The 72,089-nt window shown below is 41.7% G+C and overlaps 2 protein-coding genes across 3 annotated transcripts in view; both read right to left on the bottom strand.

The window, feature by feature from the left end:
• Window positions 1–19,010: 19,010 nt before the first annotated feature.
• Window positions 19,011–45,638, bottom strand: mtnr1aa (melatonin receptor 1A a). Its single transcript, XM_029498751.1, has 2 exons — window positions 45,257–45,638; window positions 19,011–20,560 (listed from the first exon to the last, which is right to left on the bottom strand). The coding sequence occupies exons 1-2, from the start codon at window positions 45,438–45,440 to the stop codon at window positions 19,692–19,694; spliced, it is 1,053 nt and encodes a 350-aa protein (XP_029354611.1). The 5' UTR covers window positions 45,441–45,638; the 3' UTR covers window positions 19,011–19,691.
• Window positions 45,639–54,066: 8,428 nt separating this feature from the next.
• fat1a (FAT atypical cadherin 1a) overlaps window positions 54,067–72,089 on the bottom strand; it is a 68,555-nt gene continuing 50,532 nt past the window's right edge. Inside the window, exons 14-29 of one of the 2 annotated variants that reach the window (XM_029506201.1) lie at window positions 68,667–69,053; window positions 67,998–68,212; window positions 66,841–66,978; window positions 66,501–66,644; window positions 64,994–65,191; window positions 63,716–64,315; window positions 62,853–63,075; window positions 62,622–62,753; window positions 62,377–62,534; window positions 61,137–61,605; window positions 60,411–60,564; window positions 59,945–60,055; window positions 59,169–59,812; window positions 58,098–58,235; window positions 56,247–56,282; window positions 54,067–55,284 (exon numbers count right to left, since the gene is read on the bottom strand). In XM_029506201.1, coding sequence (XP_029362061.1) covers window positions 54,608–55,284; window positions 56,247–56,282; window positions 58,098–58,235; window positions 59,169–59,812; window positions 59,945–60,055; window positions 60,411–60,564; window positions 61,137–61,605; window positions 62,377–62,534; window positions 62,622–62,753; window positions 62,853–63,075; window positions 63,716–64,315; window positions 64,994–65,191; window positions 66,501–66,644; window positions 66,841–66,978; window positions 67,998–68,212; window positions 68,667–69,053 — 4,424 coding nt within the window. In that variant the 3' untranslated portion in view covers window positions 54,067–54,607. The remainder of the gene's footprint in view (window positions 55,285–56,246; window positions 56,283–58,097; window positions 58,236–59,168; window positions 59,813–59,944; window positions 60,056–60,410; window positions 60,565–61,136; window positions 61,606–62,376; window positions 62,535–62,621; window positions 62,754–62,852; window positions 63,076–63,715; window positions 64,316–64,993; window positions 65,192–66,500; window positions 66,645–66,840; window positions 66,979–67,997; window positions 68,213–68,666; window positions 69,054–72,089) is intronic. The other variant, XM_029506285.1, reaches the window with a different exon arrangement.

Below are 72,089 nucleotides of genomic sequence, written 5' to 3' on the forward strand. Positions count from 1 at the left end.
ACAGCATTTCTGTTTGTGTTGTAGTGTTTAAATCCCACACTCCATCTTGTATTGGTGATATCTTTCACTGTACATTTTTCCTCTGCAGTTTTTTTTACACCACTGTGCCATTTCAGTGGGATGTCGGACACATTTATTAATTAGCTCCGCCTGTGGCTAAATGATGACCTTCAATATCATGTTTGTTTGCTTTGTGTCTCACACCATCACATTCAAATGGTAAAGGACTACTTCAGCCCTCTAACTCTTCAGCGAAAGTGTACTTGTCCTCTTGACAGCAACACTAATTTACTGCCATTATATACAAAAGACACTACAGCCACTTCCATTAAATCAGATTAGTCAATGTTACTAAATCAAGAGTCCATCTGCATATTATTCCTGCAAAAGTACCATCATGTAGATACTATCGAGTACGACCTTCTCTCCATTATTTGGCACAGAGTCACTAAAAAGTAATAGATCCTCCAAAAATTTAACATGTTCCAGGTCAAAAGATCAATCCCAAATGACTAAAAGGAATAATTTGGTCTCAAAAAAAGTGACAGAAAAGAGCAGACATGCAGAAATGTGTATTACACTGCCCTTTGGAGCATCCCCGCTCACAGTGGGGTATTCCAGGCTGGTATCATGGTAGATGGAGCCACCTGCATAAAAGGGAGGGGTTGCTCTCTTCCAAGTAAAACAAGACATATGTCCTGTACAACACAGTTCATTAACCCCATATGTTACCATCAGTTCGACACACTGCAAATCAGCAGTGTCCAGCCCGGCAGAAGAGCAAAGTCATGTCATTGCCAAACCAAGAAAATGGCCAACTATGACTGTTTTTATGTTGATAAACTAAAGGTCAAACACCAAGTGATGTTACAGATGAAATTTGAGATCAGATTCAGTTCAACTGTTGAGAAATTTTTCTGACAAACTTTTCTCTTGTGGGCTGTTGTAACGAGAGATCGATATTTTTGAAAATGAATGGCTCCGATCCATAAACGTAGTTCCATAGGTGGCCAAATAGCAGCGACACAGTGTACATAGGTGTTACAGCGGCCAGCTGTCAGTGTGGATTATTATCTTCCTGTGACAGTAGAATTGATTGATATACAGAAAACATCCCATTTCTTGTCTTAAATGAGGTTACAAACCAAACTGTGCATAATTTATCATGAAATGGGGCCTTTATTTTCACTGTAGTCATACTAGTTTACCATAACCCATAATTTGTAAGATGGTTGGTGCATAAATCATAATAACCGTAAAGACTCACTTAATCCCCAATTTTAACACCTCCACACTAATTCTTCTTTAAAATGGTGGTTGGAGGTGACTCCCGCTTGGAGGTGAAGATAAAGAAAATCTGTCACAAAGCTGTTGTGCTGTGTCAGTAATATGAGGTCTGTTAGATTTGTTTTCAAGGTTTAGCTGCATCTGACGCTCTGCTTGTTGAATGTGCCCTCTGGTTTGTGGATTTGGATTAACGCACTAGTTATTATTTCCAGATTTGGAGATCCACCGTGTGAAGGAAGTTGAGATTGTAGGTCTACTGGTCACTTCGGCCCCCTGAAGCAACAGCTCATGTCCATCTGAAGGACAAGCTGTGAAGACAGATAGAATCAAGCTGCCCTGGTCTCCGGTGACTGTTGTCATAACAACTGAGGTTGTGAAGACATCACGGATGGAGCCCCAGGTCACATCCCAGCACTGATTCCAGCAGTATTTTCCATACAGCCGACCTTTAAGTGTCACTGCAGCTGTGGCGCTCAGCTTTTTAACACACTGACACACATTCCTGATGAAATAAAGTAAACTTTGTAAACATACACATTTCAATGTCCATCATAGAGACAGAATGTTTCACCATATTATTTCCATTAGGATCAAACGGTCAGTTAATAGAATAACCATTAGAGAGCGGAGTTGCTGATAAAATATAAAGAGAAAATAACAGAGAATAATTTTCTTCTCAAGCGTGACAGATGTGTGGGAATTTGAGCAGCAGATATACTGTAGCAGCACCAATGTGCTGTTCGAGTAATTCGAATTACTGTTGTCGCAAAACAAAGTAGCAAATCATATTCAGTCAAGTTAAGACAAGGTAACTTTGGATTTGGCAGTCACATGGGGGGATTCTACCCCCCCGAGAAATGTTTGTGTATGTAAGTGTGTGCAGCGTGACAGTCTGGCATTAGTCCAATGCTCTTACTTGTTTTTTGATTGCTCTTTTGAACAGATGTGCTGCAATTTATCTTCACCTGCCACCAATTCATTAATTGTCCTGAAATTGATTTGTGTGCCATAAGGACTCCAGGATGATCAGCTGAAGGTTACACACACACAGGAGAAATTATTTTTTAGGTACTTCACCTTTTTTGTGTTGACTCATTAAATAAAACTATAAAATTATATAAAACTAAATAAAATTATAGCCAGGAATGAAGAAAATTAGTAGCTTTTTCTAAGAACTAAGGTTTTGTTTTTTTTTTTACTTCTTCTCCTTTTTTAAATAACTGATAAATGTCGGTCTGGAGTGTTCAAATGACTAGCAGCTTGAGAAAATTTCAGATTTTTTATTTTCACACATGCTCCCATAAGAAGTCGTGAACTTTATACACATCACAGCCAAAATATGAATTATTTAATTTTTGAAATGTCCTATTGCAACCTCCTCCTGTGTTGGATGTTTTTAATCAGCTGCAGTCTCAAGTCAAGTTGACCTTTATATAGTACTATAAGGCTAATGACTGAGTTTAGTTTCATATTTATATACTTTAACTATTTGCGTTCACTTAGTATTAGGATATTATATCAGTCTAAATCAGATTTTCTCCCGGTTCCCCTGAAATGAACCAGGATTTTATTATTCCTGTGGATGATAAAATGACAGACATAAATAACTTAATATCATCACTGATGCATGAATTAGATGCAGTAATTTAACAGCCATACACCAGCTTCTGTTTAGTTATCATTTAAGTTTTTGAAGGCTTTCTTTTGAAATGAGAAGTGAAAACTCTCTTTCTTAAAGCATGTACAGTAAGAATGTGTGTGTGCACGAGGCTTTCACAAAGACAAAGGGGCATGCTATGCCATGGAGCATTCATTCACCGCCACCTAGCCCAGTCCACACAATTAATGGCTTCGCAGCATGTCCAAAAGCTGTCTCTATCCCTCATTAGGAGTAAGTGTTGCTTCCTGGACCTTTGCTAAAAGGGAACCCTGCTGTGAAGTGAAACAGAGAGCAGACCAATATTTCCTGCAGGGGCCGCCCCTGAGCATCTCTCACCACTGCCTTTTCTGTTCTTTGTCTCCAGACCCATCCATCACTGCTTTTCCTGTTTTATCCAAGACCCAAAGAGGACTTCTTAATTAGAGCAGTCATGAAAGGCAAGAAGTCTCCCAATAACGCTGTGGAGGCAAGCGTTAATTCCACATTCCGACACCATCATCCCTCCATTGAATGGATAGATTGGATGGTCTGAATATGCCACTATATAATGAAAAGGGCTAAAAATGACTGTTCACTCATTTTTTAATAGAGCGATTTATCCATTTGAAAAATCATCAATGCCTCCTTAATTCTCTTTGAGTTGTCAGTGCACTTGCACAGTATCTGTCTGTTTAATGTGACGTCTGCAGACACGTTGAGAGTGGCGAGCCGGCAATGAAACGTTGCTGTCAGTCATTCTGATGTGACTGCACATACACTGCTTTTAGACTTCATGATCTGACTTTGCTTTGCTTTTTATAACTCAAGTTATTTTGTCTCTTTCCACGTGTTAACCCACACACTAAAAAGTGTTCGGCCACTATAGGGTTAACTCCCCACATATTGTTTGTTTTGAACCTGTCGGCACCTGTACTGACATCAGGGCCGATCTCATTGGAGAGAAGCACGGGAGAGAGGCATGAGGAGCGGGAGCCTCGCGCATGTGTTTGGCAAGACCTAGAGCTCAGACAAAACTGAAAAAAGAGAGGGCAAGTGTGTGAAAGGAGGAGCAGCGTCGTCGAGAGTGCTCGCTCACATAGACAGAGCAGGATAACTGTTAAGTTAACTTTGGAACTCTGGTGAGTGAAGGTATTGTTTATGTTAATAAAACGGAAAGGTGAAATCCTGCAATCTGATCGGTTGTTAACTGTGATATAATCAGGGTATACCACCGCTACTATTCTAAACCCTTGTCACAGCATGTCATTCTACGTCAGGGAAACAACAACGTATCAGTGATAACAACCACTACAGCAGGTAGCAAAAAGTAGCTGGTTTTTACGTTTAATTTTTGAAGGCGTTAACAATTAACAATTGAGCATGTTCATGATTAACTTTGATCTCCGGGGAGGGCTAGCAATGGATGAATGGATTGAGGAGCACCTGTCTCCAAAAAATAAAAGCCGAGCAAAAAACGACACGCGGAGCTGCGGCAGTTTTGACGAAATAAACAAATAGACTAAATTAGTTGATTTCACATGTTTAAGTTTAACTTCCACCTCCAGGGAGGGTTGACAACGGTAGAGTGGATTGAACAGTGACTTTCTCCTGCTGCTCCAACTCTGTACTTCACACAGGAATGGTTCACTCAATCTTTAGAATACACAATAGTCTAAATGACCCATGACTTACAGTGTTCATGAAGGTCACAAGCGTAGCTAACGCAGCCTGCAAGGACTCTAAACTGATAAAGACTGCAGCACCGCCGTCTTTGTAGAAGCCCACAAAACAGACTGTTAGTAGTCTAAGGTCCCTGATGGTTGGTTACATGGAGCCAAATGGAAAGACTTCCTCGAAAGTCTGAAGTATGGAAAAGGGCAGGAGCCTTTAAAAAAAAAAAAAAATCACAGCAAGATGTTTTCCTTGCTTTTATGGGTTCTGAGGGTTGTGATATTGAAAATAATGTAATGGGTTTTGGTTTACAGAGTAAAAATGTTTTGTTCATATTGTGGCGGACACCAGGGGGTATGCCCCTCACCCAGCAAGGCTGTGAGCCAGGAGCATGGTTTATGTTCCTGTTTCAGTTGGTTTTTGGTGGAGGATTAAAAAAGTTAAAACTCGCCTTCGTATCCTGGTTTTTCCTCATCCTCCCACATTGGTGACCCTGACGTGAATATGTTTGGAGCAGATGAAGAGCATGACTCCACTTTGGCCACGCCGCCCCATCTCTCCGCGGCTGTGAAGCTCCCAGAGTTCTGGCAGAGTGACCCGGCTTTGTGGTTCCAGCATGTTGAGGCACTGTTCCACCTGTGTGGAATCACCACGGACGACTCCAAATACTTTTTGGTCGTCCCTGTGCTGGACCAGCAGTCCACACGCCGGGTCATGCAGCTGTTGCGCGCCCCTCCGCAACACGGTAGATATGTTGCCCTCAAACAGCTTCTGCTCCGGAGGTACAGCCTTTCTTAGGTCACCGCATTTCGCCACAGGGCACGGTCCCATTGCCTTCTAAAGTGCAGGCGGTGGCAGAATTTCACCTGCCCAGTCTCTGTCAAGGCGTTGCAGAAGTACTTGAGCATGTTGAATTTCTATAACCGTTTCCTCCCTCATGCTGCCCACCTCCTTCAGCCACTGTATGGAGCCCTGCGACTTAAGAAGGCAAACGACCCCATCGACTTGACTCCTGGCCTTTGAAGGAGCTAAGTGCGCCCTTGCTAATGCTGCCCTCCTCGCCCATTCCAAGCTGTGGGGGCGGTCGTTGAGCAGAGCGTTGCAGATGCGTGGCAGCCACTTGCATTTTCAGCCGAAAACTGCGAGATAGCGGGATCAAGTACAGTGTTTTTGATCAGGAGCTGTTGGCACTGCACCTTGCAACCCGTCATTTCCGCTTCTTGCTGGAAAGTCATTCCTTCACAGCTTATGTAATTTATCATAAACCGCTGACTTTCTCTATGTCCAAGGTGACTGAGCCGTAGTCCGCTCGTCAGCAGCGCCACCTTGCCGCTGTATGTGTGGCATGCCAGTGTGCTAAGGTCCACCAGTACACTAAGTCGCCCATCGAACCGTTTCTGATCCCGGTTAGATGCTTTGACCACGTGCATGTGGACCTAGTGGGCCCTCTTTCTCCTTCGCTACCACCCAACCACTGGCTGTGCAGGTGCACCGCACTACCATGTACCACCCTCAGGCTAATGTTTTGTGTGAGCGACTTCACCAGTCGCTTAAGGCAGCGCTGCATGCTGCGCTCTCAGATGGTAACTGGGTGGAACATTCTAGAGAACATCATAAAACTATCATTCATTCATTCTTTCATCTTCTTGGAGCCAGTCCCAGCTCACATTGGGCAAGGGCAGGGTGCACCCTGGACGAGTCGCTAGTCCATCACAGGGCATCATAAAACTAGGACCAAGGATTTATTTTCTGGACAGAAACATGAGCCCTATTTTTCACGCTTTCATATGCAAAACAATTGACTGAGACTAAAACAAGGACATCAATATACATGCTGAGAAAAATTTATTTTATCCCATGCAGCTGCACCTGGACTGTAATTACAGATGTTTGAACCAAGAAAAAATGTCCGCTTTAATGATCACTTTGAGTGTGGACCGGGCAGAAATTGAAACTCTCCTCATTAATTCATCTGCACTATTGTGTTGACAAACCATCAGCCTGATGCCTAAGGACAGCTGGCTACCTAGAATTTGCTGCCCGGCGGGGACAGACTCAATAAAACCGAATCCACACATTTTTCGCACACTGTTCAGTCAACTTACAACTCTGATTTTCATCAAACACAAGCTGAGAGCTCAAATAAGATCTGTCATAGATACAAACTACCGGGTTCAGGCAGGACTAAACAGAGCAGACTCAGCACAAGGGGAAAAGTTCAGGTCGGCAGATGATAAAGCAATCAGACAAGGCAGAGGTATCCAGAACACTGGGCAAAAACTCAGGGGGCAAAAAAACCCTCAAAAACAGGCGGTCAAACCCAAACAGCTGCACAAGGAAGGACGCAGGGACCGTTGTACAGTATCTGACTTTTTTATGTGGCGTCTGCAGACACACTGAGAGTGGCGAGCCGGCAATTACAACAGGAGAAGGGAAAATAAACAGGTGGGGCAAAAACCACACAGGTGCAACACAACAGGGCAGGCTGGGGTATCTGCCAATATCACTGAGGGACTGTCAAAATGAAGCAGGAACCAGAAAACAACTTAAAGAGCCGTGACAGGATCTCTGCACTGGCAAAAAGATAAGTAATAGCATGCAAGTTTGTCCAGCTTTGCCCATATACATTGAATGTATATGTATATGTATATTGAATGTGTTTTATTACACTACGTATGAAAAGTAATGATATTGACTCATGAATTTCCTGGTCATTGGAGAAAATGCATTTTTGTTAATTGTGAACTTATTTTTTATTTGCATAGCAGAAATGATGTGAGGGCCATTTTCAAACAGAGCATCTCTTTACAATAGCTAATATTCATGTGTTTGGTTATGGCTGAAGAAAATAAAACAAATGTCTTGCGAGTGTTGGCACACAACAGTTCAGAAGTTTCATGGTCCTCATTTGAGTCGGTGAGCTACTGTGCTGATGATCACTGACCTGTTTAATCAGAGAAACTGTATGTCATTCATTGACTTGCACTGTGGTAATACAGTGTCAGCTCCAACCAACCATCACATGAACACACTCCTGGGTGCACCCAACCAACAAAACCTATCCAGGCAGCAAGGCCTGCTGCCTGCACTCAGTTGAACTTACATTCAATACAACAGTCCAACACAGGAACACAGTTATTGAAATCAATAATGCCTGCATTTAGCGTCATTCTTTAGTTTTGTTCTCTGTATCTTAACACTTCATGGACAACTGGCCCACATTTGTGACAGTGACTAATGATAAACGTGTCTGGTTTCCATTATTTACTGATGCATTCATCAAGTCTCCACCATTCACTTTGATTAAATGATACTTTCTGACATGATCATAACCTTGATGGTCCATTTCCAGTCAAATACAGTGAACCCGTGAGCAATCAACCATGGGACACTGGTGACTGGAAAAGATACGCAGGAATCCTTTCACCATTTCACCATGAAACTTTGAAATGGAAAACTCCTTGTCAACCTGTAATGTACAAACGGCGTAGAATCGGGCCACAGTTAAAGTACAGAGAGAAGGGAAAGAGAAACTTCTCAATTTGCATTTTCAATGGAGCCTGCCGGGCCTGAAATCATTTAGAGTGTCATCCATGTGACTGTCAGGGCTTTAACTATTATGTCATCTTGGCATTTTCACTTGGTGCCGACAGAGGCATGAGGACTTCAGTGATTAAAAGTATGGCCTGTCATGAATTCCAAGCATTTCTTACTCAACACATGGCCACAGCTCAGCACACAGTAAGCTCTTTGTTCTACCTGCATATGCTTTCAGCTGTCCTCTATCAACATCTGGAGATGTACGCAGCTAAAACTGAGTCTCTTAACTCTTCCTAGACTAACAAACACACTAACTTGTCACTACATGTAACCCAGATAGCCTTTCGTGCTAACACTGCTCTCCAGCTTCTAAAAATAACCACCAACATTAAATGAAATATGAGTGCATTTCAATGTAAATAATGCAATGAGTGGTTAAAGACATAGACTTGTAGACTGCCAAGCTGCACGTACATTCACAGCTGCAGGCGATTATTTACTCCCATCTGGTGTTGGTGTGGTGTCAAATGTATAAATATAAACCTAACCATGGTGCGGATGTTTTGCATTCAGACTGTTTTACAGAAACTTTGACAAACTCTTAGACTGATTCAGGTAAGAAATACATAAAGGCCAATAAATCAATATCCTGGTCGCGTACAGGTATCATGGGAATTATTAATTGGAAAAAAAATAAAATATTCATGAACCCCATGAATTTGCTGTGAACTTATGAGCTTATGTGTTGTGAATATCCACCGGATTCCTACCACAGTCTGCTGTTGCTGGTTGTTCGGGTCGATTGGTGCTGAAAATGGTCCGGTCCAGCAGTGAAGTACACCGCCTCCAGAGTCGCATAGCATCATGGGACTGAATCTCAGCAGAGTTAAGAGGAATCTGAAACACACACAGAGGCAGTTTTTTTTTTCTTTTTCATTTCTCTGATTATGCTGTATTATATTTGTAAATCATCCCCCATCCATGAATCATATGTATAATGATAGTGATGATGGCCCATTAACTGGATGCAAGATTAATTTGATCACAGGACTCATTATGAGATTAGAGCGATCTGAGCACTGACAGTGAATGGAGTTGATGTAAAGGCTGGAACCTGCCTGTCCAGGCTGCGCAGGCTTTGCTCCGCTCCTGCAAGACTCACATGTTGCACTATGAGACTGTTTTGGGTTTGTTTGTTTTTTTGTTTTTATCTAAACCTGTGTGAAATTTCTTATGTCCAACTTTTTTTGACTCGGTCTTGTGACAAATCATAACAATTCCATATAAAAAGATATTTTTTGGTAAGCCACCCACTCTCCGTAGCACTCAGGAAATACAGAGAAATCAGTTAAGACACAGATTCTTTTTTTTTTTTTATCTCCACACTGGTGACTTGTTTTGGTCCAGAAGCACTTGGCATGTTAATAACGTTTTATCACCTGAGGGGTGAGGTTAAGAGGTTAAGACTGCACATGCTAAGCAAATTAAACATTATTAAGTTTAGTTTACAAAACCAACAAACCACAGATGAGCCTTAAATATGCGCAGTGAGAACAAAACCACTGTTAACATAATTCGTAAAAGGTCTGTCTTTGTGTGTCAAGGTGAAAACATTGACACACAGAGTTAGTCTTTGTGGGCAAGAGAGTTTGAACTGCACACCTCAGTGTTACATCGTAGATGATGAGATCAGCTGCAAAGTGATTCTTAAATAAACTCTAATTATCTCACAAAGTAAAAGTAGTATCACACTAATTAGGACACAGCCACCTCACCTCTTTCTATCTATCTATTAAAAACACCTGAAAGCCAGTTCCTCAAATATGAGTAATGGTTGTGTCTTCTTGGTAAAGTCCTCTGATGGAATAATTGTTGTACACAATCTTCAGAATAAGAACAATGTTGTGTCTTTAATGTTGGCTACTCCCTATGCTAATATAGCCATAATTTGAAGTCATTTTTCCTACCTAATCTCCTTATCCATGTCTGCACTTACACGCCCTTCTTTCTCTTTTCTGAAGCCTTAAATGCCGCTGTAGCTTTTACTGTCTGCTGATGCATGGGCGTGTATGTGGGATGGGCTCTGCGAGAAAACTATATGGGGAGGGGGGGTTGCTACACTGACGTCACAGTTTTCAAGATAAGGACGTAATACTGTTTGAGATAACAAGAACAATGATCTGTCATGTGATCCGCCCCCACTGACTGCGAGGCCCGATAAGAGAATGACAGCAAAATGTCTCTGCATGAAACCAGCCAGAGCATGTGAGCGCTCTTTCAGGGTATATGCACTGTGTATTTTAAAAAATCTGACTTTGCTTCAGGGTCTGTCATGGTGCGCTGTAATGTCCATGTTATCTCAATAATATCCGGGGCTGATTAATTCAATTCCAGATTCCAAGAGTACATTGCATCCACGGGGGAGAAAAAGACACTGAGAAAACTTTTCGGAATAAAGCAAGGAAAAGTTGAATTGAAGTTGATGTTTAAGATATGAAAGGCCTCCACGTTTTAAATTGACCACTTCATTTAGAGATCCAGATTAGGAAGAAAGCCGTCAAATGTAAATCTTACATAGTTTTTAAGAAGTCCATCTCAGCCTTTGACCTGATTAGAGCATAGATCCGTTTTCTTTGCTCTTTGCTTTGATTCTAAATATCTTTACCCCAAAGTTGGTGCATTCCTTTTTGAGCTTTTGGCTGTTTTGTCTCAGATTTGAGAATAAAACTGGGATCGCTTCAGTTCATCTGTATCTCATTAAAACCGCATGATGCAACTTGAATGTTGAGGTTTGCAAAATCAATTGACAGAAACCTGCGTCACTCAGGCTACACTAAACAAGCAAGGCGAATTGTTCTCATAGACAGGCTGGACAATAACTGCAGAGTGAAGAAGATGCAATCTACAGCACACATAAAACCACAGCGCCTTGAAGGCAAACTTGATTCATCTGTGCTGCATTTGCTGAAGTGCTTGAGATCTAAAATTAATATCCTTGTTTATTTTCAAAGCTTTTAAATAAAGGCCTGTTTTGGTATTTCCTCTGCTGAGATATACAGTAAATCACACTGTCCTGAAAAAGGAAAGCATTGTCAGTTTCTGTCAAACAGACACACAAAGGCTGCTGTGTCCTCTCTGGTGCCTTATACTGCCTACTTCTCTTCTGTTTTTTTTTTTTGCCATCTTATGGTGGTGTGTTTCTGCTAGCATTCCATCATAAGATCACAATGTAAAACATTTTGTAAACTATCTGTCATGGCCAGGAATACCGGAAAGAACCCAAGTGCGAGGCAGCAGGCAGATGCAGTAAACAATCTTTATTGGACACTCAGCAACTGAAGGAACAACCGGGGCTTGGACCCACGTATCCTGTGGGAGTCCAAGACTTCACCACCAGAGTGGTGAGGTGGTGATGTTTTCAGCTCAGCAGAAGCAGATTCCTTAGTGTGCTCAATGTTCCAGACCAACACGAGCAAGGGGGCAGGCAGTTGGATGGTCAGGGACGGGCGAGGGGTCAGGTGGCCAATACAGCAGAGACTTCTTGTCAGGAACTGAAGGCGAGGTCGGTTTCCGGGGATCAGACAAGCAGGCAGGGTCAGAACAGAAACATGTTGTGATCTGGTAATCAGTCAGAGGGCTAGGCAAGCAGGCAGGAACGGGAACGAAACAGGTCAGCAACAGGCGATCAGTCCAAGGTAAATTGCTGGAAAGACTTGCATGGGAGCGAAGACTGGCAAGTGGTGAGTGTGGAGCTGGGGCTTAAGAAGAGTATTGGATGAGGGCATGGATGATCAATTGAGGCAAAGCAGGTTAGATGATTGTGAAAGGGATGCAGGTGTGACTGGAGCTGGGGGTGTGAACTGATGAAACAGGTAACAGGGTGGGTGGGTGGGTTCAATATTCTTCCCAGATTCCAGGGGGTGGTGGAATCGGTGGATCCTCCTCCTCAACTGCAGAGTCCTCGTCGAAGACATGGCAATGGAGGGGTCAGAGACCATATCCACAGGGAGACCATGCAGGCAGAAGACATGTTTCAGGACCAACTGGACCATCTCCTTGGTAGAAGGCAGCTTGCTCAGGGGCACGAAGTGGGCCATCTTGGAGAATCATTCGGCCACCGTGAGGATAACAGAGTGCCCATCCAATGGGGGAAGAATGGTAACAAAGTCCAAGGATACATGGGACCAAGGTCGGTGCGGGATGGGAAGTGGCTGTAGGAGTCCTGCTGGGGCGTGGTGTGAGGGTTTGTGTTGATTGCAAACCGGGCAGGCTTTAATAAAGTCTCTGGTGTCCTCCTCCAGCGTGGGCCACCAGAATGTTGGAGTACATCTGTACATTGTTGTTGCTGTACATTGATATTCTTGAGTACATCTGGAGCCAGGATGGCATGTGAGATTGGAGGCATGGGCCCACAGCAGGATGTTAGATCTTAAAGCCTCTGGGATGAAGAGGCAGTGGGGAGGACAGGCGCTTGGACATGGCTACTCCAGAGTAGCTGCCCTTACTCGCTCTTCAATGTCCCAGGTAAGGGTGGCGATGGCATAGGGAGACAGAAAGATGGGAGCTGGATCCTCTGTGGAGTCGTCGTCGCGCAGGAATTGGCAGGACAGGGCATCAGGCTTGGTGTTGCGGTAACCAGAGCAATAGGACAGGGTGAAGTTGAACCTTGTGAAAAACAGTGACCCATGGGCTTGGCAGGAGTTGAGTCTTTTGGCAGTCTTAATGTACTCCAGGTTCTTGAGGTCGGTCCAGACCAGAAAGGGATCTTTGGTATCCTCAAGCCAGTGGCGCCATTCCTCCAAAGCCAGCTTGACCGCTAGAAGTTCTTTGTTGCCAATATAATTTCTTTCGGCTGGGGAGGGACCGCGAGAGAAAAAGGCGCAGGGGTGGAGCTTCTGATCCGTAGTGGACCTCTGAGAGAGAACTCCTCCCACTCCCAAATCCGACGCATCCACTTCCACCACAGACTGGAGGTTGGGGTCTGGCATCTGGATGATTGGAGCTGATGTGAACCTCTTCTTAAGGCTGGTGAAAACGTCCTCAGCAGCTGGCGACCAGAGGAAAGGGTTCTTGGGTATGGTGAGGGCAGTGAGCAGAGTTGCAGCAGAACTGTAGCTCCTTATAAACTGCCTATAGAACTGTAGAAATTGACGAAACCCAGGAATTGTTGCAGCTGTTTGCGGGATTCAGGAGTAGGCAATGAGGCAATCGCGGACACCTTGGCAGGATCCATCTGGATGTGGCCCCTGGAAACAATGTGTTCCAGGAAGGAGACGTGGAATACACACTTTTCTGCCTTTACAAAGAGTTCTCCAGGAGCCGCTGCAGGACAGACCGAAAATGGTGGAGGTGCTCCTCGCGTGACGTGGAGAAAATCAGGACGTCGTCCAAGTACTGTAATTTCTGGATTATAAACCGCTACTTTTTTCACACGCTTTGAACCCTGCAGCTTAAACAACTATGGAGCTAATTTATGGATTTTTATGGGTAACCAGCTTCACGCCACCAATACATTTAGTGCCACATCAGACCAATGAAATTACTGAACAGGTCACAGTGGACCAATGAATTTGTTCAAATTAAATTAAAGACACCCACACTAAATTCTTCAAATCAGTCATTTATTTTCCACTTCATGCATACACCCTTATCAAGGAAAACACACAAAGCAATGCATATGATGCAGCTCTCAAATTAAAGTCGATCAAGCTGGCGAAAAGGTGGAATTTTCTGTGTAACATGGTTCCTGCCATATGCCATTTCCTCCCATATTCCAACACCTGGGGCTTATAAACAAGTGCGGCCTATATATGTACAAAACAGTTTTTCTCTTTAAATTTAGCTGTGTGGCTTATATTCAGGTGAGCACTATAGTCTGATAATTACGGTAAACAAAGTCATGCCTATTAAGCATGTCCAGGAGGACTTCATAGACAAGGGCTTGGAATACGGCTGGGGCATTTGTAAGCCCAAAAGGCATGACCAGATATTCATAATGGCCCATGGGGGTGTTGAATGCTGTCTTCCATTCGTCCCCCTCACGGATGCAAACCAGGTGGTAGGCGTTGTGAAGGTCGAGCTTTGTGAAGATGGTAGCTCCCTCCAGCCGTTCAAAGGCCGATGATACAAGGGGCAGAGAGTAACGGTTCTTGACCGCTATCTCATTCAGTCCTCAATAGTCAATGCCAGGCTTCAATGATTTGTCCTTTTTTCCCACGAAATACAAACCCGCTTCCGCAGGTGAGGAGGAGGGACGGATGAGGCCAGCTGAAAGGGAGTTGTTGATGTACTCCTCCATGGCCTTCCTCTCAGGAGCGGGAGGGAGAACAGACGGGCCTTAGGAGGAGTGGTGCTAGGCAGGAGATCAATGGCGCAGTCATATGGCCTGTGGGGAGGCAGGGATGTGGCTGTAGTCGTGGTATTCGGGTGGCTGCATGGTGCTGGCAGAGTGGAGCAGTGGAACACCATTTTTCAGGCAGGTGAGATGACACAATGTTCCCCAACCAAGGATGAAGCTCTTTGACCAATTGATGTGCATGTTGTGGCGGCGAAGCAATCAGTAGTCCCACAATGTGTTGTAATAGTTTGTGGTTTCTATGTGATTGTATGAGTTTACAAAGTTCCGAAAGCGAGTAGAGTAAAACTTTACAAGGAGCATCACTAATATAACACATTCATTGTTTGTTATTTGAGGAAAAATTATTCAAGTGTAGATTTGATTTTACCGCAATTACATCAGGAATAATTATATGATTTACCAAAGGGCCACATATCAAACCAAGAATCATGAGGCAAATTGCTGAGTTGATTCAAAAACAGCATCTGTGTCTCTTCCTGATCTGTTTTTTTCTTTTTTTCAGTCAATGAAATAGCTCCAGAATAAGAAAATACTATAAAAGAAAATTTAAACTATGCTTATTTGTTCGGCATGAAGGCGTGTGCTCCCATGTAAGACTACTGACCTTTTCTGGAAGTGGAAGGTTGAGTGGGTGGTGTCCTGGATACTACTCTCCGACCTGGGGATCTGTGCTGCCATTTCTTGTCAGCCACTTACTGTTGTTGGCATAAAGGCATAACAAAAGTAGATATATGGTGTGGGTTTTTGCTCATTGAGGGCCATTTGACGTTAGTGTGGACCATTTGCAGATGGTGTTATTGTATATGACTGCAGGCCTGCCGGAGGGGCCTTTCATCAGTCAAACTGTGAGATGACGAGTTCTTTCAAGGGAAGCTCAGAGACACATTTTGCTATGTATGGCTTCAACTTTCTGATAAAGAGCAAAAAAGTGGACTGGCATGAGATACAATTTTGGTTTTCGCTGTCATCCAGCAGGAAGAACAGACAGAAACAAGCAGCTTTAGGATATAAATGGTAAGAAAAAAGTTGATCTGACGTTTACACAGAGAAGAGAAGGGGACCAAGCACCAATTCTACATTGCTGGAAATGTAATAAACCTGGAAACTACAGCGCAAGTTCTTCGGTGGCCTATACAACAACTTACTGAAGGCAGGAATTAGTCAAAAGTTGCTTTGTAATGCGGGATAACATTAACGTTTTGTCGCCACATTTCAAGGTGCTGCAAGATTTAATCAAATTGTATTAAATTGTCAAAAGTGTATCAAAGGAAGCCCAAGGTTTGCATATTCTTAACATTCATACCTTTTGGTGTAAGCCTGTGTGACTCAGGCACCGTGTTAGGAACAACAAAACATATTGTGCCATCACCTGCCAACTGTGTTGGGGGAAGTAAGACTAAATGTGTGTAATGAGTCCTCTGTTTGCCAATGCTTTTGAATGAAATTATTCTTCTGGTGCTACGACGTGATGAGAAGAAAGAGAATCACAGTATGATAAGGTGCACAATGCCAAATAATATTTATTTATTTTTTTGTTTGATTGACTGAAAGAGACTGAAACGCTTTTAATAAACAGCACATCTCCAGCTGTTACTGGTATTTCTAATCTCTCTGTCTATTTCTCTTCTCCCTCTATGCGCCTAATGGTTGATCTGATTCTTGTGTAGTTGGGTCCAAAGCAGACCTGACATGCTCTGTAAATGTGGTTAAAAAAAAAGTATGTGAAAACAACAGACGAGGGAGAAAGTGAGTGGGAGTGAGAAACCTGTGGGAGAAAATGACAGAAAGAGGCACGAAGCGAAGCTGCCACTCTCCGTGGAAGGAATATTCAGCAGCAGCGAAAAAGACACACTTTCTGACAAGTGGCTCATTGTTACACTGTTCAAAACTTTGAAGAAAACTCATTTAGAGGAAAAGTACAGAAAGGATGCAGGTTAAGTGCAACAGGAAAATTATTTTTGCTGACATTTTGATGAGTTTGGTGTCAGGGCAGTAATGGTCAGCTTTCAATACCTATCTCTGTCTTTCCATTTTGTGTAACTTGACTGCTGGTGAGATCACTGTGATCTCCTCACTGCTGCCTCTTAGTTGGACTATGGAGCACTGTATTCCTATACTGGGCTTCAACAGTGTTGGGGATCATTAAGGGGCCCAGGTGGCACCTTCGGATTAAGTTTCTATAAGAGAATAATGTGACGATAGAGCTTCATTATCCAGCATGATAGCTGAATGATAGCTGGTCTGTGTAAAGTACATCAGGTACAGCGTCACAGTCAAAAGTGGCTCCGATCCCACACTCAGCTGCCTGACGCCTGACACACATAGGCAGCGTATTAAAATGGATATAGGACTCTTAGTCTAAAACATGAAAGTGCTATAAAATGTATTCTATCTGATGCCCATTAGGGAGCAACTGGCTGCAGTATAATAATCCATAAAGTTTTTTTTTTTTTTTTTTTTTTAAAGACACACACATTTCCCTTCCTGAATTGCCAAGATAAGCCTGGTTATTTTGTTCAGCATTATTTTTATTTTTATTTCTATTGCGTTTCCCAATATCCAATACCAAATGTTCAGAGATGGACACAGACAGCATTCACCTTGGGTTCTGCTGTGTCGGGTTAACTGCCTCTTTACTCATCAGTTCATGTTATATATATATATATATATGTATTTTTTTTTTTTTTTTTACAGCACCACCACTGCGGGAAGAAATCCAATCAACTGAATACATATTGTGAGGATGAATATTTTTCTGCCAAGAAATTGAGATTTTCACTGACTTTGCTGTAGATGGCTTGGGCTTGAGCGTGTGCGTTGATATTCAGAGGCTACGCTTTGCTGGAGCTGTGATCTATGGCCTAGTCGCTGTGACAGATATATTTTCTTTCTTGGTATTGAATCAGTAATGGAGAATCGGTCTGATTCACGATCAGCACCTTGGCTCATGTAACACCTTGCTTTCCTCTTTTGTACATTTTACATTGTACATCCTGGGCTATAAAAATCTCTGGGACCAGATTACAGTAAAACTCTCTTGGGGGCAGTGTAAATCCATGGGATTTTTACATCTGCTCATCCCGATCCCATTCAGTTGTTTCCTACCACAGCTCCTGGGATTAAACAGACAGAGAAGGGGGCAGGGAGCTTGCTGGGAGCTGGCTCTTTCAGCTTTTGCTTTGAGGATGATGGTCAGCAGCCATTATGTAAGCCAAGTGGATTTCAGTTGCATATTTGAGCCGCTCTCCTCTGTGACACATGATGCCTTTGTGTTCCACTAACTGGGGAGCCCACGCACACAATGCAACACACACGCAAACGCTGATGTACAGTCGGATATACAGTCCCTGCCTGCTGTGCACTGCAGAGCCCTTCACATTCTGAAGGACACTGGTGCCCACCGACAATTTTTATATCTGCTCACCTTAAAATGTGTTTGCAGACAGAACCTGATGGCTTTAGATTGACAAACCACATCAGTCAGATGCTCCAGAAAAAACATGCAAAATATCCATGGCTGTGTTCCACCTCAGATAAAATTCCCTTATTCAAATGGATTTTTTGCCAGGCTGTCACAGTTGATCCTTAGCAAAATCATGAAATGAGGACAAGCCAAATCACATTTAAAAAAAAATGTGTGTGCACACTTCCATGCTGGTTTGGGCAAGAAGGACAATTCAGATTGGGACACTGGAGCTAAAGCTAACTGAAACAGTCCTGAAAAACACTCATTCATCCTCAACCGCTTTTCCGTTTCCTGGGTTGCTGGAGCCAATCCCAGCTCACTCTGGGTGAGGGCAGGGTCACCTTGGACAGGTCGCCAGTCCATCACAGGGGAAACACACAGAAACAGACAGAGACCAACAACCTCTCACACTTATAGAATCACCAGTTAACCTAAACTTGATGTCTTTGGACGGTGGGAGGAAACCCACACAGGAAACATGCAAACTCTGCACAGATAGGCCCCAGGCCGGGAACTGAACCCGTGACCTTCTTATTGTGCATAACGCTAACCACCATGCTGCCACACTGCCCTCCTGAAAAACAGCCTTGTGATGAATATGTCTTCAAGCTACAATTCCCACTTTTTAAAATAGTTTTGCAGAGATGTTTTAGGGTTTAGACACACACACACACACACACACACGTTTGTCTGCTGAGATCTGCTGCTTTTTATGGACCTATTGGTTGGTTCATCTTTGACATACTGTGAACACTTGAGCATAAAGGTCTCCTGTGAAACGGGCAGCTTTTAACAAATCTGTTTTAATTAGCTATTTTACCTCCAGATAAACTGGTTTGCATAATTTGGTAAAATGCATCAAGCTGATCTGAGAGCTTCGATTATTTTAGTCTGGTCACGTCCCAAGAGAATAAAGACCTTTTTCAATTGCAATTACAGAATCACAATTGGGTTGTGAATGTTAACCAGAGACCAGTGAATAAAACACAGGACTTGAGCAAGATCCTCCATCAATATCAGATTTTATTTTGCATATAAACAATTCCTGATACCCATGCATAAAGTATAATGAGCTCACAAGGTGGCAGAGAGAGTAATAGACAGAGAGAGAGAGAGATAGAGAGAGTTTTTTTATGTACTAAAATATTTATTCCACCTAATTAGAGGGACGGTATTGCAGGACATGATAAAGACAGCAGCAATCCACATTGCTTGCACTCAGCGTTACAGTGTCACAAATGATGTTATTAAAATGAATTAACTTCATTTATAAACTTGAGGGTTATATTTTCAACCATGTTCTATAGAAATCTTTTTTATTGTCTTGTTGGCCTCAAAAGTTTTTGTCTTCAATTAACTGGATCCTGATATATCTTACTATATAGCTACATAACATTTCATACAAAATAAATACTTATATAATGCATAATACATTTATATCATCACTATAAACATTAAAACAAAACCAACATCATATATTTACCATACTACAGATACTGCAGAGTCAAACAAAAGTGCCTGATTAAAGAAAAAGATAATATGCCCCCCTGTTCTTACTGTAGTTGTTCAGAGGTCAGATAGCACCGTATATCAGTCTGTTGACAGCCCAAAAGGATAGAAGCTGTCTTAAAGTCATATTTGGTATTATTCTTGCTTAGTTTTTTGTTTTTTTTTTTCCTTTTTATAGTCGCAGCAAATGTGTTCTTTCAACATCCCCTCTGCTTTCGTGGTCAGACAGAGTCCACCTTGACCTGGTTATTGTTGGTCATGAGCGGCGATGGTTTACTCTTGAGCCGCTCTCCTGCGTCATTCGAGCTGTCCTGGAAGAAGATGCGCGCCGTACACACCGAAACCACGATGCGCTTGTACTCACGTCGAAAATTCTGGTTTAGCACACCATACACGATGGCATTAAGGCAGCTATTGAAGTAGGCCATGAAGTAGCTGGCCACAAATAACCACTCGGGGATGAGGGGAATCACTACTTCTGGTTTGATTGCTACAGCTAGGCCGATGAAGTTGAGCGGTGCCCAGCAAACGGCAAACAACACAAACACCACGAACATCGTGACAAAGTTTCTGACGTCGTGCGGCGTCAGCTTGGGCCGATTGTCTGGTTTGACCCGCCTCCTCACTTGTATGACCAGTATCCAGATTCGCAGGTAGCAGTAAGTGACAATCATGATGGGCAAAATGAAATGAAAGAAAACCACCGCAATGGTGTACGCCGAACTGGCCGACTGTTCAAAGGTGCAGGAGTAAACTCGTGCGTCGTACTGAAGCGAACCCACAAAGAGGTTGGGCACGATGGCCACCACTGTCAGCACCCAGATTAGCATCACATAGCAGACAGAGTTTTTGTCGCTGTACAGTTTATCGTACTTGAGGCTGTGGCAGATGTAACAGTATCGGTTGATGGCGATGCCAGTGATGTTGAAGATGGAGCCAATGACGCTGACACCCATGAGGAAGCCACTGATCTGGCAGTGGACGTAACCCAGGTTCCAGCCATTGTGGAAGATGGAGGTGAGTACCAGAGGGTACGGGTAGATGGCCACCACCAGGTCTGCCACTGCCAGGCTCACCACAAAGATGTTCCCTACAGACAAAGCACACCCACAAGGAGAGACAAAGAAGGACACATGAGTCACTGACAACAGAAGGAGAGGCATCTGAATAGCGCCATTTTGGAGTTATCTACCTGAATGAGGACGGCACCACCACCAGACCAAATATCAGCTTGGATATGATTTAACACTGAGGATGTTTACTGTGATGACATAAATCATAAAAAGTCAGAAGCTCTGATATTCAAAAACAGTGCAGAAGCTTTGTAGAAGGAAGAACAATCTTTAAATGTTTAGGAAACTGGTTGGCAATGACTGTAAGAGTAGCTTTAACTATGTTAAATCATGCAAAGTAAAAAAAAAAAAAGAAGCAACATTGCAGTCCTTTAGAGACATCAGTTTGTTTTTGCTGCTGCTTCGTTACATAAGCCAGTGGGAAAGAGTCAGATGCTGAGAGAGAATGCATTTGCAAATGTAGCATTATATTTGTGTATGGCTTCCCTCGATAATTTGGTGTGTGTGAACTTCAGCTGTCATCGTTTCCTGTTGGTGAATAATAAAAAGGAGAAGGAGATCCCTGTTGCTAAATAATTCATTTTTCTAATTGCCAGCAAGGGCTACACATTGTTCATGTCAAGCAAGCATGATCTACAGGCAGGGCAATAATCAGGCGGACACAAGTGGATTCTTTATCCTCAGGTGGATGGGACTATTAGAGATGATCTGCGGAGAACACATGGAGAAGGAACAAAGGATGATCTTTAGCCTCTCTCAACTGCAGTGGTACTTGAGAAGGCTGTGTGGAATGAAGATTAAGATTTAGATTACTTTCTTTATCCCACGTATGGGAAAATCTGTTGTTACAGCAGCAACCACAGATATAGAAACAATACAAGAATAGAAATAAGGAGTGTAAGTACTAGAAAAAATATAAAGTGGCAGTGATAATGATAAAATGACAAGTAGTGCAAAAAAAAAAAAAAAAAAAAAAAAAAAAAGTAAATGTAATTAGTCCAGAGTGCAGATGTTATTGAGGTGTTGTACAGTGTGATCACTGTTGGGATGAATGGCCTGCAGTAGAGCTCCTTCTTGTGCCACGGATGCAGCAGTCTGTTGCTGAAGGAGCTGCTTAGTTCTCTCACAGTGTCATGAAGGGGGTGGGAGGGGCTATCTATGGCCAACATCCTCCTCTCATCCACCTCCTCAATGGAGTCTAGAGAGCAATGTGCATGAAGCTTCATTTTAATTATGCATTTTAGCATTATTGAGGATTGATTGGCCTTATTGGAGGCATTGGAGGATGCTGAGCCAAACAGCTCTTTCACAGACGTCACTTCTTTATCAGTGGAAGCTGAAATAATACAGAGAGCTCTATTGCAAGGTCTAAGGACAACGCCCCATGTGACAACACCTTGCCACTAGATTATATGATACATTTACAGCATGTCAGATGGGAACCGAACCCATTGTATATCACTACAATCACTCCAATGCAAGAGACAATTTCATATCTCCCGCAACGCCGAGGCAGACCTGTCAGTACAAGTACACACAGCTGATCAGCCTGGTGGTCTGTTATCTCCCAAAGAACATACCAACCGTTCTACTGTCAGGGATCACATGCAGCTATTAATTAAGGTTTGTCCTTTTATATCTGTCATTCAGCTGTCCTCTATATGGAATTAGGTCCACCTGCTATTGTCACAGGAATCCTTGACTGAGAACTTCATGTTGTGTGTGTTCGTGTGCATGCTCTTGTATATATGCCTTAACGAGGACTAAATATATCTTTTTGGTAGGTCTCCAAAATATCTGGTCCTGAGTGATATTGATGCTTGGATGCAAGCCTTGCGAGGTTCATTTTGCCAGAAACTACTTATGGACTTGCAAGGTTATGTGTGGCAAATCAACATCAGCCAAAAAAAAAAAAAAAGGTTTATGGCAACTTGAACACAGCAAAATGTCAGCACAACACTGACATCTGACATAATCAGTCTCACAGTTGCTGTGGCTGACATTAATGTCAGTAAATAGTTGTTTGTTTACACATCAAGCTGACACCAAACAACATTTTTATCCACCTGATGACTCACTGCAAATGGAAATATCTGAGACTAACTGTTCCCCTTATCTCTGGATCAGTTGTTAAAACGTATATAAAACATACGTGCAGGTTCAAATTTAAGTAATGCTAACAAAGGTCTGAGTGTGTGTCCAGTTCAATCATACAACAGTGTTAAAAGGTCAGCTATTTCATGTTTTGATTAAAGCCTGGGGTCAGAGATGTAGCGGCTTTGGTTTAGAATGAGTGTGTAAGGAGTCACTGCAAATGAACTCCTTCAGCATTAACAGATTTGACCTTGATAAGGTCATGTTGTGAGGGGGCCCAAGGGCAGCTGGCTCTTTTGGCTGTTGGGCTCTCCCACTCACTGTCACCATCACTGTGACGACTCTTGTGATTGACGCATCTCTCTGAGCTCTCATTTGGCTTGAGGGAGTAATATGGCCTGGTGCTTTATCCCCAGTTTCTGTTAGGATTTTGGTACAAGCATCTGAGCCTTTTCACCACTATAGCTGGATGAATGTTGGCACAGACTGGTAAGCAAAAAAGATAGATGGTGGCTTCAGACTGCATCCAGTCACATAAAACCACCACCATAGGTTTTTAACCATTTATGTCCATGCTGTGAAAATGTTTTTCTTTTTTCCCTTTTAGTAATAACAACTTTGACTCTATCAGCCTGACACATCTGAATTAAGATTTTCATCCCATTTCTCAGAGCACAGTCACACAGGCTCAGTCAGGCTGAAAGCGAATTGTCTGGGAGCGGCTCTGCTGAGGTCTTGCCACAGATTTTACGAAGGGATTTAAGACCTGGTTTTTACTGGGTCATGCAAGGACTGTCACTTTCTTGTCCTGGAGCTGCAGCAGTGATACAGAAGGGTTATGATTTAATATGGAACTTAGCGTAAGTGCAGCCAGGGAGACTATTTTATTCTTAAATCTCTTTCATATAATCATTTGAGCTCTGCCCTCTTGACTCCATTCACAAATGTTGCCACATAAAATATCATTATTATCACATAAGATGAAACATGAAGCATTTAATTCACTGTCTCTCTTCGCTAACAGCCGACGTCCAATCAGCAGCTGCTTCACTCCCTCCACAACATTAAGCCAGAGGGCTGACCAATTACACAATTACTCCACTGTAATAGGACATTAGCCCAAATTAAGTCCACAGCAACAGCTAATCTACATTTAATCACTGCAACTGTGGACTGATAAAGAGAGTATCCCCTGACTGAGGGAGCTGTATGCCCTTCCTGTGGGAACACACACTGTCTGTAACACAAGGCTTCATGTTTGGCTGCATCCTTCCCCACTCCTCACAGGACCCTTCCCTCCTGTCATTCTGCACCGAAAAGAGCACCCACAGCAACAGACTGCTGCCATCATACCTTATAGCAGAGATGTTGCTAACTGTCTCTTTCTTCCGCACAGTCATGTGTTTCAGGTAGAGAAGTTCATTTCTCTGTTTCAGAAAGTTTTTTTTTTTTTTTTTAAGCAGTGATATCTTCAAGTTTTCCCATATGTTGCTTCTCCAAACCGTTGTCATTTAATGTATGTTATCTCTCCAAAAAATTCTTGGTTCTTGGAGCCTTTGACACCTCTCTGACCGACACCCTTCACTGCCCTGCTCAGCCAGCGTCCTGTCACATTTAAGAGCATATGGGTGTGAATTAGATGCCTTGTTCGAGCTGGTCCAGAAAACGCTTGAACAGTGTGAAGAGTGTGGGTGTTTCATTTCAGGTTTTCAGCAGTTGTCAGGTTGTGCAGTCATTTTCGCCATTCAGTATGCACTAAATCTGAGCCTATTTATGAGCCTGAGCCTCTGCACAAGATGGAAGGCTGGATTTATTGCTTCAATTACTTCACGTAACAATGTCAGGTGATGTATATCCATTTTGTACATGGTTTTTTTCTACTTAAAAAAAAAAAAAAGTTAAAAAAAAAGATGGAAGGCTGAAGAGTGCTGAAGGTTAGCAGCAAGTAAAGCAAGTCTGAAAATGACAGCTTTGACACTCTATGGCCTTTTTTTCCTGACTGCACTAATGAACTAGGCAGTTTATCAGCCACAGTCAAAAGTCAAATCTTTGCACACTTTGTTAGGGGCAGTTGCCGAGGTCAGGGTGATTTTTGATTTTTTCTGAAAAAGCATGACTGCCGTACCAAAGAGAAGCTAATTTTAATGTATGATAATGTGTGAAAAAGCACCCTCATAATATGAATGCATTTTAATATGTCAGGAATATGTACATTTTGATACAATTACAGTAGAAAAATGCATTTCTGAGATATGAATTCAAATTACAAACAGCAATGCATGAGCCGGTGAATACTGTGCTGACGCTGGGATTTTCCTGACCTTGAGATGTACTCTGCTTCTTTAGTGTTTTCATCCCCAGTGCTGTGCACGAGAAGGAAGAAACATCATAAAGTGATGGCAGTTGTGAATACGTCGAGGGAGCACAAAAAGAGGGGCTTGTATTTTACTGGAAAATGGGTCTTTACGCTGAAACCCATATCTGGTTCTAGTGCAACTGTAGTAATCTATTAATTTGGTGCCGGCAGGCTCAAACTGCTTGGCAGAAATACACATCAATTAAAAAAAATAACTAGATGGAGTGCACTTTATCCCAGACTCCCTAAACGAAGGGCTCTTTTGGAAACAACAAAAATACATGCTCTTAGAAACTACAGGAATGTGTGTTTGAGAATTTGAAACACTTCCCCTAAAGCTGGCCTGTGACTTCTAATTTTGTTGCATCAGCTGATGTGCAGTGTATGAATACCAAAATAATATCAAATAACCACAAAAATGTCTATTTCAGAGCACACAGAAAAAACAATCTGATGGTCTACATTCTGATTATTATTAGCAATCAAAAAAAAAGGCTGGTGGACAATGAAAATTCCCATGATGCTCAAGGAGAAATCCAGAAGGACTGACATACAAGTTCCCCAGCTGGAATCACGCCATCCATCAGTGTATTGTACAGTAACTAGCAGAACAGATAGTCAGCCCTTTATTTTACTAATTTCTCTGCTGTTGACAGAAGCAATCAGTGCTGACAAATGTTTAAGGTCTTGAATAAAGATGAGCCCCTTCATGAATGAAAGGATGTGTACAATGTGTGTGCATGTGTCTTTGTGACTCTGTGTTAGGGATATATAGCAGTGTTGTGGAATTCACTCAATATCTCCCTGGTACCATGGTGATAGGAAAGTGAAAGAGTGGGGGGGGGGTAAAAAAAAAAAAAAAAAAATCGGATTATCAAGGCAATCCGTTCGGCAGAAATAGGTTGGATGCTCCTGGGTGTGCAGAGAGAAATGTGACAAAACACCCACAAACCAACAACTGTGACTGTGGAACTCTACTTGAACTGGATTAATAATCATCCAAAGAAGAAACAGGGATGGCAAATTGGAGAAAAGTTACAAAGAAAAGATTGTGTGTAAGAGAAAGAGACGTGGGCAGTCCTATAAAGAAGCAGAGTGATTAGATCCCTGGGTCACTATTGGATTTACGGATGTTGTGTTTATGAATGGAGCTGGTGACGGGCGTGGATGATGTGACTCTCGGCAAGTTTAATCTCTTTATTTCTCTTCCAGAACCCAGTTCAAGAGTCTGGGATGAGCAGAGAAACACACTGAGCATACAGTACATTCATGATAAAAGATCCTTGATACTGTTCAATCAGTTTTCAGCTGCTGAGTAATCAGTGAAGATGGAAGCACTTTTGGTCTGGACATTCAGACCAATTATTTCTATATTCCTATCCTGGTGTGGAAAAGGAAAGAAAAGGATTTGCAAAGTGACCTCAAGTGCCCTCTCTCTGTTGGAGAAGCGTACTGAGCAGAGAGATCTGAGTGGAAAGCAGCATTATGAACTGTCAGCCTGATTCTAGTTTGCACTGAGCACCGCAGATGTTTTCAGAAAGCAGCTGGCCCCCGAGTAGCCTGAAGAATATTTAAACGTCAAATTCAAGTGTTAATAACTACAGTTAACACCAACACACACACACATGCACACAATGGGAGTTCAACATAAATATCCTTCCAAATGATTGTGACAGCACAAAGTTGTTTTTTGCAGGCTGCGCTTTTAATCTGTGGTAATTTCCTGATTCATGACGTCCAAAAACGTTTCTCCCTGTGCGGCTTTTGTGTAATTCTCCTATCAGACCAAGAAACTCCTCCTAACAACCGAGAGATTCCTTTCGAGATGCTTTCAGATTAGCACACAATGTCCTTTATTAAGCACATTTTTTTTTTTAAACAATGGTGCATTTTTTGTTTCTAATGTGACACTAAGGGAGATCTCAACTAACTCTTGATTTGCTGAAGGGATGATAAACAAGCCCCTGTTCTGCTTAATGTCGTTATGACGTCCAGGGTTGTTTCTTTAGTACAGTGGTGGCATTGTGAGTTAGATTGCAATAGCATCTCAAATCTGACGTGACTTATCAGTGCACCCACTAGCCTCGTCAAACTTCCCAAAAACGCTCAGCACCCTCAGTCTCAAATTGCTGGGCTGCTTTCCTTTCACAGCCACCGCTTCAAATTTTGAGGATCATGTGTTGTGAAAATACCTGTCCGCCACACTTACTCTCTCTGGTCAGGGAGCAGAGATGACAAAACACCACGGGTGGTGTCACACTAGATGTCAGACAGGCCTCCATAGCTGGTGGCCTGACAAAGCCTGACAGGACCAGTCACGTCTTCCAGATAAAGCACCCTGGCCAAGTTGTCCAATATCATGTTGTCAATCTGATTATACAGACTTCATCTGTCATGGACTGGTGGCAAAATGGGGAATTACATTTTTTTGTACCCGTTTGTGAGGACAAGCATTCAATTAACAATCATCAAATCCCTTAACGTCTGTGTTTAACAGCACTACAGCCATCTTTTTAACTGTCCATGACAGCTAATGAACATCAGGTCATTGTGTGTAGGGGGTGGGGGGTTACTGTACTTTAACTCCCCCGAGGAGCTGCTGCGAATCATGTGGCCACAGCTCTTGTAGCTGCTGGTGCTGCTAAGATTTACAGTAGTCCAGCTGCTCCCCAGTGAGCCACGCTCTGTGATTCAGCTGCGTCATCTGGTAGAAACTAAAAATAAATACAAATTCAGCATCATCTACTTGGTTCTACACGTTGCAGTGCATTCTTTTTATATCATTGGAGATCACAACTGAAGGAGAGAAATAATAGGACAATGCCTGCAGCCTTATCTGAGGCTAAATGCTGTTTGAATAAGGGTTTTTCTGCTGAGTTAGAGCTCCATTAAAGTGTCATAAATATGGTCAGCGCAGGATATTTTGCTGATGCTCGTATCCAGAGTGTCCCTCACCCTTTTACCAACCGGGGACATTTGAATAACATATGTCTGAGCCATGCCTGAGGCAGCTATTGCGGATAATCAAAAAACTGTAAAACTGACGCTTTTGTATACTTGGACTGAAGTTATGATCTATGGAGAACAAATATGCTGTTTTCTTTGCTCTCAGCTCCTGTTTGCTGAGTGTAAATGGCACGGGTGGACAACTCCTGATAGTTTATTCAAAGTGTGCTCAGAGATAACAGCTCCCATAAGAGCTGAAATAATTAGTTAACTAATTGTCACAGCAATTTTTCAGGTGGGAATGGCAGACAGTGCACCTTTTAAAATCTTTCTGGTTTTCGTGGTCTGAAATGATAATAAGATGAATTGTATTTAGAGTTTGGATTGCAACATTTAAAGACAAGATATATGGAATTTGTGATGAGGTCTGTTGATCATATGCTCACTATATTCTGACATCATGCTGCAGCACATATTCATGGTTGAACTGGAAATACTTCCACCATTATCAGACTATTTGTCACACAATGATCACATGCAACTGTGTCACTTCTGTGTTTTGTGAATTTTAGCTAACATCTACCTCTACCCCCACTCGATTCCTCGAGATTTAAATAAAGGTGAATGAATGGTGAATGAAATCAAAATCTGCTTTTCTTTACAAATCCCAGAGTGCACTGCACAAAAATGACCTTTCCGCTGACTGATTGCACGCACATGCACAAAACATCAAAATTATAGAGGGTAGTGGCTCAGGATGAAGTACTTTATTTCCTGTGTGAAAATCCTCTCAAACAGGAAAAATTAAATGGAAATGCGGCATGGTCAAACACAATTCTGACAAATTGTCTACTGAAGAGCTATTTTCAAGGCTGCTCTTTTCACACGTATCCCCACAAGACATGTTCCTTTTAACCGCCTCCCATCATGCATCTCTGTTCCACAGGTGATTCCAGTCTGAGTAGAGTAGCTGGCTGAAAGGCGGACCAGTGCACAAGCTGGCAGGGGGTTGATGGGTTGACCCAGATGGGGGAGACAGACTTAAAGTTCAACCAGGACACACAGAGAAGGTTTTACAGTGTTGTGGTGACGCTCTTTCTGTATACTCGCTCAAAACAAACACGTGCGCACACACACACACACAAGCCATTCACTGTGCTACATCTGCCTCCTTTAAAAGCCCACACTGATCATGTACAGTTTATACAGCATCACACCTCAGATTTGCTGCATTTCAAATTTGCCTGCTATAGGAACAGTTATTGTTTCCTAATATACACTTCAAATAATTTAATCTCCAACTCACCCAGGAACAGAAGCAACACATCAACCACATCTGTGTGTGGATTTCCAGATATTGCTTCATTTCCCAAAGACAAGTTGAAAGACTGGTGAGAAAGACTATATACGTCATGTCAGTTACGCAAGAGCTTATAAATCCAGCTCTGGAGACAGAGGGCTGTAGATGAGTAGACGTACTGTCTGCAGATGGTCGCATGCAGAGTTTTTAAACACCCAGTTCGGCTCTCAGTGAAGCTGGAGCTCCAGCAGATTAGTGGAAGACAGAGCCTGAAGGTTTTAGAATATTCATTTTCAGTGAAGCCTGACACATTCATCATACAATATTATCAGACATAATTCTTGTGCCCAGCAGACCGGAATTCACATATTGTTTCATATCATCCCAAACAAACATAAAACATTTTAAATAAAATAATCACTAAAAAAACAAACACCTAGCTTGTCCCTGTGACAAGCTAGCTCCTTAGGCACACAGATTGTTGAAAATATTGTGTTGCCGGAGTGTTAGTCACAACAGAAATGGTAATGGTCTTGGTTCAGCAAATTCACATCATCCTCATCAGAAAGGATGTTCTACTAAATGTCACTTGAATTATCTAAATTGAGGGTACCTTGAATGTATGAAAACAACCTGATATGACACCATCACTCAGCCAGTGGACACTTGTCCTCAAAAAATTGAATTTCTCTCTTCGTGTATGTAAATGTGTGGGTGTAACATCTTTCATGCAAAGTCTATGAAATCATGAAGGTAGACTGGTAAAAGAAGACAATTATGCCAAATAATAGGGAAATAAACAAAGAATATATTGTGGCTTTATGTGCTTAGTGGTTCAAATTATTCAACTTATGAGATCCAAATTTATTTAAATAAAGAGCAAATGAGATGCAATAAAAAAAAATGTTGAATGGCTTATCAAAAAATTGTTTAAAAAAATGGCATTGTAACATACACACATCTTCTCCATGCACTCATGATTTACCTAGCCATGCTGTACACAGAAAGGCACATAGACCAACCAATTATGGGGTGGCTTAGATTCCCATTTGCAATTATCAAGTAGCTTGAAGACTGATCCCATTTATTTAGGTCCCTGGAAAGCAAATATTTAATGGAGAGTCACTGCCACTCATTATGAAATGAGCGCATTCATCATACTTCAAGGTCACTGAGGTTATTGTACAATCAACAAAACATTTAGTAAAACCAGAATGTTCCATTAAAAAGGAGTATTGTGAAGGCATTATTAATGCATTCATTGTAAATGCTGTCCTCTAGTTTTTAAATACTATACTTTACTCTGATGCTCAGAAATTATAACCAGATATCCAGAAGCTGCAAAATTAATACAATGCTTTTAGCGCTATCATCTGTGGCCAACCTTTGTTTCGCATATTACACTTTAATTAGAATTACAGCTTGCTATTGTTTACAACCAACAACCAGCCAAGTGGCAGTTTAGCTCCATATCTGTCCAGACTATTTAGTGAATAATATTATTCAATTTAGATGAATAATGAAGAATTCTACGGAATTTGATAAAAAGCATTGAGGTTGCATATAGGGATTGGGATTTTAATTTTGTATTTCTTGCTATGTGGTCATGTTACTGAATTAGCGTGGAGTTGAGTTGGGCACCAAGTTGGGCACCATGTTTAGTATTCAATATGGCCAAAAATGTTTTGTAATGTCACAGTGACCTTGAACGTTCTTCAATCTTCAAATTAGTATGACCTTTGTGACAAATATTCACAAATGTACCTGTGTAAAACTGTGTAAACCTGTTCCCCAGACTGGGAGAGACTGGCTGACGTTTTAAACGTACAGACCATTTGTCTGTTATGGATTACACTTTCTAAGCAACAACAATCAATTTAATTCGAAACAAAACAAAAATGAAACATTAGAGAAGAAGGGAATCTCTCAGAGCGGCTTTGTGAAACAATCATAGGAATGAATTTACATGGTGAGAGACAGTAGGTAAACCTGTTAGTATCAAAGCATCAGTAAAGCTCAGACACAACTTTTCTCCACTAGCAGCAGATAATATGTTTGCTGAGTCAAGGCCTTCTGCTCTGGCTTTCTGTATGCCCCCCAAAAATACCAATGATAACATTATTATCGTGGGGACGCCATCAGTTTTGAAAATTCAATACACTCCACTTCATTTCATTTTCAGGTGTTCAAAGAGGTTTTTACTCCTAACGCTTGCCCTAGCCTGAAGATGCCGCAGATAGTGAACTCAGCTTCTGCAACAGGAAGGGATGTATAACCCTTCTAGGAAATGAATCCATAATATAACCAAACATGTCACTATCCCAAAGTCAACAATTCTTTGCATATTTTTATATATTCTTGCTGTTCTCATGAAAATGGAGTTGAAACCAGCATCTGTTGAGCTTTATCGTATCTGATTAGTTTGTGCAGCAGCTATTTCCATCATCCTATCTGACCCCAATTGACCTGAAAGAGCTGACAATCTCCTTATCCCATATCTGGGATTTTTTGTGCATTTTTTACAGCATGTTTTCACTGTGCTTTCAGACATGCATACCATAAATTCAAAGTCTTACAGCGTATCTTACCATTTTATTTTATTTTATTTTTTTTGTGTCACTCTGAACATAAGCTTCGGACACAGCCCCCAATTTCCTATTCACTGCATGCAACAGCCCCACTTCAAAGTTACACAGACAGCAGAATGTCATATTCTCACTAATCCCTTTTTTTAACAGCCACAATCTTTTTTTTCCGCATTGCCAGTATTTTCCCTATTTATGTGTCTCTCAACCTTGCATCGCTTCCTCTGCAGCATTGCCCAGCGTAACTATGATGACAAGATCAAAAGTTCACTTAAAAAGTAAAGTGTGTGTCTACAGTCTCGCGAGCATATGTGTGCAGATACTGTGCAAAGAAGCTTCATTGACTGGCTGTTCAGAATCACCAATTATAATAATAATTTGTTAACACACAACAGCTGGGAGACAGACGACAAACAAGTAGACAAAATACGCTACAACGATGATAAACTAATTTTGCAAAGAAGGATCCATACATTACTAATCTCATCTTGTTGCATAATTTTTTAAATTAACATTCTAAGCTTTGGTCCAGGCGTGGCACAAATGGACCCTGATGTGTCTGTATTCAGCTGCTGTTTGTTGTTTGTAGGGGGAGTTAAATAAAGGATTTGTGGAAATAAGACAACAAACCAAATTAAGTCTCACAAGCAAAACTTGAACAGCAGCTACCAAATATTTCCAAAATAAAATAATCTCTCAATGTTTTTTGGGATCTAATAATTGCTTTGTCTGTACAATATCTGAAAAAAGTGAAAGTTTATCCAAAGAAATGTCCTAAATACATGTTTTATCTTAATTAACAGTCTGAACACCAGCACGTTGTTAAATAAAACATAGAAAATAAGAAAATCTGCATTTGCAAAGTTGTTCTGAAGGAACTTTTTACATTTTTACTGAAAATGGATGAAGCTGCATGAATCAACATTTTCACATTAACAAGGGATCAACAGACATGTGATATGAAATGAATAATAGCACAGTAGTTTGTTGATTGTCCAGTTATGTTCAGCTTGATTGTATTGAAACAGAAATCCCCGCCCCCCAAAAAAGAAAAAAGAAAAAAAAATGAAAAAAGTAATTAAGAAATTGATTGATTTCCTGTTTACTAATTATTTAGGCACTACTCCATAACACAATTCAACTTGAACCTCCCAAAAATAAAAACATGCATTCACAACCTGAGATGTGTGTCTAATGAGAAACACCCAAACACAGCACCCTGATGGCATTTCTTCCTCCCTTCCTTCCCTTTTCATTAATTGATTCATCTTCAGCCACTTCCCGGTCGAGGTGTGCTGGAGCCAATCCCAGCTCACTCTGGGCAAGGGCAGGGTCACCCTGAACAGGTCGCCAGTCCATCACAGGGTCAACACACAGAGACAGACAGAGACCTCAGACCTACGGACAACTTAGAGCCACCAATTAACCCAAACATGCATGACTTTGGACGGTGGGAGGAAACCGGAGTACGCAGGGATAGACCCCAGGCCTGGAACCCAAACCCGCGACCTTCTTATTATGGGGCAACAGCACTAACCACAATACCGCCGTGGTGCCCTCCTCAGCCCCTAATACTTCCAAAAAACCTCAGTTTTGTCTGTTTATCCTGAAAAGGATGAACATACAGCATTTCCAACGATCATTTTATTAATATTCCCCCAAATATGAAGACATAAGGATTCATCAAACTGACCTCACATCAGAAAAATGGCTGGATCTGAAAATTAGTCCTAACCAGGAAACACACACACAACAGTAACCAGGTCTAAAATTATGACAGAGGACAGTAATTTAGACTCTTGACAGGATGATTTACTTCATATGAAATGAATAATCAAAGATGATAAATGAATAATCAATTACTCATCTGTGCTCTGGTGATATTATACAGTATTTCACTGCACTGAATAACTGACAGCATTTCACAGCCTTTCTGAAACCTAATTGAATTATAAAGGAGGGGGAGGACAGATTCTCATACTTTGATGCACAGCTCTCCAAACATTTTTCACCCTCAGCAGGAAAGCTGCTTGCATCCTCCGGCCACATCATCACCGGCTTTGCAACTCTCCACACCAGTTCATGTAACTTTCCCATCCTGAGAGAACATCTGTTCTGATGTAACCCTTTGATGCAACTGAAGTCTCCACTTTGGTTACATCAAATCTAGTCCAGGGGATCTTTTTCTTCATAACCTTCACCTCAAATACAAATGCTGCACACACATTTGTACTAAACAGCAAGAAGCTGAAACATTTTACAAGGTTGCAATAAATGTGCAACACACCAGCTACACGAATGTGGAATGAAAAGGACCTGGCCAATTAGGATCCCTTATCTGCTCCCCTTGAGGGTTCATGGCCAGGCTTAGTCCTTACCACCGCCCTTTGCTACATGTTATTCTTTCTCTCAAATATTAATAATCATGTTTATTCCAGTTGCTATTTTTCTTGCTTACTTTGGAAGAAGATGTTGGTTTTTTTACTTTGTACAAATCCGATCACATTTCAGAATTATCTATCAAAACCACTCATCTTTTTTAAAGGCACGGTTTGCCACCAAATGTCAAGCATTACAACAACAAAAAAAAGGTCCAATCAAGTATCATGATCCAAAGGCTTGATTATCTCTTCTTTACAGAAATCCCAATTCCTGACATTCGACTGTTATGAGATAATCAGATTGGATCCGAATTTTATTTCTTGATTTTGTTGACTGGTTCTGTATTTAAATTGGCAGCCAGCTGAAGTGATTTGGATGGCAAATTCAGCAAAATCTAGCCAAAAAACGTAAATGTTATCATAAATAAGACTCGTTACATGCCCCCCCTTTTGCTGATCAGCCTGATCACTTACTCATCCTGTCTGCCTCGTTTCCAACAGGTGTGGCTGCTCAGTAATCAGTGTACCTCTAAAGAGGGGGAAGGGACAGCAGTCACTGACTCCTCATCCTGGCCTCGCAGCAGCAGCAGAGATCCTGGTGGCGACCATGTGTGACCTCATGTAGTTACTTTTGTTTTACTTTCCCCTCTTTGTTTCTGGTGGGTTCAGTAGTTCAGTTTTCATGGCTTTATTTCTGTTGTTTGGGTTTTAGTTGGTTCATGTTAGGGTAGAGCGGAGAACCCTGTGCGGCCAGCACTATGTGGGCTGGACTGTGGTGGCCCACAAGTATTTAGTTAGTTGGGGGGGGGTATATGTTAGATGGGTTTTCTTAGGTTCTTTATGTTTTGAGTTTGTCACTTCAATGTTTGCCTTCCTTAATAAACAATAATGTGTTTTTACTAGCAACTCTCCTGGGCACGACCTGATTTAGGGGATCGTAACAGACTCCAATTCAGTGAAAGGATAATGTTTCTCTGCCCAATACAACATCATTATTTCAGGGACTGCGTTTTTTTGTGTTCATGTCTGTTGTTTTGGAGTTTCTCAGCCCAGATAATAACACAAAACTGCTTCATACAGTCATAAGTAATTTTGAGCTCGGCACAGCCCTGAATAAAGGAGCTGACAGCAGGAATAAGCAATTCTCAACCCCACTACGAATGGGCTCATGTATGAGATATGAGATTATTGTCCAGTACAATGCTATCTGTGGAAAAATAGCTGCATTTCAAGGAGAGAAATGAACAAGTTCACTGATTTTATTTGCAAATGCTGAAACAGAAACACACAAAAAATATTTACTTCATGTAATCTGGCCTGTGTTTTGTTCTAAGAGCCCATTTTGGTTTGACCAGTGAACTCCCCCTTAACTTTCCCTATCCATTTATCTTTAATTAACAAACAGGAAGCACAGCGAGAGGCAGTGAATCAGACACGTGGCTTCTAGTTAAAATGTGAATTTGTTAGATTTTACCGCAACTGTGGTGGCAGAGTCAGCAAAAGGGGTTTCAGCAAATGTCCCAAAGTGGCACTGATATCAACATACCTTCTCACACTGCAATGTTTTCCATAAAATATATTTAGATTTTTTTTTTTTTTTTCATGCCACATGAGTGGGCTCTCATATACTCTCATATACTCAGAGAAGCTGAGGCTTAAGACTAGGTCACTGAGCAGCATTAACATCTAACTTCCTCCTGCATAATTCCCCTTTGCTTTTGGACAGCACCCAAAGAATGCTGGAATGAGCCCAAGTGATGCGTGAATGTGTCATAAAGTGTGACAAAATACACTCATCTAGACAATAATAGCAGGGAGCATGTGTATGGGTCATTAAGGGAAAGCATACAGCAATGAAGAAATCACACACAGTAAACTCTTGCTCATTAGAGGAGCATGTAGTTCTCAATTAATTACGATATGAACATGACAGGCCACGAAGAATGTGTCATAATCTGCCTCTTGAGGATTAATGCACACCTCTGCACTGCTAACAGTGATGTGTTATTATCAGATCAGTTAGCCGTTCTTAACTCTGCATGAAGTGCAGGAGTCACTGCCACTCCATAAATCCAAAGAGTCCACATCTTTACAATTGAGTCCGTTATATAAACTATGTATTGAGCAACAAGTGATGCAAAACAGACACAAATAGGATTTCAATTCAACTCTAAATTGGCTGTGGAGTAAAAATCTCATCATGGAAATATTCAGTGGTGATTAGATTGAATTAAATGGGTGAGTTAATGATGGGATTGGCTGTTGATTAACAACATGTCATTACACAACAATAAGTATTGAACATTTGGATGGATGAGCACAGAGGGAAGCACTTCAAGCCACCTTTCTGAAGCCTGGTTAATTTGTTGGTGTGTTGGCTGTTTTTATCGGGGGGGTGGGTCCCAGAAAGAAGCTATAAACACAGCAATGGTCAACATAAAGTCTTGGCAAATGGATGTTATTTAGCTTTGTTTTCCACCACCTCCTTGATGGTGGAGAAGAAGCCATTAACATGGACTGTTTACTCATTGATGCTGAGTGTGTAATGGGTGTACTGCAATGGCTTTTGTAATGGCTGCAATGGGTGAGCCCCTAATTCAATTTCTTGCCAGGGCAAACTATTTCCTGCATCTCATTCCCCTCCTCTGCCACTTTTCTTTTCCCTCTACATTTTCCTATCAAATAATTATGACACAAAACAGCCCCCTAAAAAATGTCTTCATGAATATTAACTCTCCTTTTGTTCTGTGGCAGAACCATTATTTGTAATCACCTGAGAAATCTACATCCTGCTTTTACTCTCTGACAGAGCTAACACAAGCTGCTTAAATTCTGACACCTCGAGGCCTATTCCAAAATTAGTTGTTATCGTCAAACAAAAGGCCTGTTTTCCTATTTTTGGACCTGACATGGTTTGACCCATGTTACTAATTTCACACAGAGGTATTCTACCTTATTTTTAGCATGTAATGCTCCATCCTCATTTTTTTGCCTTCTAGTTATTGCTCAAATTGTTATTTTGAGATAGTGCGAAGTCTGTCACATGGATCAATCCCCATGCTGAACTGAGGGACAGTTGTGTGATAAGGCTGAATCAGGCATTTTTCACAGCGCTACATCAAATGGCATTCATGTGTGTGACAAAATAATCATCATTACATGCCATTCAACTGAATCAGCCCATTGGCTCATAGTTAGTGACAAAGGTTCCCAACTGAGCAATTTGCTTGTTAGTCCGTTGGATGTTTTTAAACCTATTAATGATAAAATAACAAAAAGGGACAGAGATAATAGAAGACAAATTCAGGAAAAAATTAGGTCAGATTGTATTAAGTTGCATCTGAGGAGGACTGACTGAGCCTGCATATTTCCCTGTTTCCCATCAGTTGTCCCGCTTTAACGGTCATACAAAGTGACACATTCACAGCTGGAAGCTGCCGAGTCCAGCCACAGTATTCCACTGTTTGCCACCGAATAGTAATGGTGGACTAAGTGCCTGAGTCAAGGGCACCTTGAGCACGGAGGAGGTTTCTTGCCTTTCTGTTCAGATTCTCCACTCAACTCAGGATCGAAGCATCCCTCTCATTGCCAGCCCGCATCTCTAACCTCTGAGGTTTTTCTGCCTTGTGAGTGTGTCTCTAATCAAAGAGTTACCGCTTTGCAGCAAGCATGTGTTACGCATAGTTCCCCTTGGATGAGCATTAGGTTTTACTTGATCTAACTGCCCTAAGCTCCCCATGTGCGTCATCCCGGGCATCCATCAAGCAGAGAGAAGTTTCACTGTATAATATTGTAAATGATTAAAAATAGCACAGGGAAGCATGGAAGGATGGAAGGGGGGAGGGACGGTAGCTGGAGTGGGGGGGGGGTCTTAAATGGCTGTACTTGTGCATACAACATGCTCTGTTGTATGTACAAGTATTTTTAGATTATGTGTCTTCCTTTTGAAGTGAAAACACACTCCTTCCTCCTAAGCATGAGACAGAGGCATGAATGGGAAGGTGTGTGGCAGGGGGGGTCACGACAGAGCAAGCCGCTTGTTAATTTTGACCATGTCAGGCCGGTCAACACTTGACTAAATAAACTAACTAAATAACAGGCTTCTAACAGTTTTGCCCACTTGGCTATTATATTATCTTGGATCCACAGGTTTGGTGTCTCATTGCCTGACTGGCTTGATGCAAAGCACTGTTAGCAGAATTCCTCTACAGGTATGCAGCCTGGCAACATACCATCCTTAGAGAACGGTGGGAGTGTCGGATCAGAGTGAGACAGACAGACAGGGTATCATGGAATATGAAGCCCAGAAGGCGAGACGTAGGTGAGAATATGAATAGACACACACCAATGCGTGTGTGTGAGGATGAGTAAACTTGGGGGGGAAGAGAAGGAGGTGGCAGACTTGAGGTACGACACAAAACATTTTGTGAGAATACCGAACACTGAGCCATGAATGCAGCATACACAAGAAGAAAGAGAGAGGTGTCTACTTGGAGAAACACAGCATATAGCCTTATATTATCATATTCATATGTCGAGACAGGATTAATGCAGATAGGCTTTTGTGTACAATCTGCACATATTAGAAAATCATGAAATTGTCTGGAAGCTGAGGCGCTGAGTCAAATGAGCACTTGCTGGGTAAATTTTTCTTTGTCAGGTGGCCCTGGAATGAGGCCTAAACCCAGCAGGACAATGTGACACCTGCCAAGACTTGAATAGTTGCCTCAAATAGAGAAAAACAGGAAAGCTTTTTGCTGAGCAATTTTCCCATTATTGTCCCTTGAAATGTCACCAGAAAAAAAAAAGAAAAAGAAGACAGACCCAGTTGACCAGCATGACTATGGCGATTGAGTGTCTGTCTCAGAATAAGCTGCTGACTCTTTCACTGTGTGTCTGCTTTCTGTGACAGGCTCGCCTCAATCTGCTGCCTTTTTCTTTTTTTTTTTGGTCATCTCCCCTACCATGGATGAACTCTTGCAAACCTTTCTCCCTTGTTATGTCCGCAAAGCAGCAGCAAACAAACCATACAAGGTTGGCAACAATCCCAGCAGCAGGTCCACGGCTGTGCTATCTAATTAGATACGTATATGAACCAATAGAGTTTTAATCCTTGTGAGAGCAACAAAAATAAAACCCTGACAGGAAATATGTCAGAGAGATAAGATAAGATCTGCTGGCAAGGCGTAATTAACAGAAATGTATTAAGTCTCTCGTGTTTGGAGGTGTGCAGTGGTTAATGCTGACTGCAAGTTATCAGGTACAAATGAACCCCAGGGTTAGCTAGCAGGCACTCTTGGGCATTAACTAATCTATAGCTGGGATTTAAGTGACTCATGAGTAAAGGAGATGTTTATCCTCTCCCACTTAGTGTCCATTTATTTAGCTTAGGCAAACTATAAATTAACTCCAAAGCCATAACCTGCTGGCTGTGGTGGGTCGCATTTAGACAAATTTTTTTCAGCCGCTGAGTCCTTTTTCTTTCAGTTCTCATACGATCTAGCTGCTCCGCCATACCGTGCTGCTCTGACGCTTGTCACAGCAATCATTGCAAAAACAGGCGAACCCGGTGAGCAGCTATGACTCCTGTGCCGTCACGGGTCTATTGGAGAGCAGCAGGAATGATAGGAGAATACCGACCAAATAAGGACTTTAATTAAACGATTGCTTTTCTTCAAATGTCAACGATCCATGAGATAAATACTCAGGATGGTCTCAAAATTAGAGCTAACAGTTCAATGATGTGGAACAGCATCAAGTATGCGACTGCCCTGACATTCTGTTTATTTTATGAGGCATATCATCTGATCCTGTCTTGGCAAAGAAACATCTAATAGATACAGTTAGGCAATTCTTATGTCAACAAGAGCCCACACTCATACTCTATGACCTGTGGCCTTTCCAGTTATTGCTGGAGGCCCATTTGAACAAAAGTAAATATTGTTGGCCTGTACTGAAAACCTGAATCGGCATGCTATGCACAAGAGAAACTTTAAAAATATTTCAGATTCATACTTTACTTCCTTTAAAAAAAAAATTAAAACATTCTATGTTGAGTAAGATGTTGCCTTATATGGTTTCTCATGCTTCAAATTGCGTCTCCACTGGAGGGTTCAGGTTGCATCAACTCATATTTAATGTTATAATCTTTTTTCTAAACACATGATGCATTCAGGAACACGTTGGCATGAAGGCTGCTGCTGCTCTTCAAACATGCTGCTCACGCTACACCTCCTTTGTAGAGAAAGGCTTAGCATCCTTATCTAGCGCTTCCTCTCTTTATGCTGTGTGAGACCCATAATCAGCTGCTGCAAACAGATCATCTGATCATCACAGCAGGAATGTTAATGATGCACCATGTCACAAAACAAAATGTAATCTAATCTAATGTCATGGTTTCCTGAACCTCCCATTGAGTTCAGTGTACTTCAATGCCTCTCTGGATACTGGATCTGAAATCAGGATAACACCTTTGGGACACGGTGGGATGGGAGATGACAAATCTACGGGGATAATGTGACACAATCACGTCAACAAGGGGCAGAATCTCAATGGAAGCGTTACAACATCTTCTAGAAATCAATGCCACACAGAATCAATGCTGTTTTGTGAGAAAAGAAACAGCCATGCATTTGTGTGATTTTCTTAATAAAAAGTACTTTATTATGTTGGCAAACTGTAAACAAAGTCAAGGAACAACAAGAAAAGCATTGATCTGAGCAGAGAGGGACACTGATGTGGCAAATTTAGCCTTATTAGAAAAGTTCACATTTTCAGCCTTAGTTAATAAGCATTCACAGTTCCTGTCCCTTATGACGCTCTCACACATGCACTGAAACCCTGACTTTATCTCGATGAATCACTTGGACTGGACATCAAATGAACTGTATTCTGCCATCTCCAGCTAGTACAAAGTCAGTGTACTGTCCAGTTGGGCCAAAGAGTTAATTGCCTGGGTCCTTATCTGGAGAATTCACAGCATGTGATAAGAACGGAGGGTCATTTGCACAAAGATGCCACAATGTTTATGAGGAGACTGCAAACACAACATGGTAATTTCCACAGCCCGCCATCCACTGTCTGAACCAAACTGAGCATTTGCAGTAGGTGAAAAACAGATTAACACCTGTAGTGTATGAGGGGGATCTTGTTTGAGAAAATGACTTCAGTCACTGTTGGCGAAACTGCAGCACTGTGAGCCAAATCAGGCACAGCAGGGTTCACAAAGAGGCATCCCTGTAGTTAGAGGTGGGAAAACATGATACAGCCACCCGATATTGAAACTGCTGCCGGTGGATACATTATGCAGTATAGCTTGACGCTTTTTCAACTGCATGACTTTCTCTGTGTTGCTAAACTCATCATCATCTCTTTACAAAGAAAACTTTTTAAAGTGAAGTGAAGCCATGCAGTGTACACAGTTTCAGAGAGTGTTAAATGCAGCCGCTCATGCAGGAGGTGTCGCAGATGGTTGATTAACACAATATGACATGAGAACATGACATTAATGGAAATTACACTGGAAAAGATAGCAAGGAAAGACCAGATGTCATTAAAGCTGATTCAAAGAAAGAGTTTCCCACGCACTTTAAACGTAGAACAAACACCATTCAATTCTACAGAAACCAGCATTCAGCTTAACAAAGAGGAAACATGACCACAAATCCTACCACAGAACATTTTCTCCTCAGTCTCTTCAGCTGAATCAAAGCTGTGCAGTTCTGATCAAGACATGCTGGGGGGGTTAACTATGATCTACAATATGACACTTTCTTACAAAACAGGTCCTTCAAATGTCTTTCCTCGTGATGAAAATAAAACAGGATTTTATGAATTCATGGATAGATCCACAGTACATCTACAGAAGGGGATTTGTTTTCTTTTCAAAGTCAACTCTTTAGGAAGCTTAACAGTTCATAAATCATTTCCACTTAGTATCTTCCAACAAAGCCAGCGGATATTTAGAGAGCTGAAATATTCATTTTAATTGGAGACATGAAAATAGCATTTAATATTGCATTAATTCATCAACCTTTTCTATTCCAAACACCAGAGGTGTACTGAGCGATGTGGAATAACACTGCCAAGTCACGCAGCCTCCGAAAAAGGATAAACTCTGTATCACACCCGGGAACAGACTGCTCCAATCCAACGTGGAGCACTTTGGTTTATTTGGCAGCAGGGAATCTCAGTACACCAAGGTATGAGCACACTAAAGCATGTCTTTCTGTCACTTCAGACATCAGATGGTAAGTAGGTGAGGTGCTGTTTAAACTCCCTGTGCTGTTGAACCTGCTGTTTTCAGGTTTGGGAAAGATCAGTAAAAGGAAAAGGGCTGGGGTTGACACAAATAAGACTGTTCATATATTCTACCGACATCTTCTGTTTTGTCTTATTCAAGGAGCATGTGGCGTTCCATTGTTCCTTTTAATGAAAATTCCTGGCACCCAACCCAGCTCAGTCTCTTCACTGGACCCATTTTCCATTATGCGTACAAATTCAAATGTTAACCCTTTCTTACAAGATGTGAAATCAATTTATAGACAGTAACATACCAGATAGAGGCAGCTCTACATCAAACTGCCTTGTACCACAACCTATGCAAAGAGATGGCATTGTATGTTAACAATAACACAACGACATCAAGTTTTTTTTTTTCTCTTCTTATTGAGAAAAGCTGCATTAAATAACGTCACATAATATTTCATGAACTTACCTTACATTCTCAAACAGTTAGCCAAAACAGGCATTTCCGTTTGTTATTTTTTTTCTTCAGCATGGATTTATAAATTGCTTTATCTAGGCCTTCCTACAGCAGAACAGGTCTATAAGATGGTTTATTGGCCTTAGACTAATTCCATATCCACCCATGCAGTTCCCCATGTGTTGTTGGCTTCATGCTCACTCGCTCACTGGCCATTTCGTGGCTGATGGAGGGCTTGGTCATGCAAAGACTGCAATATATGATCAATAAGATTGCAAGCTTTTTCATTAGTATATTTTATTGCTAGTTATTTAATTAATCCTCTTGTTAACGGACTGCAGTGCATCATTGAATTAATGCCAAGAGAGTTTAGGCCAGGAAAGTTCAGACTGTTGCATGGTCTCATATCTGTGCTTGTGTTTAAAATATTCATTTGTCCGATCAAATTTCCCCAGATAATTTCCCATATTGGCCTGCCCGCTATCAACACATTCTAACAATAACTCAAGTATGAATGAAAAAGTTTTTACACCAATCAATATGTCTGCCAATTTGCACCTACTTGTCCAATGGCTTTTTGTACAGAAAATTGTTAGAGCCTTAAGTTAGGCATGTACGTCTTCAGTCCTTGAATAGAAAGTAGCAAATGTACTCAAAAGGGATGATTTGAGGAATGAAGAACCACGTCACCAACCTACAGAGGCTGTTATTAGTATTCATGGAAAACACAACTAAGCTGTTCCCCGCTTTACATTTTGATCCTTATCCATTAGGTTTTTTCTTTCTTATTCAATGTGAGGAAAAAGGAAAGTGATTATCCTATGGACTGAATGAATAAATTGTGATTTCAGTTAGAAATGTTCAACTGTAAATATCATGAGAGGAGATAATACAGTATATGTTAACCACATGCTTTATTAAATTCCTGCTGCTGCTGTTGTATTATGTCCTCCTTACTCGTCATTAGTCATAATTAATGGAAAAACTTAGAAAGATCCAGTTTTCTAAATATATCCCTGCTCATGTCTTATACTTAAAAAAAAAAAAAAAAAAAAAAAAAAAAAAAATCACACACTTTCAATTTCTGAGGTAAACTCAATTTCAAGACAGCTGGGGCAAAAAGCTGCACTGTCAGCAGCTCTATGAAAATACTCAAATCCAGGGTGACTATTGCAGAGTTGTTTGTGCACAGTTCTTTATTGAGCACTGATTATCATAAAGCAATGGCAGCTTGCGAGAATACACTGAGAGGTAATCTCATCCTTGTACAACCTATATATCATTCAGTATTCCTGGCAGGCGATCTCCGCTCTCGAGCCACTTGATGGAAATCTAGGAGTGTATTTAGCAAATCACCCTACTACAGCCGCCAAATGATGACAGCCATTATAAGTGTAGCTGCCAGTTAGTGTGTGCAGACCTGAGAATGACAGAAGCTTCTCAGGCTTTCACAGCAGCGCCCCGTCCTCTCTGATTTTAAATCATGTGCGTTTTACCACCTTCACTCAGCAAGATAAAGACCGACTCTGTCAGTCTTAGCCAAACTCAGGGTGGTACGCAATTTAATCCAAAGCCCATATCTTAATTACATTTTTGTCCAAGCAGTGTGTATGAAAACAGGCTCTTGGCTCAATGGTCCAGCATCAACCTGGTATTAATTAAAACAAAATGTTGTCATTATCATTATTAAAGACAATCCCCTGGCAGCAGTGGCATGGATAGTGGAAAAGCCTGGGAAAGCATTAGTCTAGGCACTGCTGGGATGAACGCTGGGCTTTCCCCACAGCTTCAGACTGTGTCAATAATTACTATAGTGTTTCTCTTCTCATTTACTCTCCTCTGAACATGCTTTCACTGCCCGAGTACTTGGCGTAGGTCAGTGAAATTATATCCGCTTCAAAAGTAGGCTATGGCAAGTGGAGGTCGATTTGAGCAGTTCATTTACAGTCAGCCTGCAGGATGAAAGATTAACCTCCGAATATATTTAAGAGAAAATGTACATACATTTCCGAAATTTAATATAAAAAAAGATATGAGTCCGAATGACAAAGAAACAGTGACCTTAAAGGGAGGTTTTAATGAGATTTAACGACCAGCTCATTTGAGAAAGATTGAAAGCCGTTTAAAAGGACCAAAGTATAATGTTAAAATCGTAAGCAACAACATCAACAACCCACTGACTTTTATAAAAAGTGTTTCCACCTCGAAAGCGCCTACACGGCGGTGATGTTACTCCAAGAATCACAAATCAATCAAACTAATCTTTGGCTAGAGAGTTTTTGCTTTCGATTATTTTGAGGTGAGGGGAGATCAGCCGTCCTTCACACCTTCTCCCCGGCCAGCTCACCTGCGTTCCGGAGCTTCTTGTTCCGGTAGACGGAGAAGATGACAAGCAGGTTCCCCAGGATGTCCACCACGATGGTGAAGATGAGGAAGCAGCCCAAAGTGGTGGTGACCCAGGGCGGGCGGCTCAGGACGACGTCGGCGGGGTCCTGCGCGGAGCTGTTCAGCTGGGACCCATTCAGGACCATGGTCCTCGGTCACCGAACTTCCCCTAAAGCCCGGTGCGAAGAGGCGCCGGTGGCGGGGCGTTCATCTTCATCCTCCCCACTTCTTCTTCTTCGCCTCTTCCTGCCTGGATCCGCTCCGGTAGTCTCCCCCCGCGGTGTCACTTGTGCGCCCGTTGCCTTTCACTTTGTCGGTGCGCGCGTGTGACAAGAAGCCGCAACTTCCAACCTTCCCCGCGTGTGACCATAGAGCCCCGACAGCGGCGGGCTTTATTTCCGGGGGAAACGGCGCCGCGTGGCGGCCGGAAGGAGGAAGTGAAGCTCGGGGCGTCACGCACCTCTCCGCGTTTCTACCGGCCTCGTGTTCATTCATGGCATCGCTTTATTTCAGCCCATTCATTCTGATTTTTGAAAGAATCATTCATGCTTTTTTATCTGTTTCAGAAAATAAAATTATACGGCACATCAGAATCCAGTCTGATTTCAACCTGCAGGTTCAAACTGGATGCTGGTTTGTTGTGATTTGTCTTCAAATGATCTAGAAAACACAGCTTTCTGTCTTATGTTGGCCCCACAAGCTGCCATTTAAAAGCCAGTGGCTTTATTGTGAATAGTTTTCTGAAGCCAAGGTGACCCCCCTCCTTATGCAGCTTTAGCTTTACAGAAACACCAAAAACTGTTTTGTCTGAGAAGCTATGGTGGAATTGCTTTTACGGTATTGTTAGTTAACAATGTTCACAATAAATGGGTCACCCCACTTCCCCACACACGCAAGCCTCCCCTGCATATTAAGCATCTGCAGCCTTTTCATGAGCTTTCTCTGGAAATTACAGTTCATCACAATAAAAGGTGAAACCTCTCATTTTTAGGTTTCATTGTAATTTGCAGATTTAGACAAATAATCACAATAACATGATGCAAAGAAGACAGTTTGTCTGTCCGTCAGCCGGTTAGTCAGCCGTATAGCCTCAGCCCATCCTGACTGTGCGGAATGAAGCAGTGTGACCTAAGTTTGTGGCCATGGTTTATTACCGAGTCTGTTTAAATTGGGATTGATATTGAATAAGCAAAACTGGAGAAATGTCTGAAAAGGTAAAGCAGCTTGTTTTTCAACCTTCTTCAACTCCTTTCTTCCCTCCCTCGTGCATTTGTGCCCTTATTTACCTTATTTTAGGCTACTTTTGGATGTCATGTGGATGTCATGAACTAGGGGTGTTTGTCAGTTACTGAACATTTGGAAACCTTTTCTGACAGTCCTACTACTCATTGATACTCATATTGTATCCTTCAAGCGAATTTACTATAATCTTTACAGTTAAACTGCAATATAACATATATTATCGAGTATCTTTTTGTCAGTGCCAAAAATGTATTATTTACCTGCCAAGTACTCATGACATGACAGTGAACAAACAACATATAGCTTTATTATTTAGCATCCCTGTTTCAAAAATGTTTCTTATGTGGTGTGTCTGTATGCTCAGTTCTCACTTTAAAGAAAAACACTTGGCCTTGTTACATCATTCACTGAAGCACTCACAGCTGTTAATGCTAAGCTGTGAGAGCCAAAGATGTACTTTCTGAAAAGCTCTGACCTAATTGGCTTTACAAAACCAAAAACACAAAATAAATGCTTTAAAAGTGACCATCAGTAACAGTGAGTCATTCTCCTATCGTGATATTTTCAGTTCAAATTTTTTCCCTTTCTGTCCCTCACATCATGTTACTTCTCAACAATGTCCTAAAATTATTACTCATAATAACCCTATGCAGCTTTTGGATGTGTTCCTTCTTTCTTCATATTGGTGCCTCTTGCAATATCATTTCAGAATAAAAACACCTCATTGTTGTGATATATTATATGTTTGTGCATTCGCACAAATGATCATTATTTTCCCACATTCATCTCTGTATATTACATTTCAGATTGGTCCAGAATTGCTCTGCTATAAGACAGACAGAAACAGAAATCTGTGGTGCATTAATATAACACATTAGAGCAAAAAAAGAAAAAATCAAACTTACTGAATAACTAAATAAATTGGCAAAAGGGATTTAAGTTAGTTATTCATCAGAGATACTTTAACTTGGGGTTTCAACAGTTACACCTTTTGTTTGGAAACAAACAAAATATGATTATTTTATGCTCTTCATAATTTATGCCGAAAGGTTAAAACTAACCCTGTTATGACTAATTGAGTTTTGACCCACAATTGAGACTAAAGATAGATTCCTGTTATGGAACAAAGATTTTGCAATAGCTATTTAAGTTGTCTCAGTTTTGTTTTGAATGATAAAAATGCAAATAGAAATATAAACCACATTTCTAGATCTAAAACATGATTAGGTCATTTTTACTTCCACTCCAAAAAAAAAGTGGAAGTTTGTTCAAGTAGCCTGTTAATGTTAGTTCAGATTCCTACTAGATGTTACTTTTCATTCATTTTATTAAAGCAGATGTTGAATCATTGACAGGTCAGTGACCTTTACATCCGTTATGCACTGTTGGCAACTGAAGACATCTGTCTTTTCAACACGTTCAGTTTCTCATGAGTCCATTATGCTGTCGTTGAGTATTAAAAGCTAGCTAGCTAAGCATGCTAATATCAGTACTGATTCACACTGAATGTTATTTTAAATTCATGCGATCTGAAAATCTGTTGAGTCAGCATTCGCTTGTAATTTTTCAAAGGAATCCATTAGCATTTGTTCCATCATGAGTCCAGATGGGATCATTGAAAATAACCAGACGAGTAAAACTCACAGCGGCCTACTGTCTTAAAACCTCAGCACCCTCTCTGCTACCAAATCACAGGCTGTGTGTCTAAAAAGGTATTTTCAGTACCTGCCCACTGAATTGATGCATCAGACAAATCATAGATGAGAAATGTCACTTAATAAAACTTCTCAGAATTTGCACAACTAACCCAAACCTCCTGATTTGAACAGAAGCAAGGATTCAACTTGAATGAGTCAGACCAAAATATTTCCTCCTACATTAGCAGCTGAGACTTTCAGCATCTACCAACTATTCCCTGCTGGAGCCTATCACTGTCCTCTCTGTCAGGGCTTTATAATCATCCAGAGGATTAAGATTTATCTCACTTATCTGATGGATAATTTAAGCACTTTATAAGCCCACAATTTCAGCAAGAGTGGAACATGTAAACTGACCCAAGACAAGTAATCAAAAGACTTCTGAATCGAGGAGAGAGACATATCTGCAGGGGATACTGGCTTTTGTTTTGAGTGTCATACTTATGAAAGCATGCAGTCGCTACAAGGGTTTACTTTTATTAAAATGGTCTGAAAGAGCAGACCGGATAATGCTCTGGCTCAGGTTGCCCATATGAACACATGAGAAGGTAAATTTTCGAAATATTTGAGTTTAAAGTAAATAGAAAGAGGAAGGAAGAAACAGAATAGAAAAAAAATCAGAGAGAGATCGTAGAAGGAGAGAAGCTGGTTACAGAGGAGAGCAGTTAGTAGAGTAGAGTTATGTGCGGTGGGGCCGGGGGGGGGGTTAATGGAGGAGAAAGGGAGAAAGGAGAGTGAGAGAAAAGTGCCGTATGTGGGGGAGGGAAAGGGCAGATGCTCCCCCACACCCCCAATACTACAAACACACACAGTGCTGCTCACATCTCTCATTTGTGGGACCTGTCAACAAAATGAAGGCGAGGAGACCAGAGTAATGTAATGAATGTGGTCTCGACACAGCCTCGGCATGTCTCTGCCGCTTCAATGGTCATCACTACATCCCACAGAGAAACAAGAGTGTTTGCTTTCATCTGCCATTGCCCCCCCCCCTCCTGAACCTCCCCTTCCCTCCGCTCGGATGGTTGCGATGACAACAGCGGAGCTCCACCCAGGAGAGAGATGTGTATGCTGGGAGAAAGAGGATTATTGGGGTCAGTGGTCTCTGCATGCGTGTCTCACTCTGCCTCACGCACACGTTTTCTCACAGCATATGAATACACACAAACGCACAACAGTACAGTAACTGATTATTGTACACGAATGGGGCCAAACAAATACTTCTTGTTATTGTTGTCATTGTTTGTTATTCATTAATCCCCTGGAGAGTTAAACTAAATAATTCATTTTCCATTGCCCCCTGACTGTGCAGAGTTTAGTTTGGTTTTGTTTTATTGTGAATTTGAATTTAATTTATATTTCTCCAACTGTGTACTTGAAGAGATTTAGTATTGTGTTTCCATATGTTTTCCATAAGTATTACATAAAATGCAGCTAATAAAAAATTTCTGCCATTGTGATGTATAAGTTGCTGCTACTTTAGCGCTTGTGAGATGGCAGGATGACATTTTCTTTGATGTGGTACAACTTGTGAATGAAATAATTCTTAGTTAAAAAGAAGTGAAATACCCTCCAGACAAGCTTTCAAGTCAGCAATGATTCTTTTTTGTTTAGCGGGGTTTTATCAGTGTAAAAGTTTTCTTTTTAAAGTCTGAACAGTTGCTGGAAGCTTGTGTGATTATCAGCTCATCAGCTCATGCAAGCCAGTCAGATTCATAAGTTTTTGAGAATCAGCTGCTAGACGACTTAATAGAACTGTAAACATGATTCATGCTATTGGTTAGCTTGTAACCAGCAGTGGCTGACACAGTGTAAGTGGCTATGCTGATGCAAATCGTATTGGAGCAGCAGTTCAAATCCATGGACCTAATGTGAGAGGGAACATTCACGTTTCACTTTAGCAGATAACGGGTTAATTTAAGTGCTGTTCTGTGCCACTCTGAACATTCAATTCATAAAAAAACCCATTGTTGTCCAAGAAAGAAGTCACTGTCTCCCATTAAGCTCCATTTGTCACAGAGTTGAAGGAGACAGGATGACCTTCACAACATCATGACAACACATGGTAAAATTGTCTGAGACTTGACAAACAGCACAAAACAAACCACAGAACTCTTCACAAGTTTAACAGCAGGAAGTAGCCGCATATGTTAGTTTCGAACCAAACTCTTCTCAAATAAATAAACAGCAGTGCTAGAATGGCTCCTCTACAATAAACGATGCCATTGCTGAGGCTCTTATTGCAGTTCAGATGGCAGAGTAAGCTGCCTTTCCATCTTATCTCTGTGCCAGCTGCTTGTGCTATGACCAGGTGACCTCACTGAGTGTCTTTGCTTTCCCAAAGCAGCTAAATTTTTCTCCCTGTCTGCATTGTCGGAGGAGAATAATTGTGAGGCCAACAGCTGAGATGGGTCGATGTTCATCAGAGCTCTGAGTTTCTTTGTATAGATCAAACATTTCTAGGTTGGAGGGGGGTCCTCTGCACAATTTTCCATGATTGACTGGGCAGATTTTCAGATCCACAAGTTCGATTTTTCTTTTCTTTTTTTTTCCTACCTCCATCATTTTATTCTGTTAAGAAATATTTAAACATCACGTCAACTGCTATGAATCGCATTCTTCCAGTCTGCATCTCTCTCAAACACTTTTGTTTTATTTGACTTCATATTTAAGGTATTTAATATTTGCATATTGTCCAAGGACCTATGGAGTGAATGCATACACAGTCTGTGTACACTTGATTTGCAAACAGGGAATGATAGCTTAAGACGTGATGATGTGAGTTAATGGAAAAATAATATTGTTGTCATAAGCTCTGGATTAAACTGAGTTTATGTGTGAACTTTTCCCACTCAAAGAGCATGAATTAACTACAGGTAGGTTAAACAGATTTAGAATCTCACAAATGCAAATATTTGGCTTCAAGGGAATGATGTGACTGGCAGAGCTGTGAGTTTTTGTACCAAACAATCAGTGAAAGGGTTTGTGTTACATTGCCTGGCCAGAAGGATCATCTGAGTGAACTAATTTGATGATACTGCCCGTCTAGCTTTGGCACCCCCAGTCTTCATTAGCTGCCATTTGCAGCCATCTTGTGGTTGTGGTGCTGCACTACAGACTCTCTGCCCCCCACCTTTGAAAGCTAATAACCACAACCCTTGAAGCAGAACACTTCCTGTCCCACAGAACAGCAGGCCTTCATATGAATAATGCATGAAAACAATGAAAGTCCTAATTTATTTCACAGAAAACACCTGGTGTCATTTCCAGAGTTAATTGGATCCATCAAGCATGACATATAGCAGCACATGAGCGGCTGCAATTAGTGAGGGTTCGATTACCCACCAATGATTCAGTTTGGGACCCTGAGTCCTGTTTGTGAAACCCAGCTGGGAGAGATTTGTCCATTCCACCCCGAATCTCTGCTCAGGGTAGAAATAAATAAAGGTGGATGATGAATGAACAGACAGAATCTGAAACAGACTGCCTCAACAAGGAAGGAATTCATTGTGCACTTTGGATGAGAAATGAGAAAGTTTGACAAATCATTCATGCACAGCGAATGAGGCACAAGCGTTTGGGATTTCTGTTTTAAAGGAGCTATTAGTAAGTTTTGTTTGTTGTCTGGAGAGGAAACATGGAGAGTTCATCATCAACGTCCAATGTTCAACGACTGGAAAGTAACTCTCTTGTTTGGCTTATGTTTCCTAAGATATTACATCGAGCTTGGTGTGCTAATCATCTCAGGCTCTGTCAAAAAGTCTCATCACCTTTTCAACAGTGAGCCACACAGCTTGTAGTTTGCAGGCTGCCCTGAAGAAGCAGTGGACATGTGATAACTTGGTGTCTTGTAAACACAACAGAAACTGCCAAAAACTGAAATGCCAATACAGCAAAACTTACAGCTCTGCCCAAACAATAATTAATTCATTTTTCCAAATGACTAATTCCAGCATGGCAGTGTAGTGGTTAGCGCTGTTGCCCCACATTGAGGTTGTGGGTTCTCTATACGACTGCGTGGGTTGCCTCCCACCATCCAAAGACATCATGTCTGGGTTAATTGGTGACTCAATTGTCTGTAGGTCTGAGTGTGAGTGTGAGTGATTTTTGGTCTCTGTGTGTTGGCCCTGTGATGGACTGGTGACACCCTGGACAGGGTGTACCCCACCCTCACCCAGAGAGCTGGGATTGGCTCCAGCCTCTCCACAACCCAGAAAAGGAGAAGCAGTAGAAGATAGTCAGGTCTGACTATCTCAAGAGATCCCACTATCGTTTATGTTACTGCAGTGAAATTGCATGAAAAATATTTCAAATGAAAAGACAGTAATGTTGCACATCCTTTGTCACAGTATTAATGAATATTTGAGCATTATTCATCCTCGCCACTTATCCGTTTCCGGGTCACGGGGTGCTAGAGCCAATCCCAGCTCATTCTGGGTGAGTGTGGGGTCACCCTGGACAGGTTGCTAGTCCAACATACAAAAACAGACCCACAACCACTCACACCTACGGACAATTTAGAGTCACCAATTAACAGGCACAGGGAGAACATGCAAACTCTGCACAGAAAGGACCCAGGCTGGGAACCAAACCCACAACCTTCTTATTGTGGGGCAACAATGTTAACCATTACACTGCCATGTATTTGAACATTAATACAACTTTAAAATACACAGGTTTCCTTATGAAGAGATGAGATACAGTGGGCAGGTGACAGTGTGATTCATTAGAGTGCGGGGGAGGAGAGACGTGTTGACAGCAGTCATCCTGTAACAGCAGACTGATTAACCCTCTGTTCCTGGCTGCAGGTAAAGAGGTCATTTATCTCTGACAAAGCCCAGCAGCAAGAACATTCAGGTTTTCTGTGGATGCAGGACCAGACCAACACAAGATAGAGTGACTGGTGGACTAGCCTGTAGGTACTGTATCAGGGTCGTGTTAGTTTATCAGCCTCATGTGAGGCAACAAAGGTTTATTGATACAAGCTGCTGCAGGGAATCGTGGGAGAGAAGTTATGTATAGTTATGTATAGCCTTATGGAGGCCTGAAACAAGACTTGCTGCAAAATTCATTATTTTACTGTAACTTTACTTAAAAAAAAATAATTAAAAAAATGCCTTTTATTTTATTTTATTTATATATTTGTCAACTAATCACAGCTAGATATATCTTAAATGAGCTTGTCTTTTAAAGAAAATAATTCTCAAATCTTCCAAGGAAAAATAATACCAATCACAGTTAACAAAATGGACAATCACTCAAGATAAAACTGTTTAATCTTCTGTCAAACTACTAATGCTTGTATGTGCAACACAACATAAATCATGTTAAGGTTGGAAAGAATAGATAAAAATAAAAAAGTTCAAGATGAAAAAATTTCCCTAAAATTGATACTTCATTTGGAAATGAACACGCACAGAGAGAGGATAAATATTTTTTAGGAATAATTTATTGCCAGTAGGAAAGCGTGAGCTTGTGGCAGTATTCATAAAAACCTTAACAAGACCATAGCATTGCTCACACACACACACACACACACACACACCTGAAAAAGTCACGTGTCCATGGATAACTCTGCACTATAAATATATTGGGTCCCATTTTCTTGGTGGAAAAATAAAGAGGTTCCAAAGTCAAAATTTACAAACAAATAAAAAAAAACAAAACAAACAACACAAGAATATGCAGTCGTTCACTGAAGACCCTTTTTGAATGAGCAGGAGACGATAAACTTTACGAGTACACTGTGTGGGAAAGCCACGCTCTTCTTTCTTTTTTTAACACTTTTTTTCATGAATGTAAGCACAGTAAGGCTGATAATGTCACACCGTTTAACTTTTTTTTTTTTTTTTTGGAAAATAAAAGCTTAGAATATCTACAAAACCTAGTGAACTTTGAAATCAAAACTGTACATTTAAATTTACATTGAAAATGAGGATTTGTATAAAAACATTTTGCTTAGTTTTATTTATAGAAACAAAGATATTCTGGTGAACTACTCTTTTTATGTCATGATGTTCTTTCTTGTTAAACACTGAAATGTTGATCCTTCAGACAATCCATTTCCTGTGTGTGATGACAGTTACTTAAAGCAATGACACCGCCAACTCAAAGGGGCAGGAGTTGGACTGAGCAGATGCTAAGATGCTACAGTCTCTCTCTCTCATAACTTCTTCAGTTCTTCTCAGCCAATTGGCTCCGACAACCAGTCTCAACAACCCCTGTGTTTTGACTCAATTCATCATGTGTGTACATGTATGTATGTGCGTGTGTGTTTGTGTGTCCACATAGTGTACGTGTTTAGTGTGGGTGGTCTGTGAGAGAGGGGTAGCATAAGGTGTAGTTGTGGGTTCAGGCACTTTTGTTTGGATCCAGTGTCAGACTTCAGTGTGCTGTTGGGAGTCCAGCGCCGGGATGGCCAGCCGCTCAAAGTGGCCCTCGTCGCCGCTTTCATAGTCGCTGATCATCACCTCGGACTCCTCACAGCACGCTGACATGTCCGAGCACGAGGCTGTGGACGTGTACAGAGACATGGACATGTTGTCCAGAGCTGAGGAGTCAAAGTCCTGACTGCAACCTAAAGGGTAGCCCCCTCTGTAGCCACTGGTACCCAAGGTCGAAGCCGGGGTGGTGTTGGCGGAGGTGGAAGTAGCCCCTTGGCCCTCGGTGTCCCCGCCATCGCTTGGGTAGGAGTGCTGCGGCAGGTACTGGTTAAGGCTGTAGAGCTGAGGCAGGGCCGGGCGCTGCCGGACCCCACCCGAGCCGCCTGGGCTGGCAGACGGGTCCAGGTCTCTGCCCATTGGCCGCAGTGTGTCGCAGCAGTCGCTGTACTCTGGCAGAGGTGGCGGCGGCAGGTCATCGTTGGCAGGGAAGTCCTCTGGTGGCGGAGGGAAATCGCTCTCAATGTCAAAGCCACCGGGATAATAGTCGGTGTCGATGGCGTTTGGGTCACTGTACAGAGGGGCAGGAGACTCCACAACCTCATACTGTGGAAATTCCTGGATTCCAGGAAGTTGAACACTTGGCATCCAATCAGACGTGTCCCAATGATATCCTGTTTGAGAAGACAACGGACACGCATTGGCATTCTGTACGAAAGCTCAGTGCATCACGGCTGGTTATTAACGTTCACAAAATACCCTCATGTTAATGTTAAGAACCCACACCATGCAACGGGAACAACGCACAATGGCATCACACTAACACAATAACTTGCTCGTTAAGACACACTTCACACTACTTTGTCAGAGACTTTGTAAAACAGGACAAACACATTCAGAAAGTGGAAGGCAGTGAAATAAAAAATACATGTTCTAATTCTACCTCTGTTTAATTGTTTGTTAAACTATGTAAACTGTATTTCCTTCCTTTAAAACAGAAAAATATCTTTGATGAGTCTTGCATGGACGCATCCAAGACTGTCAAATTTGGGGCGATGAGCTAACCTCGTGTTGTTTGTGGGTCATCGTATCATAATGACAACACGCCTCTCTGTTGTGTTGATGTAACAACAAATCTCCTGCGTAATTAAAGAAAGGACTACACATGCTGATTCACTCTTCACTATGTCCTTCCTTCTGCACACATCAACTAGTTTAAATAAACTAAGTGTGACTCTTAGTAATTGTCGATCTCTCTTCAGCAGCAGACACAATCACACAAACACACAGAGCTGCAGATACTTCTACTTGGTTACGGTCATTACCTTTGATCACATGACATTTGGATTAACATTTTCTCTTACATTGTTGCCACATCAAAGCCATGCATGGGAATGTTTCAGGGCTGATAAATAATCTTACAAGGATAGACATGACACCGCATGAGGCCACTAGTTCAGAAAGCTTTCAGTGTTGCACCAGCATTTCCTTAGTGAAGGGGTTTAACGCTCTCCTGGTTTAGACTTCATATGGGGGGGGTTAGTGGTTAAGAGTTAAAGGGACAGGATCGGGGGGGTGCGGGGGGGTGGGGGGGGCGCAACACCAAAGTACATCAAACAAAGATGAAAAAAGTCACCTCTTGGGTTCTTGAGGTCATGAGCCAAAAAAGACTCTTTTAATCAGGCAAGAAGGAGAAGAAGAGAGAAAGAACAAGTCACATTAGAACCTGAGCAAAGGGAACAATCCACAAACAACACAAATGAAGTGAAGACAATGAAACACCAGCAGACTAAATAATGACATATGGTGTGACAGGTTAATTAATGGACAACAAGTTTGCCATTTTCTTAAACAGACTTCTTGAGTTGGATAAAGTTGGCCGAGACCAATGCTGGGACTTGCAGGCAACACTTCTGTGCCTGTTTAATTTAGTATTTGCATATCTTAATTAATTAGCCGCTGAATCTGGAAAGGCACATGTCGGAGCTGGATGGGGTTTTGTCAGTGTAAGATAATGGCAGTGCTACAGCAGTGCTACAGCTTACACTTCACAAGTACAAAACAACCGGCCGATGGAAGCAATAAAAGAGTACCTTCTCCTTCCACCGTGTCAACAGCAAAATTGACAAGGTGGATTACTGTCACTATGGAGGCTTGTGTGAAAGGTAAGGGAGGGGAAAATGGGTGGAAGAGACCTAGCATTAGTACAAATGTTTTTAAAAAGATTAGAGAAAAGAGGGAAAAAAAAAACAAAAAACAAAAACACATGGAGAGCATGGTGGAGGAAGCACAGGCAACACTTCCCATAAATTTTGCTGGAAACACTTTATTTTTTTCCTTTTCCGTGTCAACATTGAATATCTAGGAGTTTTCATAGCTGGGCACAAGACAATGGAGGGGGGTGACACAGTGTAGGAGGGGGTCTGGCTTTGTTGGTGTAAGATAACACACAACAACAACAACATACTGAATGCTATGGAGTGCCATTGACAGTACAGATGGAAGAATCATTGAATTCCCTGGAGATATAAACGCACTGCCAACCATAAAAACAATGAGGAGCCTGTGTGTGTGTGTGTGTGTGTGTGTATCTGGGAGAAACTGAGGAAATAGAATTACTTGCTTACAAAACATCTCATTTCTCAATCACTTTGGGATCCATTTTAATTTTTGAGGACGTAGATTCCGGCTTTTGATGACTTATGAGCAGTACAATCCCCAACATGATATCCCAGTTATGACAGAGCAATAAAGATGATATGAAAAGGAGTAGGGGTAAAATAACATTTGTGTGTATACCCGTGTGATATGCTCCTTGATGTTTGCTCTGAAACATCCATTTTGGGCTAAGTTTTGAAGAAAAAGAAGAGAGAGAGAGAAAAAAAAAAAATAAAACATGCTTTTGAATAAACAAAACAATGAAAATGCAGATGTCTCTCAAAATCAATGAGCCGGTGAGCAACCTTCAAACAGAACTACTGCTGAGTATGCCATCAAACTCCTTTTGTTGACGCTAAAATCAGGTAAAGTGAGACCAACTGGATGGGAAAATAGGTTCAGAAAGGCTTTTGGCAGATATATGTAATCCCAAGAGAATTACATAGTACAAGTTGCGATTGCTTCCATCTGTACCGGTAGTGATTGAGGACTTACAGGCCGGACCCCCTATTTAAAACCTTGTTCTGGATCTGTGGACTGATTTGATCCATATGGGAGCTGAAGCCCCGCAGCAAAAGGAAAGAGAAAAGATCACATGACCCCAGAGCAACCACTTGGGCCATCCATTCTGAGCATGCAAAGAAAAAGTATCAGCATTTAAATCATGGTAACTGCTGCAAAAAAAAAATCGTGCAAGTTGATCGGACCGAAGAAGAAAAGACAACAAAGCATTAGAAGTAAAAAATTACATTTTCTACAGGTGTGCATGATGTGTTTTTCTCCAGCTTTACTCAGAAAGATTGATATAACATGACGAATGGCAGCGTACCGTTATCATCACAGGACTCTGACTGGAAGGAGCTGAGAGACTGGACCTCAGACATGCTGCCCCTGGTGTTATAGGGGTGACAGGCACTGTCCTCCACAGGCTTCTTGGTCAGGCATGGGTCCAAGTCAACCACTTTAGCTGGTGAAGAAAGAGGAGAGCAGTTTTAGTGTATAACTACATATGGCTTGATGTATAAGTGATACATTTGAAATGCAGTGTTGGGATGTGCAACTAACATTTGCTCCTTTTACATTTGAATGAAGCATGTTATTTTTGTGGTTATATCATCGTCTTGATCTGGTTTATGAGAGCATCAAATTAAGGTAATGAACTGTGTCTCCCACAAAACATGGCAGCCCAGTGGAAGACATGCAAACCCAGAATCATTCCCTTTAATACTGAATTAACGTGGGCAGCACTTTATGTGAAGGGTCCATAGTATTTTTTTTAATCCTCAACAACTTTGCTGGAAAGAACTGCATAATTTGTGGCAATTTAGAGAAAATAAAAGCAAATTGATTTTATTTAGTTGTGTTGAGTTTATACGTTCTCTCAAACGTCCAGGGGAATCTCCCTAAAAGAACTGCACCAATTAAACCTCATTATTTAGTTTTAGAAACTTTTATATCCATACAGCACATACATACGCTGCATTGTGTGCTTGCCCATTCAAACATTAACAGGTTAAATTAGGCAATTATTGGAACGGGAAGTGCACCAATTTAATTCTAAATTTAGTTTCTAGCTAATTAGTACCAAATTGCAATGTGCAGGAAACCTCAAAGTAAATTATTTAACAAAACGTTACCTTAAATTTAATTAAATATCATTATTACTGGATTCCACTGAACGTTAATCATAACATTTTAAATGATCCTATTCGTTTAGGGGGAAGCGTGACACGGGGCCACCCACATTAAAAATAGGTGCACCTAAAATAAAAGCACATGCTCTGCACGGTGATAAATCCAAAGAATGTCCTAACAGTGGTAATTTAAACCAAATGCAACTCCTGCCTGTTGCATTAAGGCCCCGGTAGGTACAGGCGTTGTCACCTACAAGCAAACTTACTGTCATAGTCATAATCCCAGTTGGGCTTCTGGATAGAGTCGCTATCTGAGACTGAGTTGGAGGGAGGGGGTGGTGGGAGATTGGGCGCTACGCTGCAGACAGCCACAGTCTTGCGGTGACCGTGCACAGAGTCTGGGTTGAAGGTGCTGAACTCGGGATGCTCTGGGATGGTAGAGCCCTCGAACGAATTCCTGTCCAGGTTGTTTCTTGAGTCACTGGGAATGCTTGGAGTATAGGAGATGGGCCGCACGGGCACCTGAGGCGGGATGTCTGAGTAGATGTTCTTGTTGAGTTTGGTGTCAAAGTAAGGCCTCTGGAGGAAGGAGTGATGCATGTTTGAGCCTCCAGGATGTTTGTCGTCATTGTTGGTCTTGGACTTGCTGCGACAGGCCTTCTTGCGGATGATGATGAAGAGGAGGACTAGGATGAAGATGCTGGAGATGAACACCACGATACCGATCACCTCTTCCAGGCCAATGTTCCAGGAAGTTGACACGAATTCGTTGCGAACCTCTGCACGGAGTTCACACGTCTGTCCGCTGAAACCCAGTGAGCAGTTACAGTTGTAGGAGCCATACGTGTTCTGGCACTGGCCTCCATTGGTACAGGGGTTCTTGATGCATTCATCAACATCACTCAGGCACCTGAAAGACACATGGGAATTAGCAGACTTTATATTCCAATCAACTGTTGCAAGAGAGCACAACGGCTACTTGGAGATATTAAAACAGTATGTGGATTCAGAATATGAATTTGAACTCCAAAAATCCACAAACCTGTCTCCCTGGAAACCTGCTTCACACTCACACACTGGCCCATCCAGACTGTCAATACACTTTCCACTGTTTTTACAGGGGTTGTCTCTGCAGTACGGCCCCAACTGGCACCTGAATTCAAAACAAGTTTCTGTGAGCAACCCAAAGAGTCCCAACTGCTGGGATGTCTTACACAGTGAGAATGATTTTTATGCATTGCAGGAAAAAAGTGTTGCTTTTATGCTGCTGCAGGGCACAAGCTGTGCTAAGTAAAAAAAAAAAAAAGCAAAAGATGAAAATCCCAGATGTGAAAGCCTGCAGGTTTCACCCTCAGATATAGTTATTAGTGGTGGAGTACCAGTAAGTATTGATTTATATGTTAAATTATATTGACTGCACTAGAGCATACAGATAATTTTATCTTCATAATAGGAGGATGAAAGACGACACAAAGACATGCAAAACCCACAAGGGGAAGTTGTGATACCTCTGTCCTGAGTACTGTCCTCTGCACTGGCAGTAGAAGTCGTCTGCACGAGGGACACAGGTGCCTCCGTACAGGCAGGGGTTGGAGGCACAAGGGCTTATGCCAATCTCACAGTGGGTGCCCATGAAAGAGGCAGGACATTTGCAGAAGTAGCCTGCAGCATGAAAAAGAGAAAGGAAAAGTGAAGACACTAAGGCTGAACAAGTGTCCATTTCTGTGCTGCTATAAAATCCTCAAGAAAAAAGGCACTTTGGAAAGAAAAGCTGTGTCTGTGTTGTAAATAGCACTGTGAGACTGTATTTGTGTTTAAATCTGATGATACTGAAACTTGACACATCCAGCAAATGCTTTATAGATGTGAGGGATTATTCCTGTGAACTGCAGGCTTGCAGGATTTAAATTTTAATGCATTGCATTGTTTTTACATTAATAGTGAAGAGCAAAGGAACACAGAGATGAAAACATTTGTGTAATATTAATTAGTCTGTGTCTCATTGCTCACTTTCAGAAAAGGTTTGGTTCATCCCTCCAAATAGTTACATTTAAGAATTGATGTTACATCTGGATGCAAGTTAGTGAAAATGAAAGCTCTTCTAGATCCAGACTTAATAAAATGTAGAATTATTCAGGCAGTGCAATATACAAAAATAAGAACTGTAAATTCAAATGAATCAGCTTCAGAAGAAATGTGATTGAGTGCAATGAGCTGAGGGGGACATTATGTACCTCCATTAGGCAGCGAAGTGCAGCTCCCTCCATTGGTACAGGGGTTGCTGGAACAACTCTCAGCAGGTGCAAGTGCGCAGCCCGGAGCAACGTCCACAATGTCCTCCAGCACAGCGTGGGCCTGGTGAGCTTTGGTGTTCAGAGGCAGCTCCTGGCCATTCAGGGCGATGGCCTCCATGCAGCCGCGGAGCCCGTTGGTGACAGGCAGGCTGCGTCCGAGGCGAGAGAAGGCATGCTGGCGTATGTGACCGCCAAAGTAAATACTGTTGTCAAGGTTAAGGGTACGCAGGGTGCCTGGTGCTGTGCCTGAGGCAGCGTGTACTCGGTCCAGCACCAGCTTCGCATAGTTACCGTCTACCTCGAGCGAGACAGTGTGCCACTCTCCATCATTAACCTGGGTGCTGTGGACTGACACCAGGCCAGGGCCACTGCCACAGTCAAACTTGTACTGCAGGCGGCCGTTTACAATCTAATGTGGAGGAAGAAAATATAGAGATAGAGCCTTGTGAGCATTTGGTGTGTGCCAGGCTCAATAAACACAAGTTTATTGTAGTATGTAGTCAAATGAAGTCATTGTTAGAAATCAATACATTAGACTGTAATAAATAACTCCCTGTAAGAGAATGTAGTTTGCAAATTTTGAATATTTTTAAATTAATATTAGATGATACCAGCATTACGTGAAAACAATTTTTTTCTACAACAATGTAACTTTACCCCACATCTCCAAAATAAATATACAGACTGTAAATATTAGAAAAAGCTTTACATGGCAGTGTGTTAAACAATAACTGTCGGCTTGCCAGCAAGGTTTTAGTCTACAGTCTGGTGTGCAGACAACTGCTCCAGACAGACTCTAAAAGGAATGTGTGGAAAACTACTTTCTCTTTCCCTCCCAGTACCAAAATAGCTCTTGTGTGTGAGTTTGTCAACCCACCACTACATTCCCATATTCCCTCATGTGAAAAGATCTCAAAAATGGTTTTTTGAACTCTCCAGCATAGCTTGCTCGTGTACACATGGCTGGATAGTCTCAAAGGAAGGCAGGTTGGCCATGTGTTTTATTGCGTTCCTCTGAAATGGAAATGCTGGGTGGTAAGACAGAGATGGGCTAAGAAATGCAGAGAGGTCAGGCTGTCTAGACTTAATTATGAATAAGCAAGGTTATTGTGTCAGTTTGAAAGAGGCTGGAGGAATTAATGCATGACTGCAGCTGGTTTAAATACACAGGCATACACACCTCAAGGATGCTGTAGTCCGTTCCTTTAGCATACATAACAGTGGCGTGGCTGGAGAAGGTCCTAAGCCTCAGAGACAATTTCATCAGCTCCTTGTTTTCGTTCTCCATCAGATGATATTTCACATATCCACTGCCACTGAACGTCAGTGAATGGCCATCTGACAAATTGACAGACATTTATTTTGACAATAAAAGCCAAGGACAAAAGTATCTATAGACACAGATAAAGAGGTGGGTGGTCCTACCTGAACATTTTGTCTGCTTGCCTTCTGGACACACACAGCTGTACATGTTCTCCCTGGGATCAGCCATACACTCCATACCCTCAGGGCACGGGTGGTTCTCACACAGGTCGTTCAATACAGGGCATCGGCCACCTACAAAGCAAAATGCACCCACTCAGACCAGGACTCCTTTACAGACAATAAATGTGGAAATGATTGTGTCTGTGTGAATGTGAGGCCGGCTTAGTGTACCTTCACACTGGCAGGTTGCAGTTCTTTGGTGACGTGGCGTAACGAAGCTGAGGCGAGCCGTGCTGTAAGTGGACATGGTGGTTTTATCCAAGGAGATGACCTCGTCACAGAAGCGCAGCGGGCAGTCTAGGCCAGCACACATCTTCTGGACCACCCGTATGATGCGTACCCCCGTCATCTCCTCAATGACAGCCGCAGAGGAGTTCAGTTTACGAAAGACAACCTGAGGAATGAGGTGCAATGGCAATCATGGATTATGAATAAATATCATTTGTTGTGTCGACTGGCAAAAACCCGTCCCATTATTAGTGTGATTATTAATAAAAAAAAAACTTTTCTCTTTATATTTCTGTTTTAATTCTTTTATGACATTTTCAAGTGAAGTTCCTGATCACATATGAATTTGATGCTTTTATTTGGCATATGATCTAAAGTATCATTGTAACCCTCTGTTGAACATTTTTATAGTGAAAAGCATCTGATACATGGGCGCAAACTGTTTTTTTTTTCCTTGTGTACAAGAAACATCAGTGGACTGAACAAAGCAAGTTGATTATGTTAAGAAAATTATATGCCAATGTATCCATAATTAAAATAATACGTAACTGCAGCCCTGAAGGTAATTAAAACTGTTTTTCTGTTGAGTCATTGACTGCTTGACTGCCAGGAAATTTTTAAAATTTGATTTCCCTCTTTTACTTAATTGTAAACAGAATATTTGGGGCTGTTGGTTTTTTAATTTGGATGCAAGTCTAATGGACGTCACATTGAGTGAACAATCCCCTGACTGATGAAGAAAAAAAATGGGAGCTGACAAATAAACATTAATGGAAACTTTTTTTGGTCAGTGCGGTGGGTCTTACCTCTTGAGACTGGTAGGGGCTTCCAGATCGCTCTAAAGTTAGCAGGACATCCAGATCTCCTTGTTCAGATGGCTGCAGACTCACTAACTGCACCTCACTCCTCCTCACCCCAGCAATATTCCTCAGGGCCCTCTGGAAGTTGCGCCAGTAGTCCCCGATAAACTCCTCAGGTGCTATATTTGCAAATCGTACCGCAATAGAGTTGTCCAGAGCCTGACCAGTTGTTTGTCGCACGTGGACTGTAACATCAGCAGCTGTTGTGAAGCGTCCATCAGTCACCGTCACGTTGAGCGGGTAGTGACCTATGTCTAGTGGCCGCAGTGCGATAACTTTACCATCGGAGGCAGAAACTGAAAACAGGGCCCCACTCTCATCCGCGGAGGAGTAGGACGAAGAGGGGGCGAGGCTGTAATTGAGAGTGTCATAGATGTCTTGGTCAGTGGCGTGGATCTTTCCCAGTACACCTCCAGGGTATTCATCGCCAGCGGTAGAGATGAAAATGTCCAGAGGAAGAATTGCGGGAGGGTAGACACTTTCCTCAATTATACGCACACTGATGAAAGCTGTGGAAAAGAGTGGAGGCTTGCCACTGTCTGAAACCTAGAAAGAAAAAAGAAAGGAGACACATCCATGATGCAAGTTTTTATCTGCAAGGATTATTTTTCCAACAGCAGAGGGCAATCACGTTCTTCCAGTGCTGACACCATCTGACATAGTGTAGGTGGATCAGCTATCAAAGCATACATGCTATCACATCGATTGCCATAAAAAAAAAAACAAACAAACAAACAAACAAACAAAAAAAAAAAACCCTAACCACCATGACTCAAGTACTAATGTGCATCTTTTGTGGAACATGACTTCACATATAGCTTTCATATCCCATCTGCCCACTCTTAGTTTTCCCCTAACATGACAGATTAATACTCAAACACACGTAACAGTGCCAACAACAAATTTTTTTATTTACTTTTACCTATTTATGCCTCTAATATGAAATGCAGGGGCTTTGTTGTATTGCTCATTTCAATTTGGCTTTTTTATATGCAGTTGTTTGTGAAGCTAAACGCTGCATTTAAAATGCATTTGGAGGGATGAAAGGACAGAGACAAATGCTGACTCGTTTGAGAGGGAAAAGAGGAAGGGATAGCAAGTGAGTGAAAAAAAAAGGGCAAAGCGAGGCAGAAGAGGGAGGACAAATACGTCAGGCTGCTCTGGCTTGACTGTTAAATCAATACAACCTCTCAACTCTGGTTTCTCCTCAGTGCTGTGACTCACCTGTGCTTGAAGTATGTAGTGTTCTTTACTTTTCCTGTTCAGCACCCCCATGGTTACTAGAGCTCCTTGCTGATTGATGTGGAAAGCATTGTCCTCATTCCCATCCACGATGCCAAAAGTGAAAGGTGGGCCGTTGTGGGAAGCATCCCGATCTGTTACAGTGAGCTGAAGCACACTTGTACCTTTTGGCCGATTCTCCTGTGGGACATGAGAGGAGGAGCTTTATGTTTGTGGCGAGAGCAGGTGGTTGTCATGAAGCTATTCAGTTCTGTCATTTTTAAGTGCAAATGCTTTTCTCAAGTTAAGTCAAGACCCAAAGGACTGATGTGAGAGAAATATTCTGCCACAACAACTGTCTGAAACTGTCTTCATGAAAAATCTGTTGCGGCAAAGCAAAACTTTTGAGGACCAGATGAAAATGTTGGTATCTCGTTTATGTTTTGAACAACAATACGTGGATTTTGGAGGAGAAAAAAAAAAAAAAAAAAATCATATTCACTTTTAAGTCCTGATATGTCCCCTAGCACTTCAAAGTTTTACATTTCCTGAGGAATAGCTTAAGTTCTTCTGAGTGGATTGGCACAAAATCTAATGCTGATATTTACAACAGATGACGAATCCTAAAGACTTCAGAGACCCCTGATTCTTCCTCTGGCACAACAAAGTGGCTGAATTTTGAATCAGCCAAATGCTATCTTGACTTTGCTTCATGACCAAAACAAGTCCACCAAAAGTAAAGATGAGTTGACGGTGCTGGTGGTGTACTTGTGACGAACAGCAGTAGAAAGGAGCCTGTCTGATTCACCATTCGATCCTTGTGTCTTACTTTTCTGTGCATTAATGGGCTTTAAATCTGTCCCCTACGTTGACTATTTCCAGTCATGAATCAAAGATCTCCTGATATTCATGGCAAGTGCATTATATGCATGTGTGAGTTGCCTGTTCTGTTTTAATGTGCTTTTGTGCTTCACATTGATCAAAGTTCTACACCTAGTAAAATAAAGCCAGTCAGGATTTTCAGGGGCAAAGCAATGTTTCATTGTGAAATGCAATGTGCGCTGTGCCTTTGCAGAGTATCTCTTCAATTGCATTTTCAGTTTTCTAAACAGACAGGAAAACTGGAAACAAATCATCCGTTTTTTATTCCCAAATAAGGAAACAAGTGCATCTCTTTTCCTTCTTCTCATCCTTACATGCTTTCCATTTTCAGTCAACCATGCATTATCAGCTACAAATTTTCAGATAAATACTTTATCTGCATTATAGTTAAGATGCAACCTCTGTCTCTCAACTCCCTCACTCTCCTCCTTTCTCCCTACCTCTATTAATGCTCCATCCTCCTACTTACTTCTTGACATTCTAGCCACACAGTTTCGTCTTATTCTTCATTGTTAATCCTTTTCTCTCTCCACGTCCACTGCAACCCCCTTCCCCCACTTCCTCTTTCATTTTTTCATTCTGCCTCATTTTCATCTTCTCCACACGTAGACCCATTTCCCCCGCTTACCTGGATGATGAGGCTATAGTTGGACTGGGAGAAAAGGGGTGGGTTGTCATTGATGTCGGAAATGTCGATGTTGATCATGGCACTGCTTGAAAGCGGGGGCACCCCATTGTCTGAGGCTACCACCATCAGAGTGTACCCTGAAGTCTGAGATAGATGGAGAGAGAATTACCATAGAGAGGCAAAGCTGCTTTTCGAAGCAATAATGCAGTGAATTTCAGTAAACAAGCTTCCCTATTAGGTCTGACATGACTCTGATTGGATTCTGCATAGAGTGCAATTACTTCCTCAGTGGATTAAAGTCTGTGTGTACAGTCAGCATTGTGTCTGCCATTTTTCTTACTCGCTCTCTGTCCAGCTGCCGATCAACTTTAAGCTCCCCTCTGACCGGGTCAATGGCGAAGGGGCTGCCTTGGTTACCATCCACGATGGTGAACCGCACACGATCAAAGGAGGGCCCATCAAGATCCTCAGCCATCACCTGTGAAAAGGTATATCGATAAAATGATGTAATACCTGTTAACATTCTCTCTGTCAGCAAGAGTTACGTTGGTGGGATTCGCTGAAAAAAGTATTGTTGTATGCAACTTTGCACCAATCAGGATTTAACACCCACACAGTGTTAATGAGGCAAATTAAGCAAATGAGTGTGTTACTGATGACAATTGTTTATTTTCAAGTCTATATATTTGCCAGTGTATGTACATTTTTGTCAATTTCTCCAATGTCTCAAAGAAAAAAATTTGATAATGAGCTGATTGACGATCTCAAAAAAAAAAAAAAAAAAAAAAAAAAAAACACACATTGCATCTCTTCTATGTCATCCAGATACACATGACCTTTTTGTTCTCCCAGTCACACTTCTTAAGACATGCACATACACTCTTAAAATCCACTAACCATCACATATTGAAAGGAAACCCCAGGGAAATCAGCAGACAGTGAAGATTTACAACTATGAGACAATGGTGGGTATTAAAATCTAATTTCATGATTGATAATTTATATTTAGGTACATTAGACACAGATAAATGACCATAAGCAGCAGTATTTTACGGGGTAGGAGGAGAGGTGAGCAGCAGAGGACGAGTTGGAGCGGAAATTTTACGTGCAAAAGGTAGAAAGGGCCTTATCTTCCAAAGAGGCTTAATGAGTCAAATGCCTTTTAATTAAACAGTTTGAGCATGTGTGTTAGATAATGCTCGAGAACAGGGGTGCAGTGAGCATGAAGAGGATCGGTCCTAATTTAGCTGTGCCACCAGATGGTGATTTGCCACAGGTGCAGATACGTGATAGTGTGTTCAGTGAGTAATGGACAGAGATGAGAAAGGCTATGAGAGAGTAGATGAGTGAGAAGGTGAACAAATGGGAAGACTTAGCTGGGACGAGACAGAGGTGAGAAATGTCTCATCCTGGATGCACTTTTATAGTTGTGGGTTATATTAAATTATGGGTTATCTAAGGACCTTGATCATGCAAGCATAGAATTTATATTCTTACCGCCATCACAGTTTTTCCCAGCTCAGCGTCCTCACTGACAACAGCCATGTAGACATCCTGGCTGAAGACAGGTCTGTTGTCGTTAACATCAGTCAGGTTGATGTTCACAGTGGCCATGTCGCTGAGCGGTGGCGAGCCGCCATCTGTAGCCTCTATGGTGATGTAGTACTCATGGGAGGCCTCGTAGTCCAATGGCTCAATCACAAAGATGTCACCTGAGGACAAAGACAACAGAGAAAGGGCACTGAAATAAGAACAACAACAACACACACACACACACAAAAAAACCAAACAAACAAAAAAACAAGTAATAATATTTGCAAAAATTCTACAGAAGGGTAACGTTCATTAAGTCATTCTCCTCTTTACTCATGACATAACTTGTCTAATGGTTCAAAAATCCATCTGGGAAGAGAATATTTTTTATTTTTAAAACTCAAGTGACATTCAGTGCAGGTTTACTGGCAGTTTTAACACTCAGGGTGTGTGTCTGGGATACTGCCATTTTTGTCCTTATCAACTTTCAGCGTTGAGACAGGAATGCAGACAACAGTGGTGTTTCTGTGTGTTAGTTTGATTTTTTGTGTGTGCGATCTGGCTCAATATGTTAAGCTTTCTTTGTTTCATTTACTTAAGACATTTTAGAATTCATTGCATGCTGCCACGTACCAGTTTTTGGGTCCACACTGAACATGCCATGCTCATTCCCACTGATGATGCTGTACGAGATCTCTCCGTTAGCCTCCGTGTCCCGGCTGGCAGCCTGCACTCTGAGCACCTGCGTGCCCACAGCCACGTCCTCAGACACGGTAGCTGTGTATTCACGATGCTCAAACACTGGTGGATTGTCGTTGATGTCCAGGACGGAGATCATCACCTGGCAGAGCGAAGAAAGACGTGGCGAACCCTGGTCGCTGGCACGAGCTTTCAGCTCATACACAGACTGCACTTCACGATCCAGAAGACGCTCCAGGCTTATTACTCCGGTGTGCTCATCAATTGAGAAATAGCCATCAGCAGAGTTGACTAATGAGTAGAGGATGTCACTATTAAGACCTGGAATGAATAAGATGATATTTTAGTTTTTTGCCGAACATGGATGGTTTCATTGCAGTTTGGATGCCTCTAAATCTAGCTGGCCGTCTGACTGTTGCTGTTGCTGGATCTTATCATCCATCCAAGCTATTAAGGTTGTGAGTGATATGTTATGTCATAAATAACACTAATGGCCACATCAACAGAAAAGACCCTTTTAAAACACACATATTGATTCTTAAATCAATGTTTTGATTCTGGACTGATTAAATTGGTCACCTGCTATTCTTATTCCAATGTCTTGATCTCTCACAGAGCCGCTGATAAACAGGAGCACTAAAAGTCTAATCCATGCCATCCTCATAACTCATGTCCTCCCACTAGCAAGATGCTTCCAGCAACAAGACAGAGACGAATCGCAATAATAATCATAATGCCTTTCTGCAGGTGGCCTCCATTTGAAATTTGCTATTATATTCCCATTTATCAGGTAAGTGCCCCCCCTAAACACCATCCTCTGTGGATCTCATTATAACGCTGAAGAGACTACTGTAGGGAGCCATGCTTATACAGCTTCCCATCACTTTAATCCCATTTGATCATCCTCGTGACAACTGCTTAATGGTGGAGAACTGTTTAAGTTAAATTGAGTTAAATTACGATTGGCAATATCACCTATATTTGTTGAAGTCTGTATGCCCATGGCTGAATCATCCATCCATCTAATTATTGACACAACCTATCTGTCAGTGTCAGAGGGGGGCTGGAGCCAATCCCAGCTGATACACTTAGGAGAAGTCACCAGTCCATCGCAGGGCTGACATACAGAGACAACCATTTGCTCACACTCAGGCCTATGGGCAATTTAATGTCACTAGTTAACATATCTATTGACTGGAGACTGAGTGCTTTCATTTTGTGGACTGCTGTACTTTCAAAATATCTTCAGTAGCTTCAAGTGAAGCCAGGCTGTCAAGAACAAGCCAAAAGCAGACAATGATTCAACTCCAGTAAAATGAAGAAGCAGAAAGAAAAAAAAGAAAAGAAAGAAAAGTCAGAGCAGAGGGCAAAGGGAGACAGACAGATCTGGGCACAGTGATAAAGGTGGGAGCAGAAGTAAAGTAGGAATGTGTAAACGCATAACTTCAGTTTATCACAGATCAGGGGTACTAGTCTGGGTCTGATTGTCTGTCTGGTTCATAACCATTCTGCACTGATAAGTGCTGCCTCTCAGAGATTGTAGCAGCTGCCTAAACCGAGGAGCAGTAATGTGGGTAACCATCAGACCTCTTCCAGCCAAATAGGCAGGCGGATCACAGAGGTTGTGGCATACAGCAACGAGTGCCAAGAACAATCCACACAGAGACATGCAGAGTCAAATATCGATAGAAGATAAAGCAGCCCTTTTCTGTTGGGAGGAGGGTTAGATTAGGCCTTGCATTTTGACGGTTGGCTGCAAGACAGTTGACTGGAGCCTGAGTGATCTGGGTTAAAGCTACAATGTCTATTTTTCTGAATGTGAGTCTATGTGGGGCTTGTCAGGCCAGTTGCACTTCAAATTTGCACCTAAATCAAAAAATACTAGACAGACAAAAAAGAACCTTCAATGTGAGAAAAATACAAATGAAAATCTCCCTCTGCTTTTCCTCAGTATAACTTTCAATAATTATTGCTTCTGCCTAAACTGCAGGAAGCACCGTTTTTCTCCACACTTTCTTCAAATACCCTTATCCTTGATATTCAAAATGTGAAGCTTTTTGTGCAGCAATCCCTCAGGGAAAGAAAAGTCTTAATACCAGCTATTTCCGTTTAACTATTTCTTGTTTCTCTCTGAGTGACCTAATGCTAGCATTTCTTTTCATTATGTCAAGCTGTCAGTCCACCCAAAATGAGGGACTAGAAAAAGAGAACATAAAAAGAGAGGGCGTTTGTTCTCTGTCAGTGAAGGAACTGAAATGGTTTTTTCAAGCTAGAATGTCATTCCCCCCAAAACCAAAGTTGTGGTTTGGAGCTGTAAATCCAACAGCCTCCTGGATTAAGTCTCAGTGAGTTTAAATGGCTGCCAAACTGCATGGTTTTCAATTCTCAGTCTGAAAGGTGAAGACACCTAAGATGAATATGAGATCCCGTTGCTTTGCACGAGGCAAATGGAAAATTGCAATTATCCCTTTTGAGAATTCTGCTTGGAGAGAGAAGAATTTCATTAGAGGGTAATGGAGCTTTTAATTTGAGGGGTTTATCATTCATGAAATTCCACATTTGTTATCCCTCCCTCTTGGCATTTAGTGTAATGCCATTGCATGATGGGGAGATAATAACCTGGGCTTTGTTAGTTAGCACTAAGCCAGGACACATATGCCCACAATATACGGTGATGCTAAAAATCTTTTTTAAGTATTCTTGAATCATAAGTGCCTGATTTTTATCATAACTTTTAGTATTCATTGGGATGTTGTTCGTTGCAATTTATTGCTTATAAAATTACTTTGGATTGTCTCAGCAGAAACTGAACAGAAACCTATTTACCTGAGAGCTCTCATTGTCTTCAAGGTTTATGTAAAACACGGCAAAGATATTCTATTGATTCCACATCGAGTCCACATCGAGTCCACAGGAGAGACTCAACCTCTTCCCCAAAGCTGCATGTGTCCAGTCAGAACAAGGCAAGATTGACCTGCCGAGCCTAGATTTCTCAACTTACTTTCCCCCCAAGTCACGAGAGATGTCGTCTGCAACGATCATCATCTAAGTGGGGGGCATCAGCTATTAGCGTTGAAAGTTGAATTTGGTGGCTGGCTACAGTTGAGAAATTCTGCTCTCTTCATTCCACTTGGCAAAAATGAGATTGTAAAACTATAAAGCGTGACTTTACCAGTCCATGAAGTAGAGGACAACTGGTTCAAAAATCTGCCATTATCATTGTAAACTGCATGTGTGTCCAGTAAAAATACAACTCTTTGTAAATATAGTATCAGAGGAAGGGTTTAGCAAATTGTCAACTGTGAATGTAGCTGTTTGTCTGCCGATTCCCAAATTTGTTTGTTTTTAAGCTTTAAT

The sequence above is a fragment of the Echeneis naucrates genome, chromosome 1 (genome assembly GCF_900963305.1).
Source record: "Echeneis naucrates chromosome 1, fEcheNa1.1, whole genome shotgun sequence".
In the NCBI taxonomy this organism is placed as follows: Eukaryota; Metazoa; Chordata; class Actinopteri; order Carangiformes; family Echeneidae; genus Echeneis; species Echeneis naucrates.

Bases quoted from the DNA above. Each gene is read 5' to 3' on its own strand.
- mtnr1aa (XM_029498751.1), bottom strand. From the start codon at position 45,440: ATGGTCCTGAATGGGTCCCAGCTGAACAGCTCCGCGCAGGACCCCGCC. The intron at 20,561-45,256 runs GTGAGCTGGCCG...CTTTGTCTGTAG, and splicing joins CAAGAAGCTCCGGAACGCAG to GGAACATCTTTGTGGTGAGC.